The following is a 72089-nucleotide window of genomic DNA, read 5'->3' as shown; positions in this document are numbered from 1 at the left end:
TGCTCTCATTATACCAGGAGTTTCTTGAATTTGGCATCTTGATGCCCGAAAATTTAAGAAAACCATCTTGGTTACAATCCAAAGAAGTTCTCCTTACACAACCACTAAACCAGTCTGCTACAGACTGTTGAGAATCCCTGTGAAAACATATTTAAGTAATCAAACAAAAAGATTTGTGCTTGGCCCAAGAAAAAGAATCAAGACCACACAGGAGGGGGCGCTCAAAGACATAACTATGTAATTAATTATCTCTAATAGTTTAACAAATACATACCTAGGCTTGAAACCTTTCAGACAGTCACATGGAGGGGAGTTATTGATGTTGCAACTTGCATAAGGACCACATAAAGCAAAACGATCACAATTATCAAATTGTGCTGTCAAGTATAGAAACCAGCTCTGAGTGTGCTCAATCCATGTTAGGTGTTCTATCAACCCGGCTGGGTTGATCACCACCCTGGTGGGCATGGACTCATTCTTAAGTTTGTATTTGTAGTAAATTTCCTTCTGATTAATAACGAACTCCATAGTGTAATATTGATTTGCTTTACTGTTAGGACTAGCACTAAATGCAATACCGTTCCATGGCCCTGAGCTATATACTATAGATGAATTTCTGTACACAAACAATTGTGGGTATCCATGAGAATCAAGACGGTTTACATTTTCACCAGCAGTAGGATCATCCGTGCTCTTCCATGACGTTACACTCCAATCCATGCCCGTGACCAAATTTTTCCCAATCTTCATGCCAGGTAATAAAGTGTTTCCCGGATAATCAAAACTCTGCCACGCAAAATTAGTTTCTGGGTCTCTGTCATTTCCATCACTCACAACAAGGTTGGCAGAATCCAGGAGCAGCGCTTTTGGATTCTTTAAGGATCTTGATGAGTTTGATGACCAAATTGAGACATTCGAATCATCAACAAGTACAAGAACCCCATTGGTTTTGAGTGTTAAAACTCCTGAAGTGTCGTTCAGTGGAATATTTCTGTTGGCAACCCATATGACAGTTCTAGGTGCTATCTTCTTGTACCATATGCCAACGTAGCGATTCTTGGAATTTCCAGGGCTGAAAAATCCTAGTTCATAAATCCCACCAGCTGAAATAATTGTGTCACCATCTCTAATGGATTTATCTGTAGTGATTGTGTCTAATGCTGCAGAAGTTAGTAATATGAAGAGAAAATTGGAGCAAACGAATAAAGAAAGTAGGCCTTTCATGGATTAAGACTCATATTTTTGATTGACAAGGTTAAAACCTTGGAGCTTCAACTTAGCTGACCCAAAGAAGAATATCCATACCTGATTGACAAAGTCAAGTTTCCTTGCCCACCACTTTAGAATACAAAAGTCTTATGTCCAATAGTCCTCTTATAAGGAAAATGAAAAGGAAAACTTTTTTAGTGGATCTTTTTTCTATAAATAATCTCAACTAATTTCATTGGACACCTGTTATCTAGTATCGGAGTAACTCTATCCATCAAGGCTTAGATAAGATGAGAAGAGGCCATCTAATATTTTTGTATCAAGTTGAAATTTGAACCTAAGACCTCATGGTTCTCATCTACTTCATTGACCATTAGGCACACCCTTAAGTGCGAAATGGATCTTGGAAGCATCTTAAGGGAATGGCCCAGTATTTGATTTTCGAAAACGTAGGTCGTTTGGTTTAAAACAAGGTTATGCTAGGATTATAATCCTGAGATATAACTAGGATAAATAATGGCCACCTTGTATATGGGATAGATAATCCCATAATGTTGGTGTAAAATTCATCCTGATTTTAGTTAATACTCATGAGTCATAATCAAACATTGGACAAATTTAATCCCAAACTTTATACTGGGATTACCCTTAATCCCTTAAACAAAGAACCCATGAAGGTCTATCACGGCTTCTTTATTTATTTTGGAACTACCCAATTTGTAAGTGAATTCCTTTTAACTTTTTTATGAGCCAATCACTTAAGTTTACAGATCAATTTAGTGATAATTCTTTCAACTTTTCTGTTGAGGGACCATAGGCGGCTTAGAGCCTAAGACTTAGGATGTGAAACTCTGAAATTTTCTCATAGCTGTACACCTTTGACTTCCCATTTTGAGACAAAAATGTCTTACATATTTATTATAATCTATATTATAGCCGTTTGGATTGGCTTTAAGTTGAGTTTATAAGTTGTTTTCAATTTTTTTGAGTGTTTGCCACTTAAAATTAAAGTCATTTTGTCTTAAAATAAGTTCAAAAAATAATTGGACCCATTTAACTTAGTTTATCTAAAAAAAAAAAAATTTAAAGCGAACTATAAGCCAAAAAAAATAAGTTGACTACCCCAACTTATTTTTTTTTTTATAACATGCAAAAAGCACTTATAAGCCAATCCAAAACAAAGTTTTCTATATTAAAAGTGTGAAAAAAAAACTTTCTTGCTTCATTAAATACTAATAGATAAAATAGTCATTTACTAATTTCTTACATATATTATTACTAAACACTAATAATATATATTTTCCTTACAAAATAAAAACTGCAATATCAACCTGCCTTATTTTTAGCAAAAGAAAACTACCCTAAATAATAAAAACCTCTTTCTTCCTCCGTAGTATTGATAATTATTAGAGTCCTAAATTAACACACAATTCTACCTTATATTTAGGACTTCAATTAAACGTGTAGTAATACGTCTGGTCGTTTTTTTACACCAGTTGGAAAAGTTTTTAACACTCAATTCTACCTTATATCTAGGACAAAATTGTTATTTACTAATTTTTCTAAAATTAATAGACATAAACATTAATAATATATATATTTCCTTTTAAAATAAAAACTGCAATAAAAACTGCAATAAAAACTGCGTTATTTTGGCAAAAAATTAAGAATCCTAAACCTAAAGAGAATCCTAAAACCTAAATAAATAAAGTCGTATCCAACCAAAAAAATAAAATAAAATAGATGGATGTTGAAAACCAATCAAGCTATTTGTTGGACGACTTTCAGTCTGGATCTTCTCCTTCTGTATGTAAGTATTGATTTATCATAAACATATAGTGAAATTTATAAGAAAGCATTTTTTTTGCAGTAAATATACATGTATGTATTCCTATAGAGAATTAAATATCTATGTGTTAGTCTCTGCTGACCAAAAGGTAATTGAAGTTTACACAATTGCAAAGACTTTTGGATTTTCATTCACAGAGTATGAGTTTGTATTGCAAAAGTTAGAATAAACAGCTCACTAGATCGTTTTTAGTATTCTTGCGTATGTCTTAGAAGGAAAAATCATATGGTGTATGGACTAAATTGTGGGTTGATCAAAATTGTGTTGGTTTCCAGGTCTATTAAGAGGCAGATTCTGAATTAAGTTTTATAAGTTCAGCATTTAAGGTACTTAGTATTGAAGTACTCATTATATTTTTAAAGTTGTGGTTTCATATTTACTACTATTATTTATTGTACTTTTAGTGAATTTTAACACATACATTTATGCTCCGCATTAAAAGTACTGAGTTCAGATTAACCCGATAGCAGTAAGCTTGCATCCTCCCCAAGGTACATATCTATTTAGTAATTATTTTTTTACAAAGAAGAATAACGTGTTAAAAGCTGTAAAAGTTAATATGTTTCAAACTTCTGGGTTAGCAGATTCTGACAAGGAAAACGCATACGGTGTATGACTAAATTGAGGGTTGATCAAAATTGTGTTGATTTGCAGGTATATTAAGAGGCAGATCCAAGATTAAGTTTTATGAGTTCAACATTTAAGGTACTTAAGATTGAAGTACTCATTATTATTTCTTAAAGTTGTGGGTTCATATTTACTATTATTTGTTGTATTTTTAGAGAATTTTAACACAGATATTTATGCTCCGCATTGAGAGTACTAGTCAGATAAACCCGATAACAATAAGCTTGCATCCTCCCCGAGGTACATCTAACAAAAACAACAACAACATACAACATACCCAGTATAATCCCACAAGTGAGGTCTGGAAAGGATAGAGTGTATGCAGACCTTACTCCTACCTTGCGAGGTAAAGAGACTCTTTCTGAAATACCCCCGGCTCAAGATAAAGCATGACAAAAAAGGTCAGACTATAATTTATGAAAGCAAACAACCAATGCAAAATACTATATATAAACGGCCTAATGCAAGTTTCAACTTTCCCCAAGGTACATATATTTAATAATTATTCTTTTACAACTAAAAATAACGTGTTAAAAGCTATAAATGTAACATATGTTTCAACTTTTGGGTTACCGAATTCTGCTTTATTTTAATTTTTGTGTCTATGCTATGAATTTATACTATATCATTCTTGAAACATAGCACACGAACCGTGAAATTTGAAGGCTCCCGATGTATTTGATTAGCACTTTTGTTTGATTATTTTATATTTTTATTCTTCCCAAATCAATCATATAATGAAATAATACTCCCAGAAAATATAGTTATCATCGTTCGTCGAGTTGATGTCCTTTTACCAATTTGCTTATCGTAACTTGAAGATGTATCTAATAAAAACAAATACATCTATCAACAACTGAAACTTGTACTTTCCGTATGTCTTGATTTTACATATATGTTAGATAAATATTTTTAAGTTATGTATTCATTATCTTTATGTATAACTTGTACAATTGTTGCAGAGGCTACACATGCGAGGCAATATCTCTTGTGATGATTGACCGAAAATAACGTGCAAAGATTTTTAGTAGTATAATAATTAATAACTTCTTATATATAAATGACGTCCTGAGTTTACTATGTACACTTAATAACAATATTTCTATTTGTTCAAGGAGACATTAATAAATAGAATTCTTAAGTTTGGTTTTTCTTTTAAGAACCAGTCAAAATAATTTTATTGTTTTATGAAGAAGGTAAAGTTGAAAATGAAATTCATCTTCTTCCTTTTTGTTATAGTTAATTTGTTACAAGTAGTTGTATTAACATCTAAAGTAAAAAAAAAAAATAAATATCAGTTCTTAAAGTGTATTCCATGTTTTTAACTATCTACGGTTCTTAATCCATTATGACCACCTAAAAATTAACATTACTACAATTAATTTTAACAACCAATTTTGAAATATTGCAAGAGAAAAAGATGAAAAATATGAAAAACATAAATATAATATACAACTCACAATAGTTAGAAAATAGCGTAAAACAATGTTATGTATACTATTATAAATTATAAAAAACACAAAACTCATGTAATTATAAAGGTTGAACAGTGGTATAGTTCAAATTAATTATGTTATTGTATGACTCTTTTAAGTTTTAAATCCTACTAAAAAGGAGATAAAATGTCACTAGAATCTTTAAAAATTAAATCTCATTGAGCACTTTGTTTATTGTAATGTATAGTATTAATACTTTATAAATTTTTATACTTAGATTATCAGAATAAATTGAGACGATGGAGTATAACATATTCTATATCTTATTTGTACTTTTTGTTATTTGACAAATATTTGAAAAATCATGTTGAAAGAATTTGTGTTGGTTCTTTGTTTTTAGTATTAAGTTACACAAATAATGGAATAGTAATTTTCATAAGGTATATTCCCATAGAAGTCCTTTGGCATAATAAGGCATATGAGGACAATTCGTCGTTAATCCTGTACCAACGGATTAGTGATGAATTATGTAATTTAGCGACGGATTAATGACGAAGTTTGTAGCTACGTCTAAATTTTTTCTATAGTGTTTATTATCAAATGAAGTACGTGCTTTGGTCACGCGCAAAGCGCGTAGAGAGAAACTAGTAAAGTAATAAATGCATGTTACTAACTCTTAAAACTTAAATCGTGATTAAATTAGTTTATATTATCACTTCATTTTATTATCTAAACATGCTAAGTTAATAGTCTTTGTGGTCTTCTAATATGTAGTTTAAGACTAAGACATACCCTTTAAGAAAACTATTTAAGTAATTGCATTTATCATTAGAAGTATTTGAGTAAATTACTCTTATCTCTTCCTTAAAAGAGTAATTAATGACGATATAGCATTAAGGCCGCGCAGAATTGAAAATAGAAACAACTAATATCTTTTTATAATCTGGACCAAATTTTTTAATTGAAGTGACAGAAGGGAGTAATGGAAAGGATACTTTCTCCTCCTTTCTCATGTTCAGATAAAACGACACTGTGGATTTAGCTTGATCAGGTAGCTTGCTTGCTCCTTTAAATTACTCGTAGCGTAAACGAGCGTAGAGGAACGAACGGAGCATCTCTCGTAGCACCGTAAGGCAACGAAGTTGCTGCATTGCATAGAGGTCGCTAAGATTGCTGGTAAGAATCGCTAGCCTAATCATATCCTAGGCCTACTGCACCAGGAACAGCATGACAGTTATTTTTCTTTTTCTGCAATTAACAAATGATGAAGTTAGCAAACTTCTTTTAAAGATCAATATTTGGTACAATTGCCTCAAGTTCATACAATTTGGTAAGAAGTAGAACGGACATGGAGCTGGGACTACAATCAGAGTGGATTTTTTGATATTATTTCAAAAAATCAGCTTGGTTCCACAGTTGGCATAAAAAGAAAAAGAATCCAGCAGGTACTGCCTATTGCATTCCAGCAAATGAACAAACCCAATAACTTTCATTTGCATCAGAAAGTATAGAAGCCATGTTTCTGACACTTGTGATAATCACTTGGGGATAAACTAAAATAACATCTTTCTAGTTGACACGCTCTTTCGGAGACGGTGAGATGCCTTAGACAGCAGCATTTGAGAGCAAATAGGGAAGGGACTAGAGTAGGCCTTGTTTCACAAGTTATTTGTAAGGTTTCTGCTCAGGATAGTATCGAAAGAATGCATTTCAATGACAAACAAAAATACTCGGCTATGTTCCTCAAATGACCTCATATAGTCATATATACACTAGTACTTTTGACTAAGTAGATACATTTCAAACGTTCCAGTTGTGATTTTGTGCCTATCTTGGCTCTAGAACTGTTATTGACATGCTATTACTTAGATATGCTTCATCAGTCGACTCTGAAGATTCCATTGAATTCCTCTCTATAAAAAACCCAGGCTGCTTTGGTTGAGGAAGAACCAGACCTTCATTGCCCAACCAGAAAACTACTGATGCCATTGTTGGCCTATCCTCCGGGAGTTTTTGGACGCACAACAAACCGACCTGGATGCATCTCAACACTTGAGATTCTGAAAATGATTCTTTCAAACATTCGTCAATCAATTCCAACACTTTGCCTTCAGTCCAAAGTAACCATGCCTAAATTACATAAATAACACATTTAGACAGTTGCATTTACAGTAGAAAGTAACTTAAGAGAATGAAGTTTGCGATATATGTGCTTACATGTCCCAAAAGATTGTGATGATGTTCCAAATGATAAAATTTCCTGTTCTTTCTGCCACTAACAATTTCTAGAATGATTACGCCGATACTGAATACATCTGATTTTACTGAATATTTCCCATCAACAGCATACTCCGGCGACATATATCCACTGCATCAACTCAATAAATTTATGCTCATGTACTGATTGAATATAATAGAAAATTCTATGGTCAAGATTTTAGAACTTACTATGTCCCTATTACTCTTTTAGTTTTTCCTTCCACTTGCTCTCCATCAAAAATTTTGGCAAGGCCAAAATCAGAAATTTTGGCGTACATGTCACTATCTAATAAAATATTGCTGGTTTTGAGATCTCTGTGAATAATTCTTAATCTCGAGTCCTGGTGAAGGTAAAGAAGACCTCGAGATATTCCCATAGCAATTTCAAAGCGGTCCTTCCATGCAAGTGAAGTTTTTCTGCTTGGATCTGCACAATGTAGACCTAATCATTAAGTGCTGCAGAGATACTGAGGACTTATCAAGTACTCCCTCCATCCCAAAAAGATTGTCTTCGTTTGACTTGGCACGGAGTATAAGAAATAAGGAAGACTTTTGAAATGTGTGGTCCAAAACAAGCCTTAGATATTTGTATGGCTGTAAATCATCTCATAAAGTTAAATTGTTTCTAAATATAGAAATGTGCCAATCTTTTTGGGACAAACTAATAAGGAAAGGAAGACATTCCTTTTGGGAAAAACTAACAAGGAAAGGAAGACATTCTTTTGGGACGGAGGGAGTAGTATTTAGTTAATGAATCATGAATAGCATACCAAAAATGAAATAGTCCAAGCTAGCGTTGGGCATAAACTCATAGATTAGCATCCTTTCATCTCCTTCAAGGCAGCAACCCAAAAGCTTGACGAGGTTCCTATGCTGAAGCTTGGAAATGAGAATGATTTCATTTTTTAACTCTTGAACGCCTTGTCCAGAATACTTCGATAGCCTCTTTACTGCTATCTCTTGTCCATTTTGTAGGATACCCTGCAGTTTTCAATCAAGGGTCAAAGATGCCACTTCTAGCTAGATGTTGAGGATGAAAGTTGATTTACCTTGTAAACCGGTCCAAAACCGCCCTCCCCAATCACATTAGCCGAAGAGAAGTTCTCAGTGGCAGTTGAAACAGTAACTAAATCAAACAATGGAAGCTCCATGTCCTCATTTTCAACTTCTGAACCTGTCAATATATACACATTTGCCCAAATATGATATCAATGAGAATTTGGTAAAGGCGAACAATGTCAACCAGACAGAATTTTCTAATAAAGTTGTTAGACAAGAGTACCTCGAGTATATTTACTTGTTCTGATTTTCCTTCTTTGGAAGGAAAACCAAGCTATAAAACTGAGGATAAATGTTGCTACCACTGCTGAAATGACAGCAACCAGGACTGACTTCTTTCTCCACCGATTCCTGTCTGATTATATTCAATAATTCGTCCATAAGCAGTCTTTAATTTACATCTGATAAATCCTTACACAATTTTGTTTCAGCTAAGGTTAGCAAAGCTACAGGGAGATTTTGTTATAGGTGGATAAAAGAATTCTTATCCTTTACAATGAAATCGCCATATCCTTTACAACGAAATTGGCAACTACTAAAGCACCTAATTAACTTTAATGTCCATCAAGTAAGTAAATCAGATAGTAGAGTTCCTTCAATTCTAAAGAGTAGGATCATTACCTAATTCTGAAGCAGCTACTCTCACATACAGGTCTTGCTCATTTTGGCTGAACTCTCTAATATCAATGAGTTCTCCAAACCATAGTAAGCATCCACTTCCGCCATTTCTAACATCAAGATTTGAGTAGGCTGTACAATTGCAATCAGCCAAGCACATTTTCTCGCATTCTTCAAGGTTCATGCTCTCATTATACCATGAGTTCCTAGAATACGGCATCTTGATACCAGTAAATTTAAGAAAACCATCTTGGTTACAATCCAAAGAAGTTCTCCTTACACAACCACTAGACCAGTCTGCTGCAGACTCTTGAGGATTCCTGTGAAGACATAATTAAGTAATCTGAAAAATAAATCCACGTGTTTGTTCTAAGAAAAAAAAAAATCAAGCCTAAAAGTGAGGGGCGTATGAAGACATAACTAAGTTACATAACTAAGTTATCAAAATTGTGTTATCTGCAACAGCTTAAGGTTACATGGGCACATAGTTTAAAAAATACGTACCTAGGCGTGAAACCTTTCAGACAGTCACATGGAGGGGAGTTATTGATGTTGCAACTTGCATAAGGACCACATAAAGCAAAACGATCACAATTATCAAATTGTGCTGTCGAGTAGAGAAACCAGCTCTGAGTGTGCTCAATCCATGTTAGGTGTTCTATCAACCCGGCTGGGTTGATCACCACCCTGGTGGGCATGGACTCATTCTTAAGTTTGTATTTGTAGTAAATTTCCTTCTGATTAATAACGAACTCTATAGTGTAATATTGATCTGCTTTAATGTTAGGACTACCACTAAATGCTATACCGTTCCATGGCCCTGAGCTATATACTATAGATGAATTTCTGTACACAAACAATTGTGGGTATCCATGAGAATCAACACGGTCTACATATTCACCAGGAGTAGGATCATCCGTGCTCTTCCATGACGTTACGGACCTATCCATGCCCGTGACCAAATTTTTTCCTATCTTCATGCCAGGTAATAATGTATTTCCTGGATAATCAAAACTCTGCCACGCGAAATTAATTCCGGGGTCTTTGTCATTTCCATCACTTACAACCAGGTTCGCAGAATCCAGGAGCCACGCCTTTGGATTCTTTAAGGATCTTGATGAGTTTGATGACCAAATTGATGCATTGGAACTGTTGGCAAGTACAAGAATCCCATTGGGCTTGAGTGTTAACACTCCTGAAGTGTCATTCAGTGGAACGTCTCTATTTGCAACCCAGACGACAGTTCTAGGTGCTATCTTCTTGTACCATATGCCAACGTAGCGATTCTTGGAATTTCCAGGGCTGAAAAATCCAAGTTCATAAACCCCTCCAGCTGAAACAATTGTGTCACCATCTCTAATGGATTTATCTGTAGTGATTGTGTCTAATGCTGCAGAAGTTAGTAAGATGAAGAGAAAATGGGAGCAAAGGAATAAAGAAAGTATGCCTTTCATGGATTCTGACTCATATTTTCGATTGACAAGGTTAAAGCCTTGCAGCCTCAACATAGCTGACACAAAAAAGAATACCAATAACTTTGATTGACAAACTTAACTTTTCTGCCCACCAGTTTAGAATCAAGGGAAAAGGGTCATTTTTGCCCCTTTACTTTCAAATATAGTTTACATTTACCCTCCGTTATACCTTGGGGTTATTTACCCCTACAGTTAAAAAATTAGGATTTGACCTATTTTATAACTTTGGATGGGACGGTGGCTAATGGAAAATTTTAATGTCTTAGGTCTTTGACCTTCCTTTCTGTAAAGTTTAACGGCTCATAAAATAGAAGTGCAAAATTATTTGAACACAATAATAGAAAAAGCTAACAAAGAACATTAAGGGGAAGGAAAAAAAAAAAAACTAAACGTAAAAATTAAAGTGATTTGCAAAAAAAAAAAGAAGGAAAAGTCAGCTGGAACAACTAAAGCAACACTTTTAAAAAATTGTAGTAGCTAAGAATCGAACCCTCACCTCTCAGCCAACCGTGCAACTTTATCAAATGCATAAAAAATAAAGCATACCGCTCAACTTTTGGTTGGTGGGTGCTATTCCGTCTATATAACCTAATTTGGAGAAATTTCTTATATAAACCACATACTTCACGTCTGAGTTAATGTGTGCTGGAGCACCGTATTGCAACACGTGGGTCCGCCCCTGGCAGTGGACCCATTTATTAAAATGCCACAGTGGACGCCATGCGTATATTACTGTTTTCTTATTTTTTTTTTAAGATCTAAACCCTTTTAAAAGTCTTTTTCTTTGTTGCCCATACCTTCCATCGCTGTTAATTATCCTCAGTTAAGAAGGTGACATGCTAGGTAGTAATTGTCCATCAATAACATGACTGAGTTCATACCAAATACATGAATATTTGCATAAGATAGTTGTCGCCACTCATAGTTACAAACACAAGTGGATAGATCAGGGGAAAATTAAAAGCCAAAAATCTCAACCATATACATGAATATTTGTAGAGAGAGAAACAAAAGGAGTGCTACTGTCAGCTTCAACCAGGCAAAGACCATCACTATTCTCTTTCTTCCTCCATAGCTGTGACTCCCTAAAGAAGAGAAAACTCCTAATTTGAGTTGTGTATAGTTCAACTAATCGATCAATTTATTCTTCGAACTTCCTTCTTTAAGATATTTTATTCGGCCCTTTACTTGAAGCTTTTTTGATTTTGTTGTACATGAAAATGAACGTATTTTCCATGGATTATAATGAGAAATAGCAAATCCGCAACAGGTCATCTTTTGCTATGCTTTGATTCCTGATTTTGTTTTCGGGTTTATCCCTTTTTGATTCTTCTCTTCTGTGACATTTTAATAAATGGGTTTTTTGCCACATTGGAATTCTGTTAAAAATGGGGGTAAATTTGACTACTTTTGCTTTTAACTAAAGGGGATATATGACCCCAAAGTATAACGGAGAGAAATGTAAACTATATTTGAAAGTAGAGGGGCAAATATGACCCTTTTCCTAGAATCAAAAAGTCATGTCCACTATTTGTCTTTTTATAATTTTTTAAAGGGACAAATATTTTGGCCAAAATTTTTAATTGAAGTGACAGATAAAAAATTAGGAAGTGATATTATACTTTGGATGGAGAAGGGAGTAATGGAAAGGATACTTCCTCCTTTCTCTTTTCCTTTTTCTGATGTAATCAGTCGGGTCAAAATGAACAATTTCAGCCCTATGATGTTGACACATTTGTTTCTTCTTTTTTCTTTTAACATTGTAAGACCGTTTTAAAGTCACCATAGAATATTATAGTAATATTTTATACTGAGGAAAAAAAAAAAAAAAAGACAAGTTTTTTCATGCTGCAAATATATTCAATTTGAACTTTTTTTAATCTGCTTTGGGTAATATAAATTCTTTTGTATTTTATAAAGAAAATTTAAAATATAAAAAATAAATATATTGGGTTATAAATCATTTTGTATTTAAATAAAGCGTAATATTCGTAACAAAAAGAAGTTAAGTAGTGAACCCTTGCAACGCTGCAAAATTATATAGATTATAGTTGCTTCCTTCACTCTTAGTATCCGAGTTGGTTGTTTGAACGGTCACTCAATTTATAGTAATTGACCATTAAAGTCACTTAATGGCCAAGTATAAAAGGCATTCAATAACATATAAGTATATTGGTATACAATACACAAGTTATGTGCCCTATACATACAATAAATATTTTGACGAAGGGGCTTCAATTGAATCTCCTCCAAAGACCATATAGCTCCACCCTGAGGATAGAGGCAGGGTAAATTAACTAACATTTCAAGATGACAAAAATATAAGCTATTACTTTCAAGTCAATTAGTTTGAAACTTATAAGATTGGATATTCATTATTGGACTCGCAATTATTAACATGCATAGCCTTTAGAGAAATTGCGTAATTCTTTCATTAATGTGAGATTAATGATTTAGTGAAGTCAAGACTCAGCAGCCGTCGGCCTCATTGGGTCAACTTGTGCAAAAGAGACTTCATTGTCAGATTATGACACTTTCTAATTTTAAAAATCCATCAAACTACTAATTACATTAATGATTTTAGCCGCTTGTGCGAGGCAACCTTGCTTACCGACCAAGTTACAGTAAGCGCCCTTGCTTTAATTTTATCATTCAAAATTTTATTTTTATAGTATTATATTTAGATGAACAATGTTATCTGGCCCTTTACAATTTTTTATTTTTATTTTTAGTTTTTTTACCCTTTTACAAGAGATTTTTATTTTTTACACATAAGAGATCTGAAAAAAAAAACACAGTTTTTATATATTTTCGAAAAAATCATTTTCTTATATATATATATTCAAAATTGATTCTTTTTAATTCGTTTTATGTAACTCAAATATATACCCCCTCAGTTTCAATTTGTTTGTCTTACTTTTCTTTTTAATCTGTTTAATAAAGTTTTTTTTTTTTTTGGCAACTCTTTAGTTTCAACTTTGCACATGACATGTTTAATACCACAAGATTAAAGATCATTTTGATACATTCTAAATATCTTTAATTTAATACCACAAGATTCAAAAATCTTCTTTACCTTCTTAAACTCCATATCAAGTCAAAACCAGACAAACGAATCGAAATAAAGGGAGTAAGTAATTTATGAACTTAAGCTTTGAATTATTGAGTTCAGGGACATGTCTATTATGAGCAAATATTATGTATTAGCCTGTAAAAAGGCCATAAAAGCAAGAGAATAGAGACAATAGATGCAACAAACTAATATCCCCAACCTTCCAAAAATACTCTTGATCATCTTATTAAGAAAATACTCCACTCCAAAGGCTCTAAATCGAGGAATGTAGGGATACAATCATCAAAGACAAGATATTTTACATTGATAGTGATTGATGCAGATGAGACATTGAATGGCTTATTTATACAAAAAATCTATAAGACTGTACCACATTGATTACTGCTTTAATTTTGTCAGTTATTGACAGTTAATTCTCTAATATTGCAAATTAAATCATCAGTTGCAAGAACTTATGCATGTTATTCTTGATCATCAAATTGTGGTTCATGTTATGCAACATTTTCTGATATCAAAGGGGCTACAATGGAGGAGTTCAATTTAATCCCCTTATACTATGCAGATTGGGTTATAAATTCTTTTGTATTTATATAAAGCGTTGCAACATTTTCTGATATCAAAGGGGTTACAATGAAGGAGTTCAATTTAATCCCCTTATACTATGCAGATTGGGTTATAAATTCTTTTGTATTTATATAAAGCGTTGAATCCTCGTAACATAAGAAAAGTTTCTAGCGTAGTGATAAAGATGGTCGAGGAATTGCTCATGGCCACAATTATATGAAGTACGTAACGCATTTTAATCAAATGAATGAGACTGATGTGTTATATGTATATTGTACTGTTATTCTTATTACAATGTTCAACGTATCTGCTTGATTTTGAGCTGACAATTAAAAAGAGTTGAAAAGAACCAGTCAGGTAAGTGGTTGTCGAGAAAATATCTGGCAAATTAATCGTCAGTAGCAAAGTGATTCTACTGCTCATGAATGGCACCCAAAATCTAGTCATCGAATTCATTACTACAGGTACCAGATACCGAATGGGAACAAAAGAAAATATTGTGATACAGAAGTTAGTAAAATGAAGAGAAATTGCGAGCAAACGAATAAAAAAGTAGCCCTTTCATGGATTTTGACTCATATTTTTGATGGAGACCCAGCATAGCTGAACACAAAAATGGATTAACAAAGTTAACTTTTCCTCGAGTCCGGAACCAAAATGACCCAATAAAAATCAAAGTGAACCAAAATATCCAAAAAAAAAAAAAAAAAAATTGGTACAAAAGTACCTTTAGAGCAGTAAAATACTACGCTAAAGCACTTAACTGTGACGGAGCCGTTAAGTGCTTTAATACTACGCTAAACAATATTTTCTCTCCTCTATAGCGCAGTAAAATGCTGCGCTATATCACCCAACATAAAAACCCATCAAAAGAAAATATTGTTCAGAAGTTAGTAAATGAAGAGAAATTGCACCGAATAAAAAAGTACTCATGGGTCCCCAGCATAGCTGCAAAAAAAAAAATATCAAAAACGCCATTGGAGGCGATTTCAAGGTGGTCCCCACATCAAAATACGTCGTTTTTATTAATTTTCATCGGAAAGTTTCAAGGTGGATTCTTTCTATTATTCAAGCTCGAGCTTGTTGCCTTCTAAACTCGAATTTTGGAAAAAAGTGGCGAACAACTCGATTAACACAACCCAACAAAAATCTTCGATTAAGGTTTTCTACTATGAACTTTTGTTATTATTTTGTTATATACATTATATTCTAAGCATGTTTAACATTTAATCGTCGTTAATTTCCAAAAAAAAAAAATCAAATTTCATTTTTTTTTTTTGGGTTTGATCGGTCTGGGCAGTGGCTTTTGCCACTGTTCCGATTTTATTTTATTTTTTGTTTAATTCATTATTTGTTAAATATTTATGAATTGTTAATTTGTTAAATGTTTATGAATTGTTAATTTGTTATATGTTTATGAGTTGTTAATTTGTTAATTGTTTATGAATTGTTTAATATAGTAATGTACTATTATTTGTAAAAAATGCAATTATTAATTAATTAGTTGTTAAATATTGATTATGAATTGATATTTTGTTAATTGTTAATGAATTATTATTTTGTTAATTGATTATGAATTGTTAAATCTATATTATTTTAAAAGCATGAATATATATATATGTTAAATATAAAAAGATTATCTAAAAAGGAATAGTTAAAGTTCTTCTTTTAATATTTATGTTCACGGAAATAAAAATTATTATGAATTTCATAAATACATACGTAACGACAAAATGCAAAGTTTGTAGGAAAATATGTGGTCGACGAATATACTCTTTTAGTCTAATTTTATCATATTTGTGTTGGTTATTTGGCCAATTAAAAATATATCACATATTCAAATTAGAGTTCTAAACAAATATTACTGCTGAATTTCGATTCCCAAACTAATTAACTTAAAAGTCCTTGCCATCACATAATTCAAAATCCCGTGTCCTTACTATCACATATTAAATTTACTGCACATTTAATATGACGAAAGTTATGTTGAAAATAATTATTTTCTTCCAATATTTGGTTGGAGAGCGAAAATAATTTTTGGAAAAGACTATCTAATAAAGATTGATAACTAAATTACCAAATCAAATATTCAGAATTGTGCGAGGAAGTAAATATTTGATTTTTATACATTCAAAATAAATATTGTATTCAAGGTAATAAGTAGATATTATTTTTTCAAGTTGCTTATCAATAGAATATAAATAATATTATAAAAATCGACAAGAAATATTCGTGCAATGCACGTACATAGAGACGTTAATTATGCCATTGTTACTTTATTTATTTGTGAAATTGTTTATCCCATGTTAATTATTCATACGATATAGTACAACATAATTCACAAATTCCCTACAAATTATTAATTAATTAATATAATTTCTCTTTAATTTCAAGAATAATGACTAATTTAGTTTGTACAGACTGGACTCTTTCATGGATCCGCATGTTCCCCCAGGGCCTGATGATCACCCGGGGCCTGATGATAGATCAGTATTGTCTTTGCAAGGCAACCATAGGTCAGAGTTATTATGGGCTGGTACTATAGGGATATCGACTAGGCTGCATCCCCGTAGGCTGCAGAGAGCGTGAACTCTTTTACGCGAGCGCCTCCCATACCCTCGCGTCTTAGAGATATTGTTTCCGGACCCGCATCTATCCGTTCGTGTCCGTTGCCCGGTACAACATGATTGGGTGCTCATTACGACCATGGCCGAGCGGTGGAGGCCGGAGACACATATCTTCCATCTTCGCACCGGCGAGGCCACGATTACACTTCGTGACGGGAGGTCCTCTTTCGATTGCGGGTAGATGGAGAGCCATTATACACCCGGTACGAGCCTCCTCCTAGTAGTACATGGGTGGCAGATTTGACTAGACTCACCCACTTCGTGCCTAGTGCCGAGGGCCAGATGTCGAGGCAGTCGAGCCCGCATTAATGCACTCGCACATATTCGAGGATCCGGATCCTCGTTCGTGACGCACCCGTGAGGACGTTATTGATCGTCATGCCCGTTTGTACCTGCTTATTATATTCGGGGGCATCTTGTTCCCGAACTCATCGGGTGCCTTTGTCAGTTTACGATATTTGGTCTTCTTGGAGCATCTGGACCGCTTGGGAGACTATAGCTGGGGCGGTGCTGTTTTGGCGCACCTTTACAGATGCCTATGCCGAGCGTCTATTGGTGTTGTCAGCGATGTGTGTGGATTTTTTGCTCTTCTCCAGGTAATATTTTAAGTGTGCGTTCCTTTAATCTAAACAAACCTCTTGAAACGACAGCTAAAAAATCATATTTTCTAACATCGCTTACAGTTACAGGCGTGGGAGAGGATGCTGCTTTTTCAGCCCGCACCTAGGCATCACCTCGATATTGACATGCTTTATGCGAGGAGGTGGACTGCGGGTTTTGACCCAGATGTGGACATACACCACAATATTCTTCCACTCCGGGACCAGCTTGATCACATGACGGACGATGCGGTAAAACTATTTAACTTTACATTATTAATTTAATTAAACGTCTTTTCTACTTGTCTCGTACTGATTTGTATTTATATGTTATGCAGCTATTTATATAGACGTCGTACGCGTCGCTATATATTAAATCGGGCCGCCGGCCTTTGCGCGCGGTGTCGGGTTTGGAGGTCGCGTGTCCATTGATACACCCGGACATCGCCACACTCACACGCCCGAGCGCGTCTTCGCGACAATTTAGGCATACACGTAGTATACCCCCGACGTTCGTCATGAGCTCCGACACTACAAGCAGACTATCGGCCGCCGTTGGTGATGAGCTTCGGCCATGGCCGGCCCGTACCTCCACCGTCGGGGAGAACAAGTCGGGCACTTTAGCAGTGGTCGGCCATTTGACTCCCATTCAGGATTACATACGTTAGTATCATCAGATCACACGCCGATTGATCGGCAACCCAGCTTTGGGTCCCGCAAGGGATGTAGGATGCTCAGCACTCGCGGGGCAATACGCAGCATTGGTAAGTTTATCATATTTAGATTTATTTAATTGTATTAATTGTTACGTTTTAAAAAATATCTTTTTTTTTTTTTAATGTTGAACACAAATGCAGCTGGTGGCCGTACAGCGATTACGCATGTTGGGGTTAAAGCATATGCCTTACCTCGGGCTTGCAGAGATGGTACGGATATCCGAGGACGGTATCCGACAGCAGGAGAGTTTAGGCTCGTGATGTAGCCGTCACCTGTGAGGCCGAGCATCGCCACCGCCAGAGTGAGGACCTGGTGCTACCAGAGGACGCCGTGCTGCTGATAAAGGACCTAGTGGTGGAGGACACCATATAGTAGATGAGGCAAATGAGGCCGCTCCCGTTCTAGTCCATCCGCAAACTGCTCCAAGCCGGCGCCCTCACCCGGACAATACCTACATTTACACCGGTGCTCCTACTTGCTGAGATACCTGGATCTTCATCACAGCCGAGCTAGAATGCGTACATGGAGGAGCTTGATGACGTCGATTGGGCGGCATTACACGCTTCATTAGCTGATGAGCAGCCTGTGAGGAATTTAGAGGGACCTAAGATTCTTGAATTCGATATGTTTTTAATCCCGGTTAATATTTAAAATACTTGTTTGTTCATTTAAATTACTTATTTTAAATCTATATGTTACTTATTATTTAATAATATTTTATATTTAGGATTCGGCGCCAGCGAGTCCAACAGAGCGACCCAGTCAGGCGTTTTCTCATGGGCTTGCAGTGTCTTCCCATATGACTGTCGAGCCACATGTAAGCCTTTTATTAAAATTAATTTTGTTCAATATTAGATCAAAAATTAAAATACATATTTGATTATTTAAAGTACTTATTTTAAATATATATGTTACTTATTATTTCGTTTTTTTTTTTCATATTTTAGCATTCGGCACCAGTGGGTCCACAAGAGCCACCCATTCAGGAGCCTACTCATGAGTTTGCCGAGCGCAGGTGTCTTCTCATGAGACTATCGAGCCACAGGTAAGTTTTTTACTTAAAATCAATTTTATTCAATATAAAGTGAATATTTATTTAATTTTTATAACCTTTATTTGGACTTCGAATAATATCTCGTTTAGGAGACTACCTCATATTCTACACCATACCCATCTCAGGAGCCTACTCAGGCACCCGTTGATACACAGGTTTGATTATTCAACAAACGTTAATGTATTCAATATAAATAAGAAATTGTACTAATTATTATATATTTTTCAGGTTCATCCTTCGGCGTCCACGGTGGCAACTCCTGACGAGGAAGAGGTTGAGTTTCCAGACCCAGCTCAGCCTGAGGTTCTGAGCGTGCCAGCGGGACTAGTCCCAAGAAGAAGCACGTTCTAGTTAAGGGCGCAAGGGCTAAGGGAAGAGGAGATGATCGCGACTGGAGCGTCTTGGAGTTATTAAGAGGAAAAAAAGCGATGGAGACGATGGCGAGGGCGGTGGGGATGGTATGAGCCTTAGGCCTAAGGATAGTCTCAGGCATACCACATGTGGGACCCATCCACGATAGTGCATATACATTACTGTTGTACAGTTTATCGTAAATATTATATATTTTTTGCATATCTATTTATATTTATAAATATTATCTTAGTCTTTATTATTGTTTATAGTTTCACATCCTAAATTGATAATAATAAAAAAAGTGACACATTCGAAATAAAGTTAAGCATTAATTTAAAAATAACACGAAACCCTAAAACATAAATAACGTAAAGCTAATGACTACAAGTCTTCAAACAAAAATGGACTTCGAGCACTTTTCAACTACTAAAACGACAATCCGAACTTTTGCGTATTCTTAATGTATTGAGCTTACCTTATTAATCGTACAAAAATAAGAAGGGTTCTATATAAAATATTGAAGTTCCGGAGTCTCAAAGGATGATTAATATGCGGCTAAAGTACGTAAAAAAGTGTGAAGATGTAATAAGAGGCTGTTTTGGGAAAATAGGAAGCTGCGCTATAGGGGAGAGAGAAATATTGTTTAGCGCAGTAAAATACTGCGCTAAAGCACTTAACGACTCAGTCACAGTTAAGTGCTTTAGCGCAGTATTTTACTGTGCTAAAGGTACTTTTGTACCAATTTTTTTTTTTTTGGGTATTTTGGTTCACTTGGATTTTTATTGGGTCATTTTGATTCCGGACTCCTTTTCCTCCGACCAGTTTAGAATAAAAAAGTCATGTCCAATTTTCGTCTTATAAGGAATATGAGAAGAAAAACTTTTTTACTAAAATGTGAAATGGATTTTTTTTTTAATATTAATGGTGATCGAGCCAACTTGCACATCTCGACTCATTTCATGACCTGCTACGTACCTCTCAGGTCAACTTGTACGCATCTCAACTAATTCTACGGGGTACTTGCTATCTCCCACCACCTAGGGGCGAATCTATGTATAAAAAATGAGTCACGTGAACCTATGATCACCCGACTAAACTCAATATATTATGTATATAATCCTTAAAATATGTGTATTATTAAGTTATTAACTAGAGGAGCACATAGTCAAATTGGACCAAGTGGAGCATTGGTTAAGTGTTGGGTTTTAACCCTTAAGTTTGCGGGATTGAACCAGACCAAATGTACTTTTGCGTCTTTTTTTATAAAGAAAAATTTCTAAACAGCTTTTAACGTTTTTATATCTTATGTTAAAAGTAATGGTAAACCCATCCTCTTGAAATCCTGAATTGAGTAATTTTTTTTAGGAAACTTTTTGGTGAGCCAATCACTTAAGTTTACTGATTAATTGAATAGTATTACATTTCACTTGAAAAATATATTTCTTTCAATTTTTCTGTTGAGAGGCCATAATGGCGGCTAAGAGCCTAATTAGGATGTGAAAGCCTGGATTTTTGAAAGCTGTACGCCTTTGACTTTCCGGTTTTGAGACGAAAATGTCGTCCATATTTAATAAAGCAATGCATGATGATAAGTAGATGAATGTTAGGAGTTTTTAAAAGTTAATTATGATTAAATTAATGATTAATTACACCCAATATCCCTGTAATATGAATGAGTTTCAGATACACCCCATATATCTTAAAACCAAACACTTACACCCCCTGTACTATGAAAATCTTATACTTACACCCCTATTAGGTTTATCTGAACAAGCTAAGTAGTACTCGTTGTGGTCCTCTAATATTTAGTTTTAAGAATTAGACATACCTTTTAAAGAAAACTATTTAAGTAATTGCATTAATCATGAGAAGTATTTGAGTAAATTACTCCTATTGAGTAAATTACTCCTATCTCTTCCTTAAAAGAGTAACTGACAATTTAGCATAAAGGTCTTTTTTTTTTCTTTTTTCTTTTCAACAGCATTAAGGTGGGGCAGAATTGAAAACAGAAACAAGGAAAATTAGCACTTCTAGACCCTCAAATATTAGAAAATTTATTGTTTTGGTCCTTGTGATTTTTATTAAGCACATTTAACCTTCAATTAATTGATATGTGAATTTTTTATTTCTCTGACCGTGAATCTTCACCACTTTAATGAATTATTAAGTGTTAGACTATTCATTATCGATGTATTATGTTAAATTTGTAATTGTTACTCCATATTTGAGAGTAATATAGTTCAAACAATAATCTAAAAATCACATATTCCCTTTAAAAAGGGACCAAAAACACACATTTCAGTTAATTATATTGAAGGTTAAATACATTTAATCAAATATTAAAGGAATTAAAATTAGAATTCAACAATAATCGAAGGACCAATTAAGGTACAATTATCCCAAAACCAATTAATTTGTTCTTATAATTTTCTAAAGGGTCAAATAGTTTGACCAAATTTTTTAATTGAAGTGACAGATAAAAAGATATGAGGATATATATATATATATATATATATATATATATATATATATATATATATATATATATATATTTTAATTTATTTTATTTATTTTTTATTACATAGGGGGCATGGGAAGGCAAAATGGGAAGGGGATTACAATGTGAGGATTCGAACCCTCACCAACAAGGTGAAAGTTCAGATAGCCAACTAACTGAGATACTAGATCCCTACTACGAGGAGATATCAGGATAATTCCTCATCCTTTTTTATTTTTTTATTCTGGTGTTAGGTCAAAGTGAACAATTTAAGCTTTTATGATATTGATGCATTCTTTTATTCTTTTTTCCTTTAATATTGTAAACCGTTGTAAAATCAACATATAATATTATACTGAGAGGGAAAAAAAGACTTCTATCATTTTGTAAATATAATCTTCTACTTGAAATCTTGTAATCTGCTCTGAACAGGAAGGAAGCAAGGATTTTCACTAAGAAAATTTAAAAATAAAAAGTAAAAACACAGAAAAGCTATTGTGATAATATATATATACGTTTTCTAAAGGGAATTATATATATAATACAAAATTTCGTTCACTACGTATTTATTTATATATAATATAAAAATATATAAATAAGGTGATGTGACACCTCTCTATGATCATCATTCGTAGTTATCTTTTTTCTCAATTTTTTGACCTTTCTCCTATTTTTGTGCTATTGAAAAATACTTCTAAAAAGTGTAGAATACATTAACCGAGGGAGACTTTAATAATCAGCCGTTTTGACAACCTTTTATATTCCACAAACATGGTCCATCTATACTACTCCTACGTTAATTCTTGTTCTTTAATGTAAGAATTTAAATGTCTCAAAATTTACTACACCACTCATTCCTATTATTTATTATACAGATATTTAAAAGCTTCAATATTTACTGCTACAACCCTTCGCTCCTTTTCTTCTATTCATTCAATTCACTCTATTTAGATGTGTGGAATATCTCTTTGATCAATGTAATTTTCTTTTGATCGGAGACTAAAAGCTGATTCCAAGGAGATTAATTAGGTGCCGTTTGACCATAAAAATTATTCACTTTTTTCCGATTTTTTTTTCCACTTTTTTCACTTTTGGGCGTTTGGCCATAAATATTCTGAATACAAATACAACTTGAAGTTGTATTCCGGAATACCAAAAACTCAAAAAACTTGTTTTTCAAAATTTTTTACTTTTTTCACTTTTTTACAACTACATTTCACCAAAAACTACAATTTCAAAAACTATGACCAAACACAACTCCAACTCCAACTTCAAAAATTCCAAAAAAAGTGAATTTGTTTTTGGTATCTATGACTAAACGCCTACTAAAAGTTTTTCCATTCCCCTATTAAATATCATCATTAATGCATATATATAAATGCATATCACCATATATATTTGGCATATAGGCTACTCGCCATTTTGTGCCTCCTTTTATTCTCTCTTGGGTTAATTTTCTTTGCTTTCTCTTGGCTGCAGGTTGTTTGCTTGCAAATATATATTCATATCCTCATTTCTTCCTGCTTTTCAATTGTGTATGTGCATTCTTCATTTGAATTTTCTACCTTTTTTATAAATCATGTGAATTATTTAATTGGTAAACTTCTTTATTTTTATATCCTTTAACAGTTTAATATTGTATATTTGTTACTGCACAAAAAAGTAATATCTCTCACACATGTATGTCAGACAAACTAAAAATCCAAGTGTTTTTTATGTTTGATAAGTTGGTATTTTACCAACTTATCTCTTATTTAAGCTTAGACTTTTGTTATGTTTGATTGAGAAAATGGTGCATTTAATGTCGTTTACTCCTATTTTACATGTTTATGTGATTTAAAAGTGATCGGAAAAGAAATCAAATGAAAACAAGTCAAAAGAGACAAAATTGAAGAAAATGAAAAAAGTGGCTAAAAGTGCAAAAACGGCCAAATCTGTAAATCCGAAAATTGGGGCTGTTTTGGACATATTTTTTATTGGAAAATTGTGCAACTATAAAAGGAAGACTTGAAGGAAAATATCATCATCTTTGGCCATATTTACAAGCTTGAAGAGCTAGGGTTTTTGCATTCACACTTGGGGATTGAAGATTTGAAGATCTTGATAAGAAATTTCTTAATCCTTTACTCATTTCATCAATTCATTGCTTTGCATTGATTATTTAAGTGTGTAGTTTTTCATTTCAATGCTTTAAACTTGTTTATGAAAATATACATTGTTAAAGTTTGGATTGAAACTCTTGTTATGCTTATGTATTGAATGATTTTTATTTCTAATGAAGTGGGTTAATGTTTTTCTATTAATTCTTCAAGCTTTAATGACTTTTAATGGTGGCCAACATTATTTGTGCCTAAATACTTTTCTTTGCTTGAGAAAGAAAGTAAAAGTTAGGAAAAGAGTTACATAGCAAGAATTTGGGGCTTTAAACCCCCATCTAATAGCTTGAGCTAGAGATAGGGAAGCTAACTTGAAATAAAATGGGTGTTCACATTTTCTACATTTTAAGGCTTGAGAAAGCTTAGTAATGACATTTATCAATTTGGTCGAGAAACTTTTGATGAGATTTTAGAAATCATTATCTATTAACAAGAACTCCCTCTTAGTTGTAAAATCGTAAAATACATTGGATCATTACTTGAGAGTAATTTCCCGTTTATCCATGCTTGGGGCCATTGATCATTTTACTCGGTTTCTAGATTAGTTTACATTTTCGCATTAGCAATAATTTTCTCAAAATCAAAATATTATCAAGTGTTTAGCTTAGCGTAGAAAGTGATAATTCCTTACTTGTTTAATTCGCCTTTATATTGTTCCTGTGAATTCGACCCCGACACATAGTTGCGTAAATTATATATATTGCGACGACCATGTACACTTTCTCTTTGACGAGTGAATTTGGACGTTATCAATGTTCTCCTACGAGATTGAACACATTATTGGTAATGTCAATAGCTTAGCTGTTTTGGACTACTTTGTGCGAATTATATTTGAATCAAAATTTTGAGTTTTGAATGATTGTGAAGCAAGAGAAATCTTAATGATCTCATGATTGTTGTTTCAGTTTTTCTTTCACCTTTTTCACCTTCTGCTTAACTACCATGATGAGAAAAAACGTTAGTCAAGTTTTGTATGAAACAAAAAAAGTTTTAAGAATTTTGCTTCAATAATGAGTCAACGAAGAATTTTATGGACAATTGTTTTGAAGGACTATCAACGTAAGGTGGGTTCCTTTCTGAGACTCCAAAAGTTCTATTTTTAAGATATATGTATTTTAAATAATTGAACAAAAAGTGAAGCTAATGTTTGCAACGAGTATTCATTTACTAATGATAACTTCAAAGGTTTTACTAATGAAGTGATATATTCAAAAAAAAATTATTTATATTAGTGTATAATTGCTGATTGTGGGGAGCTATCAAAGACTTTTTTCTTGGGTACATTTTCAATGCATGTGTATTGTTATCGTAAATATATTTTTAGATTATATAATTGTTTTGCTTACACGTTAAGAAACAATTCAGTCAAAAAGAATTTTCAATCCGTTTGAATCTTTTTTCTAACGTACCTTTATTATGTCATTGGGTCTCTTTAGTTACCTACTTAAATTACTTGGAAGTTAGAGAGCAAGAAATCAAAGGATAACAGATATTTTAGGAAAAAATGAATAGGTAGGCAAGTAAGAAAGGGAAAAAAAATTAAAATAGGAAGCTAAGTGCTGTTTTGCTACATACGATATATAGCAAAAGTTACCGGTTTCAATGAATTAAAACAGGAAGAACAAGAGGAAAAGGTATTGTTGTTGAAAAAACTTTATCCAATCCACACAGGATCGCAAGTAAATCATTAGACAATGATGAATATTAACATTGATCCATTGTAGTCAAACTTTGTTAAAGATCTTCTTTAGTTTTGGTACTCAATAGTAGGATCTTCTAAGTCTTAACACACTATGTTTTGTGTCTTCTCAGAGATGGTATAGAGAACGAAATCGTGTGGTAGACTTAGGGACCAACCGTATATATTCTGACAATTCTTCTGAAGACAACTCTTCAAAGATGACTTTTCAGAATAGGTACCTTTTCAGATATATTTCCATCAAATATAAAAGAAAAGAAATACTAACAGATATTTTCTAGGCCCATATAATAATACTTTATTAGTAGAACATAAAATGAGCTTCTTTAATGATAGCATATCTATGTAAAATATATTAATATGTGAGTCCATAAATAGAAAATTACTAACAATCTCCCACTTGGACCATATAGATTTCTGAACAGTCATACGTAGATAAAACTTTAGTGTGCACCGACTTTTTTGCTATCTTAATTGAAATATCTCAAAACAATCTGGTCCATCGATAATACCAATAGAGGATCAAAGCGGTTTTCGTAACATATATTCGTAACTAAACCCATCAATGGTCACATATATTAGCAAAATCAATGACATTTGATCAAACATGAAAATAATATGTAAAATGATCTGAGTCATGTCTATTTCCAACTGGTCCTACTTTATGACTTGAATAGTCCAATATCACTTTCTTACAATATCACTTTCTTATACCTCATGCAAAACCACAGTAGAAAGTTAATATCTTTATTTTTAGAGTTTTCAATAAACACATGAAATTCATAAATTTCATAAAACTTTAATCTGTATAGAGAATATACTTAACCATGTCAAAAGCATGGATAAAACCACAAGCTCCCACTGAAATGGCTCATCATAGAGTCCACCGACATCCATATAAGCTACAAGATCATTAAAAATCTTTTGGTTTCAACTTTTCACGAGCGGATCCGCAATAATGGAGCTTGTACTAATATGTTTTATTGACACAAGACGACTCTGAACTTTTTCCTTCACACATATGCTTTAGTTTCGACGAACTTCTCGTCTCAAGATACCTAACACAACATTATTATTTAGTCTTTGGACATAATTAATAATTTCTAAGTGGTACTCAGTGGCGGATCCAGGATTTTTGTTGAGGGTGTTCGAAAAATAAAAATGTAGTGCTTGGGATTTGAACTTGACCTTAAGGCAAATTATGAACCCCCTAAACCATTGAGCCATATAAAAAATAAGAAAACTACCTTATATATACCGTGTAATTTTTTGCCGAGGGTGTTCGGGTGAACACCCTGGATAACCCCTAGATCCGCCCCTGGTGGTACTCTTATACATAGTTCATAAATATTGACTGTTATACCCCATTTAGACCGGGTCAAAGCGGAGTACAACATATTGGAGATTCCTAAATTGCTAGTTTTAAGGAGTCGCCACCTAATTAATTTTAAGGTGAATTAGGGCACCTAATTTATTAACTAAGGTAAAACCTAACTATACCTCCGTTAATGGTCTGCTTAAATCTTAATTCTAGGTAAGGGTTCTAATTATCCTAAAGGGAAGGGATTAGGCATCCTACGTTAACTACCTTTTACCGGTCAAACTTAGGTTAATTAATTAAGGTTGAAAATGGCTTACAAATATTGCTGACGTCTTAAAGGAAAAATAATGTTGGTCAAAACAAGATTTACGGAAAATATAATAAAAGAAGACTTTAAAGGCTATTTTAAAACAAGATTTATAAAGATTGTTAAAGAAAGAGTATAATAGTGCTATTTAGAATAATACTTATAAATATTGCTAAGGCTTTTAAAAAATGCAATTTAGAATAAGGCTTGTACCAAATATAATAATCTTGCGTAAAAGGAAACTTCAAATGCCATTTAAAATAAAACTTATAAATATTACTAAGGCTTTAACTAAAAATGCTATTTAAAATAAAATTTGCATAAAATATATAAGTAGAAGAAAGTGAATTTATGCAGCGTTTGAATAAATATTTGAGATAATTCAAGTGGTGAGGTATTAATTAGTTTTGCATTTTAGGAATATAAACAAAAATACAAAAATAGCTAATGTGAGTTTTCTTTATTTTATTAACTATATTTTAAAATATGTCTAATTGACTTAAACTTGAAGAGTTATTTATAAAATATATTTGAGTTTATATTTGCGTATTAATGTCGTTTTTGATTTTCTAAGATAGTAAGAATAAAGTACGATTCCTTTAACTCAAAATATGTGTTCATACTATTTTGAAAAATCAATTATAATAAAAAAAAATAAAAAAAAAATATTATATATGCTATAAATAATTTTAACATAAATAGAAGAAAATGTAACCTGCGGAATCAACTATTAGTTTCCTTAGATTAACTACCCATCATTCTAAAACCTATCATACTAATTCCCTATAATTCGACTAAGCTAAGAAAAACAAACCACGAAAAGGATTAGTCAAATAATATAAGTTAACTGCACAAGAAATAAAATAGAGGCATAAAATAAATTAAATGGGCTCACCCATTTTCTGGATCGTTAGTCATGTCGTCGTTGGAATGGGCTCGAGCCCATTTTTTAAAGGTCGCCGCGATTTTTTCTTTTTTGTTGGGCCCGGCCGCCCCGCAGAAATTTTATGCAATCTCGCGTGACGGGCTGGACACGGAGAAGATTTCGTTGGGCTTTTAGCCCAACACCGAATATGGGGAGACGAACGAGTCACTTGGACTCGCATGTGATGGTCATGCATAAAAAAAAAGGAAAAAAAAAGGATTAGTATCTAACCGATGAATAAGTTAAACATATCAAATATAAATTCAAAAGAAATCAGTAAGTTGTGCATATTCCGGTATACTTTAAATATATCTCATGTTTTAATCAATAATGACCTCAAGGTATTGAACTAACTACCAGTTTAATCACTTGCAAAGGCAAACGAGCAGATACCAAGCATTTCGTGTTATCAATATGGAAGCAACATGAACCAAATCAAGACATTTTTTACAAAATCTAGTCCTCTCAGACAAAACAAACATAACAAACTTTCATCAGCGCTGTTGTTCCATTGTCAATCCTACTAATTGCGCATTTAATTAAGCCATTTTATTCGTGTACTTAGACAGTCGAACAGAGAGAGAGAGAGAGAGAGAGAGAGAGCAACTTTGAGAGAAATCTCATTCTACAAATTTATGTTCAATGCATACACTGCCCAGAACTACTGGATTATCAGATGAGGCACCAATGGTAATAGACAAAGACAAACATAGGAATTCGTACAATCAAACCTTCTTTACTTTCATCAAATGCTAAGCTTCTGCTTGAGGAATCAGATTTTGGAGTGCAACACTAATCGAACCACACTCAACACAGTTTATAGCAAAAGCAAGTACAAATGAAATAAGGTTCCTTTGGAAGCTACTTAGTTTTAAGGCAGTCTTTGACAAGGAACAGGGACGGCAGGATCAGATAGCAAAACAAAGCAAAGAGAACCCCAATACCACTAGATATGCTAATCCCAACCGAACCCATATTTAGACTTAAGAAAATATTTGATAATGCCCTATCTATGATGACAAAGAATACTCAACCAGCAGCAATTTTCAACTTGTTAGCATACTTAATACGTCGTTTTAAGACACTGCAACAAGCACTCAAAAGAGACAACACACAACTGCAGACAAACAAACATTTGCACACCGGACTCACATTTAGCGGGTAGAGGCATGAACTAGCTACTTATAAACAGAGGAAAATATCAGAGAAGAAGGGAAGGTATAACATGATAAGAATAAAACGCCCGAGTCTTAAATATTAGGCGAAGGTCTTAATCAAATATACCACTAAATTGCGGTGTGATTCATCATACGAATTTGGACACAAAGACCAATTTAGAATGACATATGCAAACTGGACTGGACTGGACTAGGCAAAGTCCTCTACATTATTGTAGTTTAAACTAACCATATTTTCATAAATTATGAGTCAATAACTCAATATAGAATCCTGATTCCGCACGTAACCAACATAGCATTCCCAGGCTACTTTAATATCAAACAAGATCTACGGACTATACTAATAGCATGTTTAATCATACTGATCTCATTTCAACAAATCACAGGTGACTGAAACCAATTAAAACCGAGCATAAACAAGTATCAATGAATCTCCGAGGATTATGCTAACCTACCACAGACTTAAGCAATTAAAACACCTAATCCGAGCCCAGGCCATAATACTTGAACACATGAGACTATAAATTCAATAACGTGATTCAGAGCTAAGCATATAGAACAATAATGGGTTTAAGTCATTATATTGGCAGGGAGACTAAACATATGACAGTCGGATTAAGCAGGCTGTGGGCTAACTTAGAATACAGCTAAATAAATTTAGTCTTTTATAGCATAACGAGTGATTATAGACCCAAACTACATACAACTGAATCAGAATATACCCCAGATAAATTGTTCAGACTAACTAATCCTAAAATAAAAACTAATGCACACAAACGATTAACGGATTACCTAAATCAATGCTAGCACATGATTAATCCAAGGACATACAGGCAAACAAAGATAAACTAAGAGCACCAAAAGTTAATCTAAACTTGCACATAGATCCGAAATAGTCACAAAGCTGAACTAAACAGAATTAAGCATGCTTAATACGCCTAGAATAACTACAAACTAAGCTGAAATACAAATAAGCAAACAAATCACATAAACAGTTTCAACTCTCAAACCAATACCAAAAAAAATAATTGAAGGGGGGAAATTACCTTTTTCGGGTGCAGCGAAGTGGGGAAGGCCTCGATATCTACTCGACCACCATACTCCGAGTTCGTGTAGGTCCGAATCAATACCCAGAGCGAAAAACGGACAGAAGTGATTTTGTATATTTCTTGTCAACCACCAAAAATCTGACTACTACAAACTGATGTCTTTTTTAAGGGGATTGTCGCAGCTAAAAAACTTCTCCCAAAACCATTCTAGAAAATGATTATTTATAGGGTTTAAATTAGGGTTTGGGCTAGGGTTTTAAAAATTTAGGCGGGGTTTTCTTGGTCAACAACGTTACACTGTGTACAAACGTTCAGATCTTGTCCATACCTCAGACTTTAATCAGAAAGGGAAGAAATAGACAAAAACCATTAAAAACCCTCGTACCCGAAAATAAAAGGAACTGATAATCAAAATTGATTTGAAATCGCAACAGACAAAACTCATCAAAGTTGTTCGAACGCATCTAAAAAAAAAAGAGAAAAGAAGACAAAAATTTAACCTCCTTCAAAGGTTGAACGGACGGGGGTACGGGGTATTAAATGCCTTCCCTCGAAATGACCATGCACGATCCGGGGAAGGTGAAAGGTTCCGCAACTTACTATTATATGTTGAACGAGGCGAGAGAGAGAGGGGAGGTGAAGAAATTTTCAGAAAGAGAGAGAGGAGGGGTGTGCGTCCATGGGAAAATGAAAGAAGGGTTTGCCATTTTCTTTGAAGAAGAAACGGGAAGAGAGAATGGGGAGGGGTGGGTCGGATGAAAATAGAGAAACCGGGTGTTAACCCAGTGGTTCCCCCGATATTAAAATATGGGTTGATAGTTGTTTTAAGTTATAGTGGATTAGTCCGAAATGTAATATTGTTGATCGGGGTTTTGATTAGGGTCCGATGAATAAAAAATGGGCTAGATGAAAGGAGTAATTGGCTTCTAAATTTAAATAAAAGACCGATTTTAAATAATTATATACTAAGTGTGCTAAAATATCCACTAATATAAAAAGTATGTATTTATTAGTACTCTGATGAAAATAGAATGACGCCGTAATGATCGTGCGATAATATATATTTAAAATTCAATAGTAAGTAAATACTATTATTAAAATACGCGAAGATAAATGCGTGTGTGTGTAAGCCGGTAAAATGCTAAAATGATTATAATGCGGGTTATAATAATACCGGTAATAAAAAAATAACAATAATAATAATAATGATAATAATAATACTGGTAAAAAATGGCAATAATAATAATAACGATAATAGTAATATTAGTGACAGTAATAAAATAACAATAGTGACTGCAACAGGATAATGAACGCCAGTATTAATAAAAGCTAATAATTATAGTAAAAATATAAATAATTGTTTCTTAAATTACCAAAAAAAAAAAAAGGTAGAAATGTAAATAAATATTTAGGGAAGACGGGACAAAATCGGGTGTCAACATTGACTACCAAAACGGCCGAGTAATGTCTTTCTTTGGACTGACACATTACCAACATGATATTACTAAAGTGTCACATATTCATGTCTATTCATAATCCGGCCAAATTAATCTTTCTTTGGGATAATTATTTCGCATAGATAGAACATGCTTAATGTTCAGAATAAACAAATTTTATAGGCTACTTTGGCAACAATTAGACTAATCTATTTCAAATGAAACAAGAAGCACACCTGGTATAATTCCATTCCCAAGACAAATAAATATTTCTTTATGCGCAGCGAAAAATAGCAAAAAAGACATCCCCAAAATGCACCTGGGAAAATGCAGATCGATATTCGCTTTAACATGGAAGAAGAAAGAAACAAAGAATTAAAAATGAAATAACTATGGATCACAATTAAGCAAATTTATACCTGCAATAATTATGGGCAGATGGAAGAATTTTTCCATTTCACATTCAATGTGTGTGTATATATATATATATATATATAAAATATTTAATGAAAGGTCTTTAGTTTCATTAAGGACAAAATAGTCAATCAACTTTTAAAGGGTATTATCGTAATCCAACTTTCAACTATGTGGCTTCCCACTTTTAGTATCTATCTATCTATAGCTATATCTATATATAATATAAAGCTAGGCATAGATAAGGTGATGTGACACCTCTCTATGGCCTTAATACCATTTATTTTTTTTCTCAATTTTTTGGACTTTTACCTCATTTTTTTGATAAAAGACTTAATATATTTATGAATTAAACAAAATTTAATGCAAACATAAACATAATACTTATTGCAATTAAGTGCTCAACATTCACATGTTACTATGCAAAGAAGAAACGCAAATAAAAATTTTTATCCACGCATAAAGAATTACTCATTGCAGTTAATCCATGAATTACTCATTGCAGTTAATCCAAGAATAACTTCTTAACCTTTCATATTCCTTATTCCCTATTTGCAGAGAAAAACAGAACGCTTAGAGTCTTTATTTTGAGTATTAAATCTCATTACTTACTCCCTAAATTGTAACTTACATAACATTGAAACCCATCATCCATGCTTCTTCTTATAGTCTGAATGTGTTGAATCTGTCATTTTAACGGGAGTTTGATTATCCTCTCGCCTGCTAAGGATCTGGCTGATGATACATGCATGTTGCAGGCTTGCAGCTCTTTAAAATGGTGCTATGTAATGATCAGGTATTATTGCTTTGGATTAAGATTTGTTTCAGTAGCAAATACTTCTAACTTTTAACTTTTTGTTAGGTCATTTAGCAAATATTAGTTCTTCTTTTCCCCTGAATGAGTTTCTTCCTTTCTTTCATTAGTGTTATATATTTAGGGCATAGTACTCCCAAGACATAATGGTGTAGGTGTAGCTGTCTTGCTGAGCCATGAATTATGATGACACCATATACTTTATACTATTATTACTTGGGACATAATAATAGTGCTTGTAATACTACAGCGTCATGCCCAGGTCTCTCTAATGGAGTAGTCATATGTTTGTGTAGTTTAGTGTAATTGGTTCAGTCAAAAGCAAATTCTGACCGCTGCTTAAAGCCTTGAATGCCCTCTACCCTGAAACTAAAGTCAAGTCAATTTTATGTTATCAAACTAAATCGACTATCAACTGTTACATGTAGTGAAAGTAATTCTAATATGATGCAATAACAAAATTATTATACACTATAAGTGTACAACTCTAAAGGAAAAGATTAAAAAAAAATATATATGGAAAAATATTTAGACGCACTATCAGAATATCCAGAACATAAATGTGAGTAATTATTTATAAAAAGTAAGATTTATAGTCTGAAAAATAAGCAGATTTATAACATGTTTTATAAATTAAAATCTACATCAATCTTTTCCTAATGGATTAAAGAAAATTTACCGGTTGTGTTTTGTGTTCTAAAATTTTAAAGCAGAAAGATACCAGACAGTTACAACGACATTGGTAAAGAAACATGTTTATATTTTTAATTAAAATCTGTGAATAATTTACCAGAAAGATACCAAATATTTTTCAAAAATGTACACAGAGTGGAGTTTGTGTTTGACTAATTAATCAATTTGAAAAATACTTTTACCAATTTTAGAACAACAATTTTTGCTTAAGCAAGGTTCCAAAAGTGCTTTTGACAAAAAGCTATGATTTCCAGCACAAGAAAATAGCTTTTATTACTACTCAAAAACACTTAACAACTTATGCTGCGACTCAAAAACACTTGAACAACTTATGCTGCTACTCGAAGACACTTATTTCGTTTCTAAAAGTTTGGCCTGCTGGACAAACACCTTAACTTCCTGAAATAAGACTTTTTGGAAAAAAGAACCGCTTTTGGCTTCCCAAAAGCTTGGCCAGAATAGGCAATAAATGACTTAACTGTGGTAAGTTGAGTCGGTTTGGTGTAAACACGTGGTGTAAATATATTTACAGTTTGTTAAAAGCACAAACATCAGGTGAACAGTGGGAAATGGGAAGTCAGAGGCTTTCAACTTTGAACAAGTTCAGACTTTTCACATCCTAATTCTTAGCAGTCGTTAGGTCTCTCAACAGAAAAGTTGAACGAATTACTCAATTGATCAGTGACCTATGTGATTGGCTCATAAATAAGTTAAAAAAAAATTCACAAGAGAAAATTTGGGTCAGTCCAATAAAAGAAAGAGTCGTGATAGATCTTTCATTAAAAGGTTTAAAATATTGGATCTTTCCTTAAGACGCTTCCAAAAACCAATTCACATTTCAATTCTGCAAGAAATCTTTCCATTTTCTTTATATATATAGATGATTTTGGGACATGACTGTTTATTCTAAACTGTTGGGCAGGAAAAAAAAAAATTAACCTTGTTCATCACAGTTATCAGTATTATTTTTTGTATCAATCAAAAAAATGAGCCAGAATCCATGAAAGGGCTACTTTCTTTATTCGTTTGCTCCCATTTTCTCGTAATCTTACTAATTTCTGTGGCATCAGACACTATCACTACAGATAAATCTATCAGAGATGGTGACACAATTATTTCAGCTGGTGGGATTTATGAACTTGGATTTTTCAGCCCTGGAAATTCCAAGAATCGCTACGTTGGCATATGGTACAAGAAGATATCAAAGGGAACTGTCGTTTGGGTTGCCAACAGAAACATTCCGCTGAATGACACTTCAGGAGTGTTAACACTAAAACCCAACGGGATTCTTGTGCTTGTTGATAATTCCAATGTCTCAATTTGGTCATCAAACTCATCAAGATCCTTAAAGAATCCAAGAGCGCGGCTCCTGGATTCTGGGAACCTTGTTGTCAGTGATGGAAATGACAGAGACCCGGAAACTAATTTGGCGTGGCAGAGTTTTGATTATCCAGGAAATACTTTATTACCTGGCATGAAGCTTGGACGTAATTTAATCACAGGCATGGATTGGCACACATCTTCATGGAAGAGCACCGATGATCCTGCTCCCGGTGAATATAAAAACCGTCTTGATTCTCATGGATACCCGCAACTTTTCGTGTTGAAAAATTCATCTATAGTATTTAGCTCAGGGCCATGGAATGGTATTGCATTTAGCGTTAGTCCTAACAATAAACCCAATACACATTACACTTTTGAGTTTTTTATTAAGCAGCAGGAAATTTACTATGAATACAAGCTTAAGAATGAGTCACTGCCCGCCAGGATGGTGATCAACCCGATTGGGAAGATAGAACACCTAACATGGATCGAGCGCAGTCAGAGCTGGTTTCTCTACTTGACATTACCAGTTGATGATTGTGATCGTTTTGCTTTATGTGGTCCTTATTCAAGTTGCAACATCAATAACTCCCCTCCATGTGATTGTCTGAAAGGTTTCAAGCCTAGGTATTTGTTAAACTATGTGCCATCTCATCTTATGCTCTTAGAGAGAGCACACTTTTAATTACTTAATTATGTCATTGCACGCCCCCTCATATGTGGGATTGATTCTTTTTCTTGGGCCAAGCACATCGATATTCCTTTGATTACTTAATTATGTCTTTCACAGGGATCCTCAACAGTCTGAATCAGACTGGTCTAGTGGCTGTGTCAGGAGAACTTCTTTGGATTGCAACCAAGATGGTTTTCTTAATTTTACGGGCATCAAGATGCCGGATTCCAGAACCTCCTGGTTTAATGATAGCATTAACCTTGAAGAATGTGAGAAATTATGCCTGGCTGATTGCAACTGTACAGCCTACTCAAATCTGGATGTTACAAATGGTGGTAGTGGATGCTTACAATGGTTTGGAGAACTCATTGATATTAGGGAGTTGGGCCAAAATGAGCAAAACCTGTTTGTGAGAGTTGCTGCTTCAGAATTAGGTAATGACCCTACTCTGCACCATTTTCTCAATTTGTTATACAATATGAATCATCAGAAAATTTGTTTAAGGATTTATCAGCCATTAAATGGCTTCACATCTGCAATATTATCCCTTTTAGGAGCCATTAAAGTAGGAGCTGATAATCTAATAAGGACTTGTCCTACTAATAGTGTGATGCTGACATTTATCCTCATTCTCTGTGGCACTGGAATGGAAGTAGCTTGCTGCATAGAGCATTTGACTAATTGCAAAATCTTACTTTCGGCTATATGGATAGTAGGACGTATTCAATTACTACAGTGGTGACTTAGTAGTATTGCCAAGGGATGAGAAACTTTCTTCCCTTAAAAGGTTTAATAATATGCTAGACCTCATAGCAGATCAAGGCTGTTGACAGCGGGTATTGGGCATTGGCCATACACAATGTTTGATGCTACTACATGATATAGTGCTTATGGACTAATTATTGAGCAGATTCTGACAGGAAGCGGAGGAGAAAGAAGTCAGGCCTGATTGCTGTGATTTCAGTAGTGGTAGCGACATTTATCCTCAGCTTTTTAGCTTGGGTTTCCTTCCAAAGAAGGAAAAGAACAGGTAAATATACTTGAGGTACTTTTGTCTAACTACTTTATCAGAAAATTGTTTAACTCTGACTGCTCTGCTACCTAGGTGAAAATTCTATCCAGCTGACATCGTTCGCCTTAACCAAATTCTCATTGATTTCATGTTTGTGGTGGGCGAATATATGTTGACAGGTCCAGAAGTTGATAATGAGGACATGGAGCTTCCATTGTTGCTTCCATTGTTTGATTTAGTTAGTGTTAGTAGTGCGACTGACAACTTCTCTTCTGGTAATGTGATTGGGGAGGGCGGTTTTGGACCGGTTTACAAGGTAAATCAATTTTGATCACCAATGTCTAGCCAGAAGTGGCATCTTTGACCCTTGATAGAAAATTGCAGGGTGTCCTACCAAATGGACAAGAGATAGCAGTAAAGAGGCTATCAAAGTATTCTGGACAAGGCATTCAAGAGTTAAAAAATGAAATCATTCTCATTTCCAAGCTGCAACATCGGAACCTGGTCAAGCTATTGGGTTGCTGCCTAGAAGGAGAAGAAAGGATGCTAATCTATGAGTTTATGCCCAACTCTAGCTTGGACTATTTCATTTTTGGTCTGCATTTCATGATTCATTAACTAATACTACTTGATAAGTCCTCAAATATCTCTGCATCACTCAATGATTAGGTCTACATTGTGCAGATCCAAGCAGAAAAGCATCACTGGTATGGAAGAACCGCTTTGATATTGCTATGGGAATATCTCGAGGTCTTCTTTACCTTCACCAGGACTCAAGATTAAGAATTATTCACAGAGATATCAAAACCAGCAATATTTTATTAGATAGTGACATGAATGCCAAAATTTCTGATTTCGGCCTTGCCAAAATATTTGGTGGAGACCAAGTGGAAGGGAAAACTAAACGAGTAATAGGGACATAGTAAGTTCTACAAATCTTGACCACTGAATTTTCCATTATATTCAATCAGTACACAAGCATAACTTTATTGAGTTTTTGCAGTGGATATATGTCCCCCGAGTATGCTGTTGATGGGAAATATTCAGTAAAATCAGATGTATTCAGTATCGGCGTAATCATTCTAGAAATAGTTAGCGGCAGAAAGAACAGGAAATTTCATCATTTGGAACATCATCACAATCTTTTGGGACATGTAAGCACATGCTACAAACTTCATTCCCTAAGTTACTCTTTCTATTGTGAATGCAACTGATTAATGTGCTCTGTTTGTAATTTAGGCATGGCTACTTTGGACTGAAGGCAAAGCATTGGAACTGATGGACAAATGTTTGAAAGAATCATTTTCAGAATCTCAAGTGTTAAGATGCATCCAGGTCGGTTTGTTGTGCGTCCAAAAACTCCCAGAGGATAGGCCCACAATGGCATCAGTCGTTTTCTGGTTAGGCAATGAAGGTCTGGTGCTTCCTCAACCAAAGCAACCAGGTTTTTTCATAGAGAGGAATTCAATGGAATCAACAGAGCCAACTGATGAAGGATATCTAAGTAACAACGTGTCGATAACAATTCTAGAGCCAAGATAGACATAAAATCACTATTGGAAGTTTTGGAATGTATTTACTTTGTGCACTATAGTAGACCTTACCTGTCTCCATATTAAGATATTTTTCAACATGATGGACAAGTTCTCTAACCTCTTTTCCTTTTCTTTCTCTGCATAGCAGACCAATATAGAAACCAGGAAGGATTATAGCTAAAAATGTTGATACAATTACAGCGATTGCTTTCTTTGTCTTTCCAATATGGTCTAAACCTGTCAAAAGTTCACTGTGAAATATGAAAGTTTGACAAGGTGCATTACATGCTTTATATGTGCGACCTTGAGAAATTCTTGAACCATCTTTGCTACTGCGCGATAAACTTTGCTTATCTTACTAAGATTCAACAATTTATATAAGCATAATAGAATTTATTTTTACTCTATTTGCGCAGTATAATTTTTCAACGGAAAGGTTTCAACTGAACCCCTTTGTTGTTTCAGACCTGCAAAAAATAATGTAGCCCCTTTAATATCAGCAAATGTTGCATAACATGAATCGCAACTTGGAGATCAGGAACATGCATAAGTTTTTGCAACTATGATTTAGTTTATATTACTTGAGAACTAGCTGTCAATAGCTGACAAAAGAAGTAATCAATGTGGTACAATCTTATAATGTTTTATAAAGCAGCCATTCAGTGTCTCATCTGCATCAATCACTATCAGTGTAAATGATCTTGTCTTTGATGGTTGAGCAATCAATGGACTAGTTATTGGCAAAAATTTTAAGCATATGTAATTAGAGGTATCTATCATTACCTTTTGGGGGACAATGCATATAACATATTTGCTGTACATGCTACATAGCCCTATCCTATATGAAGTATTATTTATGAAGTGTTATACCCCATTTTAACGTGGGTCGAAATGGTTTACAACATTTCGGTAATTCCGGGATTAGCTAAGTTAAGGAATCGCCACCTAATTATTATGGTGAATTAAGACACTTAAAGTTAATTCAAGTACATGTCTAAAGTTAAACTCCATTTATGGTTTACTGAACTTATGAGATTCTAGGTAAGGGTTCAATTAATCTAAAGGGAAGGTATTAAACATCCTTTTAGATCCATTAAAAATGGTTAACTGACCGGACTTAAAGTTAATTAGAAGGGCTTGTGGGTAACTAAGTTAAATTTGGAAAAAAAATAATTTGTACTCCTTAGATTGATTGAAGTAACAACACTTTAACAAAATGACTCCTGATTAGCAGTTGAAAAAATGGAAAAATCTTCAGATTTCCAAATGCATTTTTGTATAAGAAAGTAGTTAAGGTTAAAAGAGGACTAAGGCCAAACGTTGTTTTAGATTAAAGATGGGTCTACCATCATCTTTGTTATTTTGAAAGAAATACTATTCTCGAGTTGAAGGCCAAAGTTGATAAGAGTGAACCTGCTGGTTTTCTAAATTAAACAAGTGACTAAAAGCCAAAAACCAGTTAGCTTAATTCATTTAACACCAATGACATTTTTGGGTAGGAAAAGCAATAAAGATTTGACGAAAAATCACATTCTTGACTAAAGGCAACACATAAGTGATCAAATAAGTATTTTAGTGTTAACTAAAAGAAAGACTCTACATAATTAAGCAAAGTAAAGCTATTAAGAACTAATTACCAACACACAAATAAACTGGCAATCACACTAGCAAATAAGCAACATTAGGGAATAAAAAAGGGTGAAGTAAAGCCACATTTTGGCTCCTGTAGAAGAGCAAAGTTTCCGGGGGTTCGCATTTTGGCTCGACCCTCTCTTTGGATGTATTTCAAGGGAAAAGAGACACAAAGGAAGATGCAGATGCACGTTTCGGATTTAGCAGCGACATTGTCTTCGGCTCCGGTGTTCATGTAAAAATAAGGAAAGTAACAGAAGATTAGAGTAACGATATGATTTGTTTTTTTTTTATGGAAAATATGTAAACAATCATTCAATTCATAACAACCTGTAAGTTCAAGAAAGATGCTGCAAATATATACATGAATAGGGACCTTAAAGACATAAACAATTAGTCAATTTTCAAACTAAAATTGACATGTGAATAAACAAAGAAACATGCTCTATACCCTTTGGAAGTCACTTTTGAGTTTAATAAATGAGGTCATTTTCTTATAAGAGATCCATGAGTGCACACCAGATAAAAAGAGAGCTAAGCATGATATTTAGTAACTAAATTACTGAATACAGATTCATGTTTCGAGCCTAAACAAACTCAGCGATCAAATGAGATGCAAGTTGATTATCTATTTCCATGATATCTAATACATGAAAGAGTTTGTCTCAAAATGTCACGTCTATTTTTGCTACATATTTATAGTTGAAGTACCACACGATATAGATTTTATTAGAGACATACTTTTTTATAACAGGGGAATTAGAAGAGGGACCAAATCTTTAGCAAGCATGAGAAATGAAACAACCAAACTGAAAATCATATAGCTAGTAATATTGTACTAAAGTGTCCTATATACAGGGGCGAATCTATATAGGAATTTTGGGTCCCGTGAACACATGGCCACCTGACAAAACTCGGTATATCATGTATATAATCCTTAAAATATATATAATATTAACTGAAGGAACACATGGTCAAACTAAATCGAGTGGAGCACTAGTTAAGTGTTGGGTTTAATACTTGAAGGTTGTGAGATCGAATCCTACTAAATGCACTTTTGTGTTTTTTTTTCTTAATTTTTTTTTTCTAAGGAGAACCCATACTCTTGAAATTCTGGATTCGCCTCTGCCTATATATCATAACGATAGGGAACATAAGAAAACCAGCTCATGCTAACAGATTGTTAAGTGAAGCTAATCATTTGAAACACAAAATTTCATCTCTATTTGAAATGCCAAAGATAATTATTATAGGTTCATTACAACTCCCTAAAATACATACTCGTCAGATGATAGTGAAAGAGGACATCAAACTTATATCAATAATATTTCCCAATGCAACATCAGACTTCTTTCAAATTCAAACACAATAGTCAATCAAGAATTAGTTGACAACTTAGCCTTAAATGATATTCCCATATTACAATAACTAACAGGGCATATTAAAGTCATAAACTAGTAAATCCAGATTCTGAAACAAGTAGTATAAGAAAAGAACATGAAAGGATAACATATATTTTAACAGCTACGCTTTCATAGACTCGACGAGTAACACTCAAAATAAAGTTGATAATTAATTTAAGCAAAACATATCAGATATCAAACCTAAATACATGACATGTAATGGACAAATTAAGTTACTAGATACAGCTTCAATATCTTACGTTTTAAGTATCATGAAAAAATCAGGAAGAAAACACAAGTATTTTTCACATAGAAAAATCTAAAGAAAACCAACACCTTGAACACACATAACAGAACATGAAACATGAGAATTTTTCACGAAAATGGGAAGGTCAAACCTCTGCCATGGCTGTGAAAGATTGGACTTTTGTGTAGATCGGGAAAAAAAAAAAAAGAGATACAGGCATGTGTAGTGGCTGTTTTGTAAGAAATTGGGTTAGAAAACAAGTTGAAGCACTTATGGCTTGGGTCGTTTTTTAATGGGCTAGCAGGTACATGAATCATTTTTTTGCACGGATTGCCCTGCGTATGGGGTGGTCTTTAAATTTTGCCCCTTAAATTTGTGGTCTTTAAATTTTGCCCTTCATATTTGTGGTCTTTAAATTTTGCCCTTTGCTTGGAAAGATGAGCGAATACATGAAGTTCTGGGTTCGAACCCCCGCTCAGGCATAAAATAAAAAATAATTTCGCAAGGCAGGACTGGGGGAGTGTATGCCGGATCCAGCATACAATCTTTAAGAAAAAGTTAAAGTTATGCCGGATCCGGCATAACTAAAAGTCTGCCCCTCAAGGCAAAGTCTGCCCCCTCCGGCAGACTTTTAGTTAAACATAACTAAAAGTCTGCCGGAGGGGGCATACAAAATTTAAACTTTGCCTTATAAGGCAAACTTTTTTTTTTTTTTTGGTTGAAAGTCTATTCTATTCCATCCAAAAAACTTGTACAGCACAAAGTTGAAGCTGACCTTCAACTGTACATGGTAAAATTCCTACTCACTAACTTGTATAAGTCAAACTAGGAGCAACTATTACATTAAAAAAACAACAGCCAGTTTCAATCAACTACACTTAGCTAGGGATAGCAATTCATAGCAGCAAGAGCTCTTTGCCATTTGAAGTTGTTCCTGCCTTGGATGTGAATATGTTGTGCAATCTCTCTGCAGAGTCTATCAGGAAGAAACTGAGTGTTTTGAAATCTGAGTAGGTTCCTTTCTCTCCAAACCAATGCCACTAGCATACCAAAAATGCAGCAAGTAATGGAGCAGTGGCCTGATTTGTGTCTAGCAATGTGTGAGATCCATTTGATTTCATCTTGCCAGCCCCCTATTCTTCTAGTGTACCCCAGCCATACCAATAATCTGTACCACAGTCCTTTTGTGATGGAGCATTCAAAATAAAGATGGGAAAATATTTCTTGGGTCTGCCCACAGAAGATGCAATCAGGTGGCACTTGAATGCCAAATTTCTGAAGTCTATCAACAGTTGCTAATCTACCTTGTATTGCCAGCCAAAGTGTGAATTTGTATCTGGGAAGGACATTTGGTTGCAGCATAATACTTTTCCATGTAACTTTGGTATATATGCTTGAAAAAATACATATATATGCTTCAAGGCAAAGTTTGCCCATAAGGCATAAGTATGCCCCCATCGGCATAAGTTTGGTAAATCCTTAACAAGTTTATGCCGATGAGGGCATACTTTTAATGGGCAAACTTTTATACCGGATCCGGCATAAACTTGTGAAGGAATTATCAAAGTTATGCCGGAACCGGCATATTTATGCCAAGTCTGCCCATAAGGCATAAGTATCGGATCCGGCATAACTTTGCTAATTCCTTCACAAGTGTATGCCGATGGGGGCATAGCGAAATTTAAACTTTGCCTTGCGAAACTTTTTTTAAAATTTTGTTGTGTGGGGGTTCGAATCGAAACCCATGGAATTTAGCGAAGGGCAAAATTTAAAGATTTCAAATATGAAGGGCAAAATTTAAAGACCACCCCAAAAGAAGGGCAATTCTGCGAATTGCCCTACATGAATTGGGGTGCTTTATGGACAGAATAGGCCTACGTTATGGGCCTGAAATGTTGGTATTTTTCTTATTCTAATTCATTCCTTGGTGTTTCTTTAATATCATGATAATAAATTTAACAACTAGAATAAATAAGATATAATTTAGTATTATAATCTTACTTAGTAATAGCTAGAACATAGGTAAAGTAATAAAAATATTATCTAAGTTATATTTTACGATTAACAAGTAATATTAAACAACACTTATTAATAATAATAATAGTAACATAATAGTGATTAACAAGTAATATTAAACAACACTTAATAATAATAATAATAATAGTAACATAATAGTGAAAGGAAAGTATTTAGTTCATTAATAAAATTAAAAGCTCAAGGAAATAAATTAGAAGAAAGGAGGGTCAAAATTGGGTGTCAACAGTAAGCTAAATACCAAATCTGTCGACTTATAAGAACAGTGTAACCTTTACGAGTTCAATAAGTACTAGTATCATTCCGTGAAATAACTCATATTTCAAATCGCTCACTAACTTATGATATGGATGTAGGAGCATCAACTTTGTTCCTATTAGCTTTTAAGAATCCTATTTAGCTTACATCCAAGTTGTTTAAAACTATCGCCTGAGGTTGTGGATGGGGTGGTAAGTACCCCTCCATCTTTAACCAGAGGTTCCATTTTTTAGCATCGGGAAGGGACTCACCTTTACTAGGAGCATTTTACCTGCCAAAGTAGGAATTAATCCTGATTGGTTGGCCTCAAAGTGGGTAACAGACATCAAGTGGAAAATCAGAATAAAGGAAATTGTTCAAAACTCAAGAGCATTGTTTGGTGATACAAATGTGGAAAAAGATAAGATGAATGTGATTGCAAAGAAACACTCCCCCGGGACATGATGTTGATTTCTACTCATGAGGCAAAATAATGCTCAACAAAGTCGAGGCATTGTATCTTAGCTTTATATATAACTCAACTTAATTACTTGTTCAATGCCTTTTAAATTTATCATTTAGCCATTCCAGATCTATTATGATCCATTATATACTCCGTAACAGCTTATTTGTCCATTCCATCATGTTCTGACAATTTGCACAAGTTGAAACAATGGTCCCGACGGCTCTTGAGCCTTGACTTAATAAATCTCACATTGATGAAAGAAATACGCATTTGTTCAGCGTATGCCTGTTACTAAATGCAAAGTCCAGTAATAAATATCCAATCTAATTGAAAGTAATAGCTCAAAATCAGGTGCTACTCTGGGGAAAAAAAAAAATTAACTCGTGAAAGAAAGGTAGTTTACAATTTTTGTCATCATGAAATGTCAGCTCCAACCCCCCCACCCCGGGCTCTCTCTATCTTCAGAGGCAGCGCTATGTGGTCTACAGGGATTTAGCTGAAACCCTACTTCAAAATATTATAATGTGCAGCGAACTGAATATCTTTTTTGTATATAAGTTGTTGAATCCCCTTTACACAATAGAAGATTCTAAAATTGCTGGTTCCACCAATTCTATCTTGGTATAAGAATTGTTAATGTCAAATCATTGTAAGTGATGCATCTTTTCTCATTTGAATCATCTGTTTCAGCTGTACTCCTCTCTATGAAGAAACCGGGCTCCTTTGGTTGAGGTAATGCCACTTCTTCATGGCTCAACATGAAAACCACGGATGCCACTGGTGGTCTGTCTAACGGTAGTTTTTGAACACATAATAGCGCCACATGAACGCATCTTAAAACTTGGGATTCCACAAACGATTCATTCAAACATTCATCGATTAGTTCCAAGGCCTTTCCTTCATTCCATAATAACCAAGCCTAAGGCAAAATCAAGTATAGTTTTCAATGATATGCAAGAAATGCAAGTGTAGCGTGAAACAACAAAGCAAATCTTGGATTTGTATCTTGCTTACATGTCCAATAAGATTATGATGGTGATCTGGATGACAAAATGTTCTGTTCTTTCTTCCGCTTACTATTTCTAGTAGAAGAACACCAAGACTGAAGACATCTGATTTCACTGAAAATTTCCCATCGACTGCGTATTCTGGAGACATATAGCCACTGCATAAAGACAAAGTGCTTAATCTTATGTTAAATGATTTGCGAAGGTAAAGATGAAAGAGGCAATGAGTTGGCTAATTGAACTTACTATGTCCCTATTACTCGCTTTGTTCTTGATTCATTTTGATCCCCACCAATAATCCTAGCCAGTCCAAAGTCTGAAATTCTGGGATTCAATTTGCTGTCCAGTAAAATGTTGCTAGTCTTTAGATCTCTATGTATGATCCTTAATCTGGAGTCCTGGTGAAGATAAAGAAGCCCCCTTGATATTCCCTTAGCAATACGAAAGCGATCTTCCCACAGAAGTTGTCCCTTCCTGATCTCATCTGCCAAAATGTCAGTTTATATTGCGTTAGCAGAACAATGCTGATATGATAAGATGGATCTATTGACCAAATGAGTTAAGAGAACCGAACCAAAGACGAAGAAGTCCAAGCTATTGTTTGGCATATATTCATAAATTAGCATCCTCTCTTCCCCTTCAAGACAACAACCTAGAAGCCTAACTAGGTTTCTATGTTGAAGTTTTGAAATCAGAACAATTTCATTCTTCAACTCTTCAAGACCTTGTCCAGAATATTTGGAGAGCTTCTTCACTGCTATTTCTGGGCCAGATGATAATTTTCCCTGCCACACAATACATTCGGCGGCTAAGTCACAAGGGCATCATTTATGTATTTGACTAAGATACAGACGGAAAATGATTCTAGTTACCCTATAAACAGGTCCAAAACCACCCTTTCCAATGATATTATCAGATGAGAAATTATTAGTTGCAGCAGAAATAGTCATCAAATCAAACAAAGGAAACTCCATATCATCCTTTCTTTCTCGTTCTCCTGTAAAATGGAAATCTTTGTAAAGATAATGAGGTGAATGAAACAACTAGAGCTGTCAATATGGGCTTGGCCCGCGAGGCCGGCCCAACCCAACCCTTTATTTAAGTAGGGTTGGGTTAGGATTTCTTTAGCCCATTAAGAAGTGAGGCTTAAAAGCCCAGCCTCTCTTGGCCCGCCAGCCTCAAGGGTTGGGCTGAGCCAGCCCTTGAGGCCAGAAAAGAATAATAAATTAACTAATTTTTTAAGAAACATAAGTAAATTAAACAAAAAGATAAAAAGTAATGAGAAAAAAGAATGTACTTACTACTAAGTAGTAAATTAGAAACTGGAGTAATACCTTTTAGTGTTAGAATTTATATTATGTTTAATTTCTTTTGAACGTGATCTGAATTAGTGATAAACAATAATAATTTTTATTTGTTCTCTTGAATTTTTTTCTTCTATGATAAGGATTTGCGCAAGAATGGGTGGTAGAAGATTCTATTTCATATTGTAAAAGTTTCATGTTCAAATTGTGCCAAAAATCACTTCGAAAATGTTATTTTGGAAGACGAAAAAACTTAAAAATTTGGCCGGTCGTCCTAGCCCTTGAGCCCCCCGCTTCGGTGGGTTGCCATTTTCTTTGGCAAAAGCAATTAAAAGGACCAGCCCGTCCTAGCCCATTTAATTCATTGGCCCTTTAGGGCTGGGTTGGGTTAGGCTGAGTCAGCCCATTTTGACACCTCTAGAAACAACTATATTTTCCAAAATCATCCGCCTAGACAGGCACTATAGCAGTTTTTCCCTATTTGCACTTCTATATACTTTCAACATTGTTGAATATTTGCTTTTGTTATTTGCTGATTTACTGGAACAACAAGTAGTTTAGTAGTAGGAGGAGTCTTTATTTGAAAAATGTAGTTGAGATGCTAAAGGCTTTTGGATTTATTCTGCAGATTTTATGTTTTCAAATTTGCTATCTGAAGCCCTCCATGCATAATAAAATCAAGAGAGAAAATTTCAATCATTTCTTCCAACGTTCTAGGCTGCACCATCATTTAAAAAATCAATAAACATGATAGACAAATTTTGTAACCTCTTTCCCTTTTCTTTCTGCGCATAGCAGACCAAGATAGAAAACCAAGAAGGACGGTTGCTGAAATTGTTGATACAATCGCAATGATTGCTTTTCTTGTCTTTCCCATTTGTCCTGAACCTGTCAAAAGTTCATTATGAGTTGTGAAAACCTTGTGGTATGATTCAGATTAACATGTCTTTAAGATGCTATTATTTTGAAATTCCTACGTGTTATTCAGCATAAGGATTAAGGAGACTTACCTATTTCTGATGCAGCCATCCTGACATAGAGATCTTGCTCAAGTTCAGCATATTCCCTGATATCAACGAGTTCGTTAAACCACAGTAAGCATCCACTCCCACCATCTCTGACATCAAGATTGGAATATGCAGTACACGAACTGTTTTTCAGACACAACATTTGGCATTCCTCAAGGCCAATGCTCTTATCGAACCAAGAATGACGTGTATCTGGCAATTTCACGCTCGAGTATTTCATAAACCTGTCACTTGTTCCACATTCCAATGGAGTTCTTCGCACGCACCCACTAGACCAATCTGCTGCATTCCATTCTTGTTGATATTTAGGCTGAAATCCTCTCAAGCAATCGCACGGAGGGGAGTCGTTAATGTTGCACCGTGCAAATTGACCACACAAGGCATAACGGTCGCAATTGGATATCTGTCCAGTAGAGTAAAGGAACCAGTTCTGGTTCGGTTCGCTCCATAAGAATCGTTGAATTAGGCCTGCCGGATTTAAGACCAACCTGGTGGGAAGAGAAGTATTGATAAGCTCATATTTATAGTAAATCTCCTTGTTATTATTCACAAACTCAAATGTATAATAAGAATTTGGTTTCACATTTGGTCCGCCAACAAAAAAACGTCCATTCCATATTCCCGAGCTATACTTTATTACAGGACCTTCCCACAAGATGATTTGTGGATAACCACTAGTGTCGAGGCGATCCACATATCCTCCTGGAGAAGGATCATCGCTGCTCTTCCAGGATGAAAGAGTCCAATAAAGGCCAGTGGCTAAATTTCGGCCTATTTTCATGCCCGGTAATAAAGTACTACCTGGATAATCAAAACTCTGCCAAGCATAGTCTTTTGGATTCACACCACTGCCATCTTTTAAGACAAGATTTCCACTGTCCAAAAGCTGAGCCACCGGATTCCTCAAAGAGGTTGATGAATTCGACGACCAAATCATGTCTCGGGTGCTATTGAGTAGTGCAATCCCTTTGCTACTGATCGTTAATATGCCAGAAGTGTCATTCAGTGGGTTGACTCTATTGGCAACCCACACTACTTCTTTGCCCTTAGGTATATTCTTGTACCATATACCGATATACCGATTCTTGGAATTTCCAGGGCTGAAAAATCCAAGCTCAAAGTTGCCACCAGCTGAAACTATGGTATGGCCATCTTTGATGGGGCTATCCTTAGATATAGTGTCTAATGCAGTGGAAAATATGAAGAGCAATGATACTATATTGCCAGAAAAGAAACAGAAACTAGTGAAGCGTTTCATGGAAATTATTTGGTCTCTTTGGGTTATTGGAATTCTGAAGAATCAAACCAAATAAAAGAAGGAACATTTCTGTCATAGGATGACGGTTTTCTACAACTACTAATTTAACTGGTCCTTAATTTTCGTCTCTTTTGGGGTAGTCAAGCTCAGAAATCAGACAGATGCTTTGAATAATGCATTAGAAATAGATTTTGAATATGTCAACCTCATTCATTTGAATTGTGGAGTCCATCCCCATGATTGCAAAGAAAGAATTTGGCACAAGCCAAATTGCAAGTTTTGTCAAAAATAGTTGCAAAAGTTGAATTTGGCACCAACCAAATTGCAACTTTTGTCAACAATAGTTGCAAAAGTTGAATTTGGCAACAACCAAATTAAATGCAAGGATGAAAATAAATAGCAAGCTCTCCATCATCTTTAAACACACAAAAAAAAAAAGGAGAGAAAAAATTGTAGAGAGCAAAGTGAGGTATACCATAGACTGTGTAAGAAAATAGTCTGTGAAGAAAAATAGAGTATGAGTGATATTGTAGTGAGGTGGGAAAAATCAAAAGAGTGTTTTTTCTTTTTGAGTGTGTAGTGGTCTTTGGAGTATTTATACTCGTGACTACACAGTGTAAAATTCCTTACTATAGTGATATCAGCTGCTCCTCTTGGCCGTGGTTTTTCCCTTATTCAGAAGGGTTTCCACGTAAAACCTTGGTGTCATTATTGCTGCATTTATTCTTGCTGATTTAACCATAAGCTAGTGTTCCACGTTTATCACTAATACCGTGAATATTATTTTTGCGGGTTTATTTTATTACCAACAAGTGGTATCAGAGCCAAGGTTCTGTCTGAGTATGCTCTGTGGTTGCGGCACGGTCGAACTTCCACATCAGAAAAGAATTACTTTGGTCTCCGAATAAATAGTATTTGTATTTGTGATAAACGATGGAAGCCAATACTAGTAGAATGGTTACTTTGAGTGGCGTAAATTATGCCATTTTGAGGGGCAAAATGGAAGATTTGCTCTATGTCAAGAATTTTCATCAACCTGTCTTTGCCACTAAAAAGCCTGATAATAAATCAGATGAAGAGTGAAATTTGTTGCATCGGCAGGTTTGCGGCTTTATTAGACGATGGGTTGACGATAATGTGTTGAACCATATTTACGGGGAGACACATGCTCGGACCCTATGGGAGCATCTTGAAAGTTTGTATGCTCGGAAAAGCGGTAACAACAAGATGTTTTTGATAAAGCAAATCTTTGGGTTTAAAATACCACGATGGTTCGCAATGACGGATCATCGAATATTTTCGGGGGATCATGAACCGATTATACTGCTATGGGCATTAATTTTGATGAAGAAATTCAAGGCTTGTTTCTACTTGGTTCCCTACCCGATTCTTGGGAAATTATTAGAACTTCATTATCAAATTCTGCTCCGGATGGTGTGATCTCTATGGATCTTGCCAAGAGCAGTCTTTTAAATGAAGAGATGAGAAGAAAATCTCAAGGTTCCTCCTCATCAGATGTCTTGGTGACTGACACTAGGGGGAGAGGCAAGAATCGTGGTTCTCAAAATAGAGAGCATCATAGAAGCAAATCCAGAAGCAGACTTAAAGATATTGAGTGCTATCACTGCGGGAAAAAAGGGCACACAAAGAAGTTACGCCGGATTTTGAAAAAGGAGAATAGAGATAAGGAGGAAAAGAAAGAAGATGGCAATCGTGTTGCGTTGTCACTACTGAAGATCTTATTCCTGTCCTTGATGCGGATCTGATAAATATTGCTTGTGATGAGTCAAGCTGGGTTGTGGACAGTGGTGCCGCATCTCATGTGACATCAAGGAAGGAATTTTTCTCATCCTATACTCCGGGTGACTTTGGAACTTTGAGTATGGGTAATGAGACTGTATCTAGGGTGGTGGTGTTGGAACGATTTGTTTGGAAACTAGTATTGGAACTAAACTAGTTTTAAACAATGTAAAGCATGCACCGATGTTCGTTTGCACTTGATCTCTGTCGGTGTTTTGGATGATGAGGGATATGTCGGTACCAATGGTCTTTGGAAAGTGGAAGCTTACTAAGGGTTCCATGATTGTGGCTCGGGCGAAAAGCGTCGTGGTCTATCTTTGGACTACGGCCTCTACGTGTTGATATAGTGAATTCAATTGAGAGCAATAGCTCTTCAACATTATGGCATAAGAGGCTTAGCCACATTAGTGAGAAAGGACTAAATGTTCTAGCCAAAAAGAAATTATTGTCAAATTTCGAAAGTGCTAAATTAGAAAAGTGTGAGCACTGCTTGGCTGGAAAACAAAATAGAGTTTCTTTCAAGTCTCATCCTCCTTCAAGAAAGACAGAGTTGCTTGAGTTGGTGCATTCATTTATGTGGTCCAATGAAGACAAGGACTTTGGGTGGTGCACTTTACTTCGCTACCTTTATTGATGATTGCTCAAGGAAACTTTGGGTCTACGTCTTAAAGACTAAAGACCAAGTGTTGGGTGTCTTTAAGCGATTTCGGGCCTCGGTTGAAAGAGAAAGCGGAAAGAAGTCAAGTGTATTCGTCCGATAACGGTGGTGAATATTGTGGACCGTTTGACGAATCTGCAAGCAACAAGGTATCGGACACCGAGAAGACTCCTCCTAAGAATCCTCGGCTTAATGGTTTAGCGAGAGGATGAACGGGACCTTGATGGAAAGAGTTAGATGTTTGCTTTACGAAGCAAAGTTGCCGAATTCCTTTTGGGGTGAGGCATTGTTGACCATCGCACATGTTATTAATCTATCCCCTGCGGTTGCTTTGCAAAGTGATGTTCCAAACGAGAGTTTGGTATGGCAAGGATGTTTCCTATGACCACTTGAAAGTGTTTGGTTGCAAAGCTTTTGTACATGTGCCTAAAGATGAGAGGTCAAAATTAAGCGCCAAGACAAGGCAGTGCATCATCATTGGTTATGGCCTTGATGAGTTTGGTTACAGGCTATATGATCCAATTGAGAAGAAGGTCGTGAGAAGTCGTGATGTTATCTTCGTAGAGGATCAAACCATTGAAGATATTAATAAAGCGGAGAAGATAAAATCTTCAAGTTCTGAAGGTTTAGTTAATCTTGATCAAGTCCCTCATACAAATGTTGATGACGTTGGTGGGCTCGATGACGATGGTGATGCCCGGAATCATGTTCCGGATCGGCATGTTGATGATGATAATGATCTTGCTATTGATGAGGTAGATGCTCCTACTCATGAAGTCGTGGATGACTCAGATATTCCACTTAGAAGGTCTACTAGACAGCATGTTCCTTCTTCCCGTTATTCACCTAATGAGTATGTATTACTCGGCTGATGGGGAGAACACGAATGTTATGAGGAGGCCATGGAAGATGAGCACAAGGATCAATGGATTGAAGCCATGCAAGATGAGATGAAATCTCTGCATGAGAACCATACTTATGAGTTGGTGAAATTGCCTAAGGGCATGAGAGCCTTGAAGAACAAATGGGTGTTCAAAGTTAAAGCCGAAGAACACAGCTTGAAGCCCAGATACAAAGCTAGATTGGTTGTTAAGGGATTTGGTCAAAGGAAAGGTATTGACTTTGACGAAATATTTTCTCTGTCGTGAAAATGTCCTCCATTCGGACAGTTCTTGGTTTATTTGCTAGTCTTGATTTGGAGATTGAGCGGATGGATGTGAAGACCGCTTTTCTTCATGGTGACTTAGAAGAGGAGATTTATATGGAACAACTTTGAGGGCTTCAAGGCAAAAGGTAAAGAAAATCTTGTATGCAAACTTAAGAAAAGTCTATACGGATTGAAGCAAGCTCCCAGACAGTGGTACAAGAAGTTTGAATCTGTTATGGGGGAGCAAGGCTACAAGAAGACTTCTTCAGATCACTGTGTGTTTGTACAAAGATTTTCTAATGATGACTTTATCATCCTTCTACTATATGTGGATGATATGTTGATTGTAGGCAGGAATGCTTCCAAGATTAATGAGTTGAAGAAACAGTTGAGTAAGTCTTTTGCAATGAAAGACTTGGGTCATGCTAAGCAGATTTTGGGCATGAGAATTACTCGTTCGAGAGATGAAAAGAAGCTTTATTTGTCACGAGAAAAAGTACATAGAACGTGTCTTGGAGCGCTTCAATATGAAGAGTGCTAAGTGGGTTAGCACACCTCTTCTGGTCATCGAAACCGAGCAAAGAAATGTGTCCTACAACAACGGAGGAAAAAGAGAGAATGGCCAAGATTCCTTATTCTCTGCCGTCGGAAGTTTGATGTATGCAATGGTATGCACTCGACCAGATATTGCTCATGCAGTCGGTATTGTTAGCAGATTTCTCGAAAATCCAGGGAAAGAGCATTGGGAAGCTGTGAAGTGGATACTCAGGTATCTAAGAGGAAGCTCAGATGAATGCTTGTGTTTTGGAGGATCAAATCCAATTTTGAAGGGCTATACAGATTCTGATATGGCAGGTGACCTTGATAACAGAAAATCCACTCTTGGATATTTGTTTACTTTTTCGGGGAGCTATATCATGGCGGTCGAAGTTGCGAAGTGTGTCGCCTTTGTCTACAAGCGGAGTATATTGCGGCTACTGAAGCTGGCAAAGAGATGATATGGCTCAAGAGATTCCTTCAAGAACTTGGATTGCAGCAAATGGAGTATGTTGTCTATTGTGACAGTCAGAGTGCAATAGACTTGAGCAAGAACTCCATGTACCATGCGAGAACAAAGCACATCGACGTCAGATATCATTGGATTCGTGATCAGGTAGAGAATGAATTGTTCCGGGTCAAGAAGATTCACACGAGTGAAAATCCTGCAGATATGTTAACCAAGGTGATTCCCAGAGACAAGTTCGAATTGTGCAAAGAACTTGTCGGCATTAACTCTAAACGAGAATACGGAGATGCCTCCTTCAGTTAAATGGGTCTGGAGGGGGAGATTTGTGGAGTCCATCCCCATGATTGCAAAGAAAGAATTTGGCACAAGCCAAATTGCAAGTTTTGTCAAAAATAGTTGCAAAAGTTGAATTTGGCACCAACCAAATTGCAACTTTTGTCAACAATAGTTGCAAAATTTGAATTTTGGACCGCCACCAAATTGCAACTTTTATCAACAATAGTTGCAAAAAGTTGAATTTGGCAACAACCAAATTAAATGCAAGGATGAAAAATGGCACATTTCATCCCTATAAATAGCAAGCTCTCCACATCTTTAAACACACCAAAAAAAAAAAAGGAGAGAAAAAATTGTAGAGAGCAAAGTGAGGTATACCATAGCATGTAAGAAAATAGTCTGTGAAGAAAAATAGAGTGTGAGTGATATTGTAGTGAGGTGGGAAAAATCAAAAGAGTGTTTTTTCTTTTTGAGTGTGTAGTGGTCTTTGGAGTATTTATACTCGTGACTACACAATGTAAAATTCCTTACTATAGTGATATCAGTTGCTCCTCTTGGCCGTGGTTTTTCCCTTATTCAGAAGGGTTTCCACGTAAAACCTTGGTGTCATTATTGCTGCATTTATTCTTGCTGATTTAACCATAAGCTAGTGTTCCACGTTTATCACTAATACCGTGAATATTATTTTTGCGGGTTTATTTTATTACCAACATGAATATGACTAGATGGGGTAGCTACTTTTTATATGCTACAGAGACAGTGGCGGGCTCCATCTTTTCCCTCAAGAAATTTTTTCAAAAATATCATTTTCAGTGAGGACAATTCCAAAAAAGTTTCAAAAATATCATATACAGTGAGGACAATTCCCTTTTCAACCTTTTATTCTTTGCGAAGCTTCGTCCTTGTTTCTTGTCACCAATATCCTAAAATCCTATGTCTTTATAGTTGCATGAACTGACTTTTTATCCTGGTTTAGAATATGCCAAAAGGCCAAAAAAAAAAAATAGCCATTAGAATCAGAAAATGTCGTGCCCCAAGGGCGACCGCAACAGGCACGTCAGGGGTTCAAATCCTGATATATATTTAATTGGAGTATGGCAGGGGGCAGGCTATGGGTGTCAGGTATGAACATGTGGGCCGGGCCGGACTAGGAAAATATCAGAATACTGGTCAAGGTACCGGGCCAGTTAGGGCCCAGGAAACCAGGCTATAGACAGCCATAGCGCAGGTCAATTACCCACCGAGTTTCGAACCATTTGCCATTTGCCCTTAGGTAAAATGAAGCAATTTGGCTCGTGTGCATCAATCACTATCAATAGAAAATTTACCTGGTTTTTGGTAGTTGAGCAATCAATGACTAAATTATTAATTAGACTACATTCGTATGCCAGTAGTTATAAGGTGTCTATCTTGCGCATGTGGGGACAACTCTTTTTATATAGTGAATAACTGAATATACGTATTTTCTGTACATAGCCCTAAAATATTGGGCATCCCCTCTCTCTGTTTTTGGCAGAGTTAGAATGGTAATAACAAAAGCTGACAGCAGAATTTACTTATTTTCTTGTTAAAAGTTATAAAAAAAAAATAAAAAAAAAGCTCTTGAAGGTGGGCGCATATTGAGAAATCCATAGTTGTGTCACTTTCATCCCTTTAATGTTTGGTATTTCCTCCGGATCAAAAAGAGTGTCCACTTAGCTATTGACACACCCTTAAGAAAATACTAACTCCAAGTAAAAAAATAAGTGATTTGAATAAACTGTCCCTAATTAATTAGGTATTGGGATTTGATCACAAATCACTTAATAGGGGCAAATCTGAAAACATAAGGTTAATTGTTTTATAAGTGGACACTCTTTTTTACCAAGGAAAAAAAGGCTAAGTGAACACTCTTTTTGATCCGGAGGGAGTATTTGATTTTGAAATTTATCAATTATAACTGCAAATCACATTAAGATTCTATGTGCTATTCTTAGTCGATAAAGGCACAAGATGACAAGAACCAAATAAATTAGTGTTAATTATAAAGGGAAAAAAAGAAGGAAAAGCCGACAAAGTCCTTTGTTCTCATTCAACTTTTAGAATCGACAAAAAATTCCGGATTAGCATTGATATTTTTGTGATTTTGAAACTTCAACAGCGCCAGCCTGTCTTGCAATCCATAATCTTCTGAATATTATTCTACTGGTAAATTTTTTTGATGTGCAAGTAGAGTTATACAAATTTAAGTCTACAGTACAACCAGGGATGGATTTTGAGGGTGGGAGGGTGTTCACCCGAACATCTCGGCAAAAAATTACATTATATATAGGGTAGATTTTTTGTGTTTATCCAATCTAACTTTTTTGTAGTACTTAGTTAGAGTCCTTAGTTACATACATCTAAGGGTTGTCAACTAAAGGTTTCCTCTTCCAATTTTACCCCTATATTTGTCTTTTATTGTTTCCTCAGCTACGGGGTGTTTTAGAAATATTAAGGCACTTTCAAGCCTAATTTTATTATAGAAAATCCCTTTGACTAATTTGTTTGAAATTTGTGACATGTACTATAAGTCTAAAACTTCTTTATATGCCTTAGGGTGACCGCAACAGGCACGTCAGGGGTTCAAATCCTGATATTTAACTGGAGTAGCGCAGGGGGCAGGCTATGGGTGTCAGGTGTGAACATGTGGGCCGAGCTGGACTAGGAAAATACTGGTCAAGGTACCGGGCCAGTTAGGGCCCGGGAAACCAGGCTATAGACACCCATAGCGCAGGTCAATTACCCACTGAGTTTCGAACCATTTGCCATTTGCCCTCAGGTAAAATGAAGCAATTTGTCTCGTGTGCATCAATCACTATCAATAGAAAATTTACCTGGTTTTTGGTAGTTGAGCAATCAATGACTAAATTATTAATTAGACTACATTTGTATGCCAGTAGTTATAAGGTGTCTATCACTGCATGTGGGGACAACTCTTTTTATATAGTGAATAACTGAATATACGTATTTTCTGTACATAGCCCTAAAATATAGGGCATCCCCTCTCTCTGTTTTTGCCAGAGTTAGAATGGTAATAACAAAACTACCTTAAAACTGTTGATAATCGATGTCGGCTGGCTGCAGAATTTACTTATTTTCTTGTTAAAAGTTATAAAAAAAAAAAAAAAAACTCTTGAAGGTGGGCGCCTATTGAGAAATCCATAGTTGTGTCACTTTCATCCCTTTAATGTTTGGTATTTCCTCCGAATCAAAAAGAGTGTCCACTGAGCCATTGACACACCCCTTAAGAAAATACTAACTCCAAGAAAAAGAAAATAGGTGATTTGAACAAACAGTCCCTAATTAAATAGGTATTGGGATTTAATCACATCACTTAATAGGGGCAAATCTGAAAACAAAAGGTTAATTGTTTTATAAGTGGACACTCTTTTTTATCAAGGAAAAAAAGGCTAAGTGAACACTCTTTTTGATCCGGAGAGAGTATTTGATTTTGAAATTTATCAATTATAACTGCAGTCACATTAAGATTCTATGTGCTATTCTTAGTCGATAAAGGCACAAGATGACAAGAACCAAATAAATTAGTGTTAATTATAAAGGGAAAAAAAGAAGGAAAAATGACAAAGTCCTTTGTTCTTATTCAACTTTTAGAACTGACAAAAAATTCCAGATTAGCATTGATATTTTTGTGATTTTGAAACTTCAACAGCGCCAGCCTGTCTTGCAATCCATAATCTTCTGAATATTATTCTACCGGTAAATTTTTTGATGTGCAAGTAGAGTTATACAAATTTAATTCTACAGTACAACCCGGGACGGATTTTGAGGGTGGGCCGGTGTTCACCCAAACACATCGGTAAAAAGTTACATTATATATATATATGGTAGATTTTTTGTGTTTATCCAATCTAATTTTTTTGTAGTACTTAGTTAGAGTTCTTGGTTACATTACAACTAAGGGTTATCAACTAAAGATTTCCTCTTCCAAATTTACCCCTATATTTGTCTTTTATTGTTTCCTCTACTACGGGGGTATTTTAGAAATATTAAGGCACTTTCAAGCCTGATTTTCTTATAGAAAATCCCTTTGACTAACTTGTTTGAAGTTTGTGACATGTACTACAAGTCTTTATATGCCTTATTTTTACTCCTACTTTATTTTTTTATTACTTAAGGTGCCACACTGTGATGATGTCAATTAAAAAATACACGTCACTATGCATAATTAGAATGAGAGAATACATTATATTTGCAGTTACCTTAACTAAAAAATGTATTGCGCAGAAAAATTGAAATTTCTCTAATTAACAGTTCTTTAATTGTTCACTGTGAAACTTTAAAAATTTAACAGATAAAATTGGAAAGAATTTAATTGTTACCCTCTCAAAAAAAAATTGGAAAGAAGGAAAAATGACAAAGTCTTTTGTTCTTATTCAACTTTTAGATCTGACAAAAAACTACGGATTAGCATTGATGATATTTTTGTGATTTTGAAACTTCAACAGCGCCAGACTGTCTTGCAATCCATAATCTTCTGAATATTATTCTACTGGAAATTTTTTTGATGTGCAAGTAGAGTTATACAAATCTAACCCTACAGTACAACCAGGGGTGGATTTTGAGGGTGGGAGGGTGTTCACCTGAACACCTCGGTAAAAAATTACATTGTATATATGGGATAGATTTTCTGTGTTTATATACATACTAGTCAATTGGTCCGCGCTTCGCGCGGTTATTAAAACCTTATAAAATTTATGAAATGATGATCTTTCTTTGAATATCTATATACAAAAAGAAATTCAATAAATACACAAACCTAAAATTTTGATAATCGCGTATTCAAACTCTCTCCATGATTATGTAGTTCTAAAGTATTCAAATATTTTTAACAAAAATTTGAGGCCTTTAGTTGTATATATACAATTAACATTTTCTTTTATTTTGAGAAATATTTAAAAATTTTGTTTCCTTTGAGTTCAATCATTTAAATAATTTCTGAAACTCTGCTTTGATTTTTTCACTGTGCATAAATCATTTACGTGAAAGAGTTTGTCTCAAAATGTCACTGCTATATTTGCTACATATTTATAGTAGAAGTACCACATGATATAGATTTTATTAGAGACATACTTTTCTATAACAGGGGAATTAGAAGAGGGACCAAATCTTTAGCAGGCATGAGAAATGAGACAACTAAACTGAAAATCATATAGCTAGTAATATTGTACTAAATTATCCTATATATCGTAATGATAGGAAACATAAGAAAACCAGCTCATGCTAACAGATTTTTAAGTGAAGCTAATCATTCGAAACACAAAATTTCATCTCTATTTGAAATGCCAAAGATAATTATTATAGGTTCATTACAACTCCCTAAAATACATACTCGTCAGATGATAGTGAAAGAGGACATCAAACCTATATCAATAATACTTCTTAAAGCAACATCAGACTTCTTTCAAATTCAAACACAATATTCAATCAAGAATTAGTTGACAACTTAGCCTTAAATAATATTCCCATATTACAATAACTAAAAGGGCAGATTAAAGTCATAAACTAGTAAATCCAGATTCTAAAACAAGTAGTATAAGAAAAGAACATGAAAGGATAACATATATTTTCACATCTACGCTTTCATAGACTCGACGAGTAATACTCACAATAAAGTTGATAGTTAATTTAAGAAAAACAGATCAGATATCAAACCTAAATACATGACATGTAATGGACAAATTAAGTTACTAGATACAACTTAATATCTTACGCTTTAAGTAGAGATAAGGGTAAAAAACACACCCTAACTATCACTTTTTTTTTTTTTTAGTTTCATACCTAAACTATTACTATCTAGTCTGCAAAACACACATAAACTAAATGCGTGAACTCACTCTCCAAAGGCAAGATAAGCTGAAATTTTCTCAAAAAATTTGTCCACATGGCATAAGTAATGCTATGATGGCACCTACATGGAAATTAAAAAATAATATTTTTTGTAAAAAAAAATCACAAAATTTAGAAAATCAGAAAAAAAAAAAGATTTAAAAAATGGAAAAGTTGATTTTTCTTTAAAAAAAAATTGAAAACTAAATAATCAGTTTTCTTATTTTTTTTTTTTTAAAAAATAACTTTTCTATTTTTTAAACTATTTTTTTACAAAAATTATTATTTTTCGCCTTTATTTTTTGAAATAAATAGTTTTTTTTTTAATTTCCATGTAGGTGTCATTGTGACATTATTTATCCACGTGGACAACCAACATTTTCATATAAAATGGACAGTGTAAATCACATGCCATTCAAGAATAATTTGAGGTGTATTTTGCAAATTAGATAGTGATAGTTTAGGTAGTTTTCTCAACCTTGCTATGAAAAAAAATGGATAGTTGGGGTGTGTTTTTGACCCATATCTCTTTTAAGTATCATAAAAAATCAGGAAGAAAACACGAGTATTTTTCGCATATAAAAATCTAAAGAAAACCAACACTTTGAACACACATAACAGAGCATGAACACATGAGAAATTTTCGAATCGAAGTAAAAGAGAAGACACATACCTTTTGTTGGTGCAGTACGTCGGGGCCTCGAATCTACTTTCTCATTATGAACAGATCCGAACCCGGACACAAATGAGTTCCGAAATATTTGTCGCGGCTAAAGTCCAACCAAGACAGAAGCAGGAACTCTAGAAATTAAAAATGTGCAGAGATTGTATTTGGTGTGGGGGTGTTCCAAGATGTTAAAAATGTGGTTTCGGCTGAGGATTTAAGGTAGTATTTAGTTATACGTAGAAGAAGAGTGCTACGGTTAGTGATTTAGAAGCTAATGAACGGTCCAAAGTGTGGCAGAAAGAGTCATTTTCAGAGGGTTGAAGTTGAACCTCTGCTCTTTGACTCTCTTCTCTCTGTATAAAAAAATTAGAACCTCTGCCATGGCTGTGAAAGCTTGGACTTCTGTGTAGAATCTGACGAAAAAGAGATACAGGCATGCGTAGCAGCTGGTTTTGTGAGAAAACAAGTTGAAGCACTTATGGGTTGAGTCGTTTTTTAATGGGGTAGCAGATACATGAATTGGGGTGCTTTATGGACAGAATAGGCCTACGTTATGGGCTGAAATGTTGGTATTTTCCTTATTCCTTGGTGTTTCTTTAATACCATTGTTGACACCCAATTTTGTCCCGCCTTTCTTTCAATATTTATTTGCGTTTCTAATGTTGTGATAGCTTAAGAATAGTCATTTATACTTTACCAAAATTTAATTAATATCGTCGTTTTTCTCATTATTATTATTATTATTATTATTATTATTATATTTATATTTACCATTATTATGATTTTGCATTACGATCGCTTTTAACATTTTCTATTTACCGTCTTATGCATACACACATTGCATCTATTTTCATAAATAGCATTTAATTACTGTTAAAACTTTAAAATATTATCGCACGGCTATTACGACGTCGTATAATTTTATTTAATAATAAATATATTTTATAGTAAGTAATATTTTAGCACACGATAATATATCGTTAATGGAAGGGCTTTTATTTAAATTTAGAAGCCCAAAGTAGTATAAGAAACAAGTATTTTTAACCCAAGAAGGCCTTCCGTCAGCCAAGTTTTGAGCCCATCCGCCCCAATCAATTCACAAACGTTTCGGACCAGTCCATTAATAATTAGCCCACACCCATTAAAATTCACCCGACCCGGCCCACGAAGACATTACAACTTCAGTGATCTAAACCTAGCAAAGAACGAACGCCGCTTCTTTGTCCCCCCCCCCCCCCTCCTCTCTCTCTCCAACAACGCGAATAGAAAAATCACAGAGCTCTTTCGATCCTACAGGCCATGCATGGCCATTTTGGGGAAAGGAATTAATGGCTCGTCCTTTCCCCGTCAGGTTCAACCGTTGTAAGTTTTGTTTCCTTCTTTCTTTTTCTGTTTCGATCTGAAACCCTTAATGGGATTTGTCCAAACGCGAATTTGAAAAACTCGTTTGTGATTGGTTGATTCAATAATTGGAGGGATTTTTCCCTCCATTTCTACTCACCCCTCACTAAAACGAAGAAGGGATTTAGGGTTTTCGGGGTTCTATAAAAGGAACCCCATCCTCAGTGTTGGGGGAGGGGGCTTTTTTTTTTGGATAATAGGGTTTTGAACGAACTGAAATTTCGATTAAAAGGCTTTAAACTTAACCTTATTTTAGTTGAAAAATTCAATTTCCAGTATAATTTTGGAGGAGTTTGGTTTAATTTCTCGGTTCTAATTTCTTTCCTTTTTCATTTGCGTTCGAGTATATTGAGGTTCTGGAAGGAATTTCACATTCATTTCTCGGTGAGTGGTTTTATCCGAAAGATCCGAGCGTCGTTCGCGTTCGAGCATAGATCCGAAACCCCCGCACCCTGTTCACTGCACCCAAGAAAGGTAATCTTTCTTCCTTTAAGTTATTTTTGCGCGTGTTTAGTTCAGTATTATTTGTTTTTTGTTTGTGCTTAGGTTAAATTTTGTGTCATTATCTTTTTCCTGTTGTTATTATTAGTAGTTTAACATGTCTATTTATGCTTTACTTGTTAGTTAATAGAGTACGTGACGATAGTAGTTTAAATGTCATGTTAGTAGAATATTCAACCTTGTTTAGGTGTTGTTGTTAGATCAGACATGACTAGCAGGTAGATCTGTGTCTAATCTCTGTTTACTCATGATTATGGTAGTGAAGAACACCTCTATAATGTTGTTTAATGTAGTTCAGTAATGACACAGTAACGTAGATTGCTGAGATTATAACATAGTGAAGGCATATCCAGTTTGTTATGGCGATAACAATGATTAATTGTGGTTAAGACATATGGTTCTGGCTTGTTTTTATCTTGAGGAAGGTCAAATCTGGTATTTGTTTGAAGTTATGAATGAGTCCTTTAAAAATCTGGCCTGGTTTGGTTAATGTCTTAAAATGAATATTGTGATTTGAGTTGAGTTTCCTGCTTACATGCCTATAAACCTTGCTTAAGTTTGAACATTGTTTAGTTATATGCTCATGGGAGGGGCTTATAAGTGCATTTGTTGTTTGAATACCATTCTTTGCATAACTTGATTAGTCCTATACCATCAACCCTTATATATCCCTCTAAGTTCAGATATACATCTATATATATATATATATATATATATATATATATATATATATATATATATATATATAGCTCTTATAAGTGCATTTGTTGTTTGAATACCATTCTTTGCATAACTTGATTAGTCCTATACCATTAACTCTTATATATCCCTCTAAGTTCAGATATACATATATATATATATATATATATATATATATATATATATATATATATATATTCATGTTTTGTTAGTGTAATAATGAAAGTTTGATTAAAGGTGTGGCCATTACTACTGTATGAACAGTATATCCATGTTTTGACTAAGGTTTTGAGTATGTTGTTTTCAAGCATGGTCCATGTCTAAGCATATGATTGTTGTATTTAAAGATATGTGGCTAGAGAATCTCTATACTAGGCTAATCACAGTTATGCAATAGAGTATGTCAGGAAAATGCGAGTATTGAAATAGGTCCTGTCCATTTTTAAGTGTGAAAATGCCTTCTAAAATGAGCAATCTTTTCTAGTTTATCATCTTAGTTTTACTTGGAGATGATGTGTATGCTGTCACATGTTATGTTGACTTTTAAATATGTGAAGCATGAATACAAGTGGTATAGATTCTTGTTTTGATGGAGTCCGACATAGAATCACTCAAACTAGTTTCTGAAGTCAAAGGTGCATGATAAGTCATTTTTTTTAGTCCAAGGCATGTGTGATTGAAGCCTTTTGTGTCTGATACAAATCTATTTAAACCCTTTAAGATCCCTTTTAACTGAGAGCATCTTACGAGTAAAAATGCATCTTCACATGGCACATGTTTGCATTTATAATAGACGTGACACTAGATTCTAAAATGAATTTTAAAGACAAGTTTAGAATGCTATGCTGAGTGTCTCATACCTATAATTATGTGTAATTGTTTGTCTCTGCTCATGTGTATTAAATTGAGAGTTAGCTCTAAGTCATAGACTTAAGTATAGTCTAAAATGGATGAAAATATAGTCCAAAGTATTATGTTTTGTATATATGGCATATCATTCCTTACTTGGTTGATTGATAAGTTACTCTTGTTAAATTTGGGCCTTCTCTTCTCCTCCCTGTGTTGGGCCTCTACGTGTACAGTAGGTTTAATTCGAAATTCGGCCCAGTTTGCCTATTCTTGTATAATCACTCATTTGGGCCGTGAACTATTTGCCTTAGCCGAGATAAAAACTTAATCTTCTTACTGTTACGTGATGGTATTTGAAGTTTCTTTCTTTGAGTTATGAAATTTTGCATTACTAAATATCTAGACTCATACTAATCCTTTTTCTTTCATTTTTTTATGCATGACCTTCTCTCGTACGAGTCTAAGGGGGCTCGTCTTCTTCCCGCATTCGGTGTTGGGCTAAAGCCCAATGTAGCATTCCTCTCGAGTCACCCTATCAGCAGTGTAGTAAAAGTAATTTTGGGCCGAAGCCCATATTGCAGAAGCAGACCGCAGCAGCCTAAAAATGGGCTAGATCCATTTGATTGCATTTATCCCCTCTACTTTATTTTCTGTTGTGCAGTTGATTTGTATTACATGACTAACACTTTACCTTGTTTTGTTTTCTTAGCTTAGACGATTTATAGGAGAATCTAGTGGGGTTTAGTTTTAGTAATGGGTAGTTAATCTAAGGAAAACTAATAATTAATTCCATAAGTTTCATTTTCTTTTTATATAATAAAGTTGTTTATAGTATCCATAATATTTGCTTTAGAATAATTGATTTCCAATAGCGTAAACTGATATTTTGAGTTAAAGGAATTATATCTTATTCTTATTGCCTTAGAAACTAAAATACCACTAATACGCAAATATAAACTCAAGTGCATTTATAAACATTTTTAAGATTTATCAAATTAAACACACTTTTTAGCCGAACATAGTTAATTAAAGGAGAAAGAAAAACTCATTTCCTTTTGGATCCCATTTATAATAAGCCTAGATTATTCTACATTGCTATATTCATATAACATGTCCAAAGTTCGAATTTGCTAAAACCTTTCCTTAATAAGCTATCACTTTTAGGCAAATTATCATAATTCTAAATAGCATTATATTTAAAGCTCTAGCAATACTTATAAATTTTATTTTAAAAGGCATTCGAGGTTCCCCTTTATGTACATTATTATATTTTTCTATAAATTTTATTCCAAAGAGCATTTTCTAGTTAAAACCTTAATAATATTTATAAGTAAACGACATTATTACATTTTTTCTTTTAAAACCTTAGCAGTATTTACAAACTATTTTCTTAAATTTTAAATATTACATTCGCGTCTTTAGCCTAATTAATTAACCTACGTTTGGCCGGTAAACCGTAGTTAGCGGATCCTAGAGGATGCCTAACCCCTTCCCTTTAGGATAATTAGAACCCTTACCCGGAATTAAAAAATTAAGTAGATCATTAACGGAGGTTTAGATAGCTTCACCTTAGTTAATAATTAGGTGCCCTAATTCACCTTAAAATCAATTAGGTGGCGACTCCTTAAAATAAGCAAAATAGGAATCTCCAATATGTTGTACTCTAATTTAACCCGTTTAAATGGGGTATAACAGCTTGGCGACTCCGCTGGGGACTATTAAGTTCTTAACCATAATAGACTTAGGTTAAATTATTGATTTAATTATTCCTCTTATGTGCTTTTTTGAAAATTTGTTATGTGGCGATTTTTTGCTATTTGTTGTAACTATTTGTTTCATGTAATTATTTGTTATGGTTTTCTTTTAAAATGTCATTCCGCTCATATTTCCTCCAATTATGGAAAATTCACACTATCACACGTGCACGCGAGGTGTGTTTTGCGCACCCGCAAATTTCTTTCAAAATCCCAAATTTAGGAGAGTTGGCATATGCGCGGGGTGTCCAAATTTTGGTGACCGCGTAGCCTTCTCACTCGAGTAGTCTGCTCGGGAACCTTGCGTCTAGTAAGCCAAATCTTAGAAAACTCAGGATAGAGCTATGCCACCAATGCCATTTAAGTCATGCATGCGTAAACCTTAGGCGGGTCGTTCCTTGGTATTGACTCCACAATTAGGATGCCCACCAAATTGTCGACGGGTTTCATAACCCAACGACCAACAAGCATATTATGTGTAACGTGATAATGATAGAAGGATCCAAGCCTAACCATGACATGTCGAGTTTGGGAAGTCACCCTTTTTCTTTTTTGTAGGATGGACTTTGCTCCTCAGATTCCCAAGACTAAGATGGTCAGTGGTGTCCCGAGCAAGCTGAGAGTATGGTGGGAAGACTTGGACCTGGGTAGTAGATTAGCTGTTACGAGGAGGTTGAAGTTCCTCAACTCCTTTGTTCCAGATTACTCCCGACAAGCACGTGATTAGAGCGTTACTCCTAGTTTTTGGGATCCAAATCGAGTCGTCTTCAGATTCAAGGATTTTGAACTCACGCCCACATTGGAGGAAATCAGCTACTTCACTGATTTAAAATACCAAGGGAGAGGACAGATTATCCCACACAGTCAGTCAGGGAAGAAATTTCTCCGCTATTTGGGATTGAAGAACACTAAAGAACTCAGATGCTTCGAGAATAACTGGGTTTCTTTGGATTACTTGTACGAGAGGTACGGGCGTCCGGATGGATACGCGCTGTTCAGGAAGGAATTCATATGCACCCCCGCCCACTGGCAAGTTAGACGTCCCATTGTGTTTGCCGTTGCCTTGCTTGGGACTTTGGTATTCCCACGTGAATATGGGAAAATCAGCACTTGCATATGTGCCGTGGCCCGAGCACTTCTTGAAGGAGTTGACGGGGCGCAACTCACCTTGTTTCCCATGATTTTGGCAGAAATACTTCGAGCCTTGGGGAAGTGTAAAAGAGGTGAAACAAATTTCTTTGAGGGTTGCAATCTTCTCCTACAAATGTGGGCGATGGAAAATTTTTACCGGCGTCAAACATGGCGGCACATATGCTTCGATGATTCAAACAAAATTAGCACCTTCTATGAAAGAACAAAGCCGTTTGTATCCCCAGTTGGCACTAATGACTGGTATGAATTTTTGGCTTCCCGAACTGGCGATCAGATCCAATGGAAATACCCGTTGCTATCACGTACCACAACCTACATAAGAGGTAGAAGGCTTTACTATATTGAGCTTATTGGGTTGAAAGGCCTCCAGCCATACGCTCCAGCACGCGTACTCCGGCAGTTCGGCCTAGATCAAGTAATCCCTCTTCAAGCTAACATGAGTGGTTCTGAAATTCTTTTTGGGCCAGACTTCAGAGTTCCCAGGGCTGGTCAGATTCTCGAGGAATGGATTAATATTAATCCAATAAGTATTGGGGCTGGACCGGCAGGAGGTACCCCAGAATATCACGCGTGGCTTCAAGAAGATGACTCCGGGATATGACACGTTAAAAATTGCTATTTATTTTAATAACGTAAAGACGATAAAAATGCAAGAAGATAGAATTTCAATAATTATGGGCTGGTGTATTTTTCAACTATTATAGAGATGAACTTAATGGACAAAACTTATTATATATGGAGGACTAAAGACGACGATTATAATATGTTTTCAACTTGGACTTTAACTACTTCACATCAACACATCAACACATTCTTGGAGAGGAAAACAAATAGTGTAATTATTATCCAAATTAAAAAGACTATTACGTACGACAACTCAAAGTGACGAATTATAGTTGATCTCAAAGTCCTAGAAGTTGGATAGAAAATGTTATAAATTTATCCGTATTTATTAATTAAGAATTTTAATCTTGAGGGGTATAAAGATAGATTAACATTTTCGCGATATTATCGTCATAGAGTTATAGTAGAGAGGAATATGTTTGTGAAATACAATTTGGAAGAAGATACGGATGAGGAGATACTAAGACAAAAAGCATCTCCTCGATTCTAAAGAATTCTTTGCATTTATTTTCTTTTTAAGTTTTAACCCGACACATGGTAACTTCATTCTCTGTCTTTTCAGTGCTACCTTTTCAATCTCAACTTCATACCTGTTCCTTTCTCTTAAGTGTGCGCTCCATGGTTTCTCAATAAATTTCCTACTTTTAGTGAAGTTAATCCCTTCATTTTTTGTTAATTTGATAAACCTTACAAAATTTTGATTTCCCAAAAAAATATTATCTAAAGATTCAATTATTATATAAAATAAAGAGAATTATTGTTAACAAAGCACATGTATATTCCAAGGAAACATACCACGCAATTTTAAAACAAAAAAAATAAGACAAAAGTCGGGAAATGTTATCAATTTGATTTCTTATTGCTCATCGTTTTTTCTTACATACATGATAAAACGTACCCTTCTCCAAAACCAATTCCTTTTTCATTCATAATTAACTCTACTTCATAAAGAAGATAGGTTTACCATGAACATCTAAATCTACTCAAGCTTATCATGTAAGATTAACTTAATGTACACAGGATCTTGAACACAATAATCTTACATGGAAATAATATGGAAAACATACCTGATGCGGAAGACATTATCATGACAGCGGAAGCGTTGTTTCTAGAAATTGGTTTCTACCTCCTTGCCCTAGCCTTACGTTATCACAGCCGTCAATGATGGAAAAGTATATAGAAGAAGTGGCAACCCTAATAGGTGGAGGGAGGGCCAATTTATAGGGGTTGAGACTTAATCCGGTACGTCCATCAAGTAACCGATCTAACGGACGAGATTTATTCTTCATTAAATATTAGTTATGGGCTTTACATTAATTGGGCCACACATAAGAATAATAAAAATTCTTACATTCTCCCACTTGGCCCAATGACCACATAACACTAATATTTAACGACATAAACATTAGTTGCACATAAAATAAATCTCTTATATAACGTCCATCATACATACCATAATATGACAAACCACTAATGCGAGTTATTATAAATATACATAATTTTGTGCTACATACTCCCTTCCATATACTACAACATTAGTAACTTATCATACTAGGTTCATAAGCTATAAAACATTTAACATTATGGTCCACAATAATGTCTCATGGAGACTTATCCTGTAATATCTCAAAACAAAATGTGTACACCATTATGAGAAACAGGAAATTCATTAAAGTATATCAGAAACACATAATTGAGCTCAGAGTGTCAAACATAATCATAAGTACAACCAAGACCCATTCTATGTACATGTTCTTTAAATATCTTTGGTTGTAAACCTTTGGTTAACGGATCTGCAATCATGAGATCAGTTCTAATATGCTCAAGTGACACCCTTTGTTTCTGAACTTCATCCTTGACGGTAAAGTACTTTAATTCCATATGTTTGACACCTTTGGAGTACTTATCGTTCTTGGAGAAGAATATTGCTGCAGTATTATCACAATAAATTTTCAGTGGCTTGGTAATGGTGTCGACAACTCCAAGTCCTGAAATAAAGTTCCGCAGCCACAATGCATGTATTATGGCATCAAAACATGCCACAAATTCTGCTTCCATTGTGGATGTAGCAATGACGGATTGCTTAGCACTCTTCCACGATATTGCTCCTTCAGCTAATAGGAACAAGTAACCAAAAGTGGACTTTCTAGTGTCAACACATCCACCATGATCTGAATCCGAGTATCCAATAACTTCCAAACTGTTGGATCTCCTATACGTGAGCATTTATGTAATCCTTCGTTCCCTTCAGGTACCTCAAAACTTTCTTTGCAGCTTTTCAGTGATCAATTCCCGGGTTACTCTGATATCTTCTCAGCATTCCGACTGCAAAAGTAATATTCGGTCTTGTGCAAGTTTGAGCATACATCAAACTTCCAACAATAGAAGAGTAAGGAATTGACCCCATTTCTTTTCGTTCTACATCATTCTTTGGACATTGCATGAGACTAAATTTGTCTCCTTTTTGAATTGGAACAACTCCTGTTGAACAATTGTTCATGTTAAATCTCTCAAGAACTCTTTCGATATAGCCTTTCTGAGACAGTCCCAATAGTCTTTGTGATCTATCACGGTATATTTCTATCTGATCTATCACGGAATATTTCTATCCCTATCACATATAATGCCTCACCCATATCTTTCATTTCAAAATTCTTAGAGAGAAAATCTTTCGTCTCATGTAATATGCCCAAATCATTAGCAGCAAGCAAAATATCGTCAACATATAGGACTAAGAATATGAACTTGCTCCCACTGATCTTGTGGTATATACACCGATCAACGGTGTTTTCCTTAAATCCAAAAGATGTTATGGTATCATTAAACTTTATATACCATTGTCGTGAGGCTTGTTTGAGTCCATATATTGACTTTTTTAATTTACACACCATTTGACCTTTTCCTTTAATTTCGAAACCCTCTGGTTGGTCCATATAAACTTCCTCCTCGAGGTCTCCATTAAGAAAGGCAGTTTTCACATCCATTTGGTGTAACTCTAAATCATAATGAGCCACCAAAGCCATAATAATTCTTAACGAGTCTTTCTTTGAGACCGGTGAAAAGGTCTCTTTATAATCGATGCCTCCTTTCTGAGTATAACCAACAAGTCTAGCTTTATATCGTTCAATATTGCCATTTGAATCGCGCTTGGTCTTGAAGACCCATCTACACCCGATTCTTTTAGAACTTTCTGGCAATTCAACGAGATCCCAGACTTTATTATATTCCATGGATTTTAACTCTTCTTTCATGGCATCAATCCATTTGTCAGACTCAGTACTTTCTATGGCTTGTGAAAATGAAACCGGGTCTTTATTAAGTCCAATGTCAAAATCTGACTCCTATAATTAAACCACATAATCGTCTGGAATAGCCAATTTTCTTTCTCTTTGAGATTTTCTCAATGGCACTATTTGTGGTTCATTTGCGTCAGATATTTGTGAGTTAGTTCCTTCCTGGAGTGTTTCATTCAAATGTTGTTTAGTATTGTCAAAGTGTTCTTCGACAACAGGAACAATATTTGTTATTGGTGTGGAAGTAGGCACATTCATGGGCAATGGAACATTAACCCTTACCTCATTTATTTCCACATTTTGACGTTCGACCCTCCCACTAACTTCACCATTTTCAATGAATCTTGCATTACCGGTTTCAACAATTCTTGAGCTATGGTTTGGACAGTAAAACCTATACCCTTTAGATTTCTCTGGGTAACCAATAAAGTAACCACTTACTGTTCGAGAATCTAATTTCTTTTCGTGTGGATTATAAATTCTAGCCTCCGTTGGGCAGCCCCAAACATGCAGGTGTCTTAAACTAGGTTTCCTTCCAGTCCACAGTTCAAAAGGAGTCTTTGAAACTGCCTTACTAGGAATCCTGTTTAATAAATACACAGCGGTACTAAGAGCATACATCCACAAAGTTTTGGGTAATGAGGAATTACTTATCATACTCCTAACCATATCCATAAGTGTCCGATTACGCCTTTCTGCAACCCCATTTTGTTGAGGTGTTCCTGGCATAATATATTGTGCACATATGCCATGTCCCTCGAGGAACTTTGCAAATGGACCTGGACATTGTCCTGATTCACTATATTTTCCATAAAATTCAGCACCTCTATCTGACCTAATGATTTTCACCTTTCTATCTAATTGCCTTTTAACCTCATTGACGTACACTTTGAGGGCTTCCGTTGCTTGAGATTTTTCTTTCAGCAAGTAGATATATCCATAACATGAAAAATCATCGATAAAAGTGATCAAATATTTTTCTTCAGCAAAAGATGGAACATCAAAAGGTTCGCAAATATCAGTGTGTATAATTTCAAGAAGTTCGGGTGCTTTGTGGCACCTTTCTTACTATGCTTAGTTTGCTTTCCCTTAATGCAATCCAAACATATATCAAGATCAGTAAAATCTAGATTCGGGAGAATCTCATTCTTTACTAGTCTTTCTAACCTTTCTTTGGATATATGACCCAAACGCCAGTGCCACAAGCAAGCAGAACTTTCATTCAG

General features: G+C 34.8%; 3 protein-coding genes across 4 annotated transcripts in view; 1 reads left to right on the top strand and 2 right to left on the bottom strand.

The window, feature by feature from the left end:
- The window catches only part of LOC132038289 (uncharacterized), a 13223-nt gene extending 2607 nt beyond the window's left edge, over window positions 1-10616 (bottom strand). Inside the window, 10 exon segments of the mRNA XM_059428976.1 lie at window positions 1-137; window positions 275-1227; window positions 6928-7251; window positions 7339-7489; window positions 7570-7807; window positions 8151-8361; window positions 8430-8554; window positions 8663-8794; window positions 9061-9377; window positions 9562-10616. The exon segment at window positions 1-137 is cut by the window's left edge and continues 180 nt beyond it. Of these exon segments, the coding sequence (XP_059284959.1) occupies window positions 1-137; window positions 275-1227; window positions 6928-7251; window positions 7339-7489; window positions 7570-7807; window positions 8151-8361; window positions 8430-8554; window positions 8663-8794; window positions 9061-9377; window positions 9562-10565 (3592 nt within the window). The 5' untranslated portion in view covers window positions 10566-10616.
- Window positions 10617-34774: 24158 nt separating this feature from the next.
- On the top strand, window positions 34775-38653 carry LOC132036582 (G-type lectin S-receptor-like serine/threonine-protein kinase At4g27290). The gene is made up of 8 exons (XM_059426949.1): window positions 34775-35959; window positions 36123-36439; window positions 36916-37035; window positions 37197-37333; window positions 37402-37612; window positions 37702-37939; window positions 38021-38171; window positions 38257-38653. The coding sequence occupies exons 1-8, from the start codon at window positions 35010-35012 to the stop codon at window positions 38557-38559; spliced, it is 2427 nt and encodes an 808-aa protein (XP_059282932.1). The 5' UTR covers window positions 34775-35009; the 3' UTR covers window positions 38560-38653.
- Window positions 38654-44670: 6017 nt separating this feature from the next.
- LOC132036581 (G-type lectin S-receptor-like serine/threonine-protein kinase At4g27290) lies at window positions 44671-49364 on the bottom strand. Of its 2 annotated transcripts, XM_059426948.1 has the most exons (8): window positions 47893-49364; window positions 47651-47770; window positions 46451-46575; window positions 46153-46363; window positions 45871-46062; window positions 45825-45837; window positions 45586-45736; window positions 44671-45490 (listed from the first exon to the last, which is right to left on the bottom strand). In XM_059426948.1, exons 1-8 carry the CDS (start codon window positions 49166-49168, stop codon window positions 45185-45187), a joined length of 2394 nt encoding a protein of 797 aa, XP_059282931.1. In that variant the 5' UTR covers window positions 49169-49364; the 3' UTR covers window positions 44671-45184. The 2 variants fall into 2 exon arrangements, with proteins under 2 accessions (XP_059282931.1, XP_059282930.1); XM_059426947.1 differs by having other exon boundaries at window positions 44675-45490; window positions 45825-46062; window positions 47893-49360.
- Window positions 49365-72089: the final 22725 nt, after the last annotated feature.

The sequence above is a fragment of the Lycium ferocissimum genome, chromosome 11, assembly GCF_029784015.1.
Source record: "Lycium ferocissimum isolate CSIRO_LF1 chromosome 11, AGI_CSIRO_Lferr_CH_V1, whole genome shotgun sequence".
Classification (NCBI taxonomy): Eukaryota; Viridiplantae; Streptophyta; class Magnoliopsida; order Solanales; family Solanaceae; genus Lycium; species Lycium ferocissimum.
Note: the sequence above shows the minus strand (reverse complement) of the source record. Positions and strands in the feature narration are given on the sequence as shown.

Coding starts and splice junctions, on each gene's coding strand:
- LOC132036582 (XM_059426949.1), top strand. CDS start 35,010: ATGAAAGGGCTACTTTCTTTATTCGTTTGCTCCCATTTTCTCGTAATC. Junction 37,940..38,020: donor AAACGAGTAATAGGGACATA/GTAAGTTCTACA, acceptor GAGTTTTTGCAG/TGGATATATGTCCCCCGAGT. Junction 38,172..38,256: donor ATCACAATCTTTTGGGACAT/GTAAGCACATGC, acceptor TTTGTAATTTAG/GCATGGCTACTTTGGACTGA.
- LOC132036581 (XM_059426947.1), bottom strand. CDS start 49,168: ATGAAACGCTTCACTAGTTTCTGTTTCTTTTCTGGCAATATAGTATCA. Junction 46,063..46,152: donor CTTGGACTTCTTCGTCTTTG/GTTCGGTTCTCT, acceptor ACATTTTGGCAG/ATGAGATCAGGAAGGGACAA. Junction 45,737..45,824: donor AAGCGAGTAATAGGGACATA/GTAAGTTCAATT, acceptor GTCTTTATGCAG/TGGCTATATGTCTCCAGAAT.